Genomic DNA, 71,523 nt, shown 5'->3' on the forward strand with positions numbered 1-71,523 from the left:
AATGAAAGAGAAAGAGAGAGAGAAAGAATGAAAGAGAGAGAATGAAAGAGAGAGAAAAGAGAGAGAGAAAGAATGAAAGAGAGAAAAAAGAGAGAAAGAATGAGAGAGAGAATGAGAGAGAAAGAATGAAAAAGAGAAAGAGAGAGAGAAAGAGAAAGAGAGAGAGAAAGAATGAAAGAGAGAGAATGAAAGAGAGAGAAAAGAGAGAGAGAAAGAATGAAAGAGAGAAAAAAGAGAGAAAGAATGAGAGAGAGAATGAAAGAGAGAAAGAATGAAAAAGAGAAAGAGAGAGAGAAAGAGAAAGAGAGAGAAAGAATGAAAGAGAGAGAGAGAGAATGAAAGTGTGTGTGTGTGTGTGTGTGTGTGTGTGTGTGTGTGTGTTAGACTTGTAGTGTGACTCCAGAGTGAAATGTCCCATGGAAACCAATGGAGAAGACATCTTCTCCCAACCTTCTCCCTCCCATATGATTCAGCTTGCTCTTGGCCAAATGTCCGGGGCAGTGGTGAAATGCTATTGGTTCGCACCGGTTTGGGCGAACCAATAGTAAAAAAAATGCTACTGGTTCGGACGAAGCGGTATTTCCGACAATCAGCTGTGCCGAGCAATTTATAATTACTAATGGGAAACCCTGCTTTCTAGAGAAGCACAGCTGATCGTGCAAAACAGCTGATTCCCCCCCCCTTGCTGCTCTACTTACCTTCCCAAGCCTCCTTTTGGCCCATACTGCGCATGCACATGTGCAGTATGCATATGGCGCACCACTGCACATGCATGCACACAGCATGTGCTTGGCGGGCAGCGCGCATGCGTGGGCAGCAACCCAGTGGCAAAGCAGTTCAGATTTCACCACTGGTCCAGGGTCAAGGTATGAACTGGTGACATTAAGACATGTGTGGACCTAGGACCGTTTGAGAGACAAGTGAGCATGGGGTGGAGACATCAGTAACCAAATGTAGCTTCCAGATATTTGGTTGAGTTGTCAAACAGAAGAGAAGATTTGTAGCTCAGGGTTGAACTGTAGGGACCTTGGTGCTCTCTGAGCTTGGTGGTTTCTTGCAGATGTCGCATTACCCAACTAGGTAACATCATCAGAGCTAGGTTGATTTACTGAGTTGATTAGCAATTCGCATGGGGAAGGGGAGATCTGGTGGAAATTATTTTCCCCACCCTTTTCTCTATTTAAAAGATATGAACAGCCTCTCAAGTTAGGAGGTAAACCTGGGTGACTAATTCTTTCTGTGTGCGTGTGTGTGTGTGTGTGTGTGTGTGTGTGTGTGTGTGTGTAAACTGAGTAGGGGGTGTTGTGTGTGTGAATTCAAAGAGGGCCTCTCTCCTCCAGGACAGCCTCTCCCTCCCTCCTCCAATCACACTTTCTCTACGGTGCTCCTGCTAGCCAGATGCCGAGTGCAGGGATCGATCGATCACCCATCGATCCAGCAGACCAATCCATCACGTGGATTTTCTTTCCAAAATATTTAATTAAATGCTGTAGCAAATGACGCCTCAATTTATGAGGCTCTTACTAAGCTGAACTTGGTACCTTTCCTAAGCATGTGGAGAAGGAGAGGGGGCTGGCTGGGATTATAGTCAGGAAGAACCTTATTTTTCTGAAAGGAGGGAGGGGTGGAGGGAGGGAGGGAGGGAGGGAGGAAGAGCTTGATAGCAAGGGAGGAAGGAAGGAAGGAAGGAAGGGAGGGAGGGAGGGAGGGAGGAAGGAAGGAAGGAAGGAAGGAAGGAAGGAAGGAAGGAAGGAAGGAAGGAAGGGCTTGATAGCAAGTGAGGGAGGGAGGGAGGGAAGGAGAAAGGAAGGGAGGAAGGAAGGCCTTGATAGTGAGTGAGCGAGGGAGGGAGGGAGAAAGAAATGAAGGGAGGGAGGGAGGAAGGGCTTGATAGCAAGCGAGGGAGGGAGGGAGGGAGACAGGAAGGGAGAGAGGGAGGAAGGAAGGCCTTGATAGTGAGTGAGTGAGCGAGGGAGGGAGGGAAGGAAGGAGAGAGGGAGGGAGGGTGGAACAAAGGAAGGAAGAGCTTTATAGGGAGGGAGGGAGGGAAGGAGAGAGGGAGGGAGGGAGGAACAAAGGAAGGAAGAGCTTTATAGGGAGGGAGGGAAGGAAGGAGAGAGGGAGGGAGGGTGGAACAAAGGAAGGAAGAGCTTTATAGGGAGGGAGGGAAGGAAGGAGAGAGGGAGGGAGGGTGGAACAAAGGAAGGAAGAGCTTTATAGGGAGGGAAGGAAGGAAGGAGAGAGGGAGGGAGGGTGGAACAAAGGAAGGAAGAGCTTTATAGGGAGGGAGGGAAGGAAGGAGAAAGGGAGGGAGGGTGGAACAAAGGAAGGAAGAGCTTTATAGGGAGGGAGGGAGGGAAGGAGAGAGGGAGGGAGGGAGGAACAAAGGAAGGAAGAGCTTTATAGGGAGGGAGGGAGGAAAGAGGGAAGAAAGGAAGGAAGGACTTGATAGCAAGGGAAGGAGGGAGGGAGGGAGGGAGGGAGGGAGGGAGGGAGGAAGGAAGGAAGGAAGGAAGGAAGGAAGGAAGGAAGGAAGGAAGGAAGGAAGGAAGGAAGGAAGGAAGGAAGGAAGGAAGGAAAACCTTGATAGGGAAGGAGGAGGGAGGGAGGAAGACATTGACACCCTAGTGGTCTGAGGAACTTCCAAAGCTTTCTACGGTGCGAAAACCCCTCTATAAGCACGAACAAGTCAATCCTAGAAATGCCGGCAGAAATAAAATCGCGAGCCAGTCTCCCGATCCGCCCGACAGAATCCAGCCTCCGCAGCCCTTCTCTTGGAGGACAACCATCCCTTCCCTTGGCCAACCGGGAAGGCTCATCGGACGGGGCTCCCCTTCCCCTGGCTCTCCCCAGGCCCCCCGTCTGAGAAGCGGCGCAATAAATCCGCGCTGGTCTGGCCGCCTTGCGCTCCCGGCTGGCCCCGCGCATCAGCCGAGGGAAGGATCGATGGCTGGGAACGATCGCGTTTGACCTGCTTAAGAAAACAGGCATAATTGGTACCAGCCCTCCTTCCCCGGCCCCGCTGGCCTCGCGCCTGTTTGCAGATCTTAGTTGAATGGCAAAAATAAACAGGCTTTCCAAGGGAATCAAGCGTGCCTGGCACTCGCGCACGGAGGGAGGGAGGGAGGGAGAGCGCGCGCGGCCGCCAGATCGGGGGTCTTTGGGGCGGGAGGGGGTGGGGGGTGGGGGGGTGGAAAGCGCCTTCCCACCTGGCCAGATTTCCCTGCCTCCCTCCCTGGGCGAGGGAGGGAAAAAGGGGAGGGGGCGCAGCAGGAAAGGCAAGCGCCTCTCGCCAGGAGGACCCTGGCATGAAGTTAGCCAGCCAATCAATACGAGCCTGGGAAGAAGTGAATCTGGGGGTGGTGGGGAGGGGTTGGTTCTGGGAGAGGGTCTTAAGGAAGTCGAGTTCAAGAGTTAGGGGCTCAGAACAAGGAAGGCCTGGGTCAGGAGAAAAGCTGGAAGCCCATAAAGACATCTGGTTGAACTGGGAGGGAGGGATGCATGGATGCATGGGTGGATGGATGGATGGATGGATGCATACATGCATGCATGCATGCATGAATAGATGCATAGATGGATGCATGAATAGATCCATGGATGGATAGATGGATGGATGGATGGATGGATGGATGGATGGATGGATGGATGGATGGATGAATGAATAGATGCATAGATGGATGCATGAATAGATCCATGGATGGATAGGTGGATGCATGGATGGATGCATGGATGGATGGATGCATGAATCTATGCATGGATGCATAGATAGATGGATGCATGAATGCATGCATGCATGAATGCATGGGTGGATGGGTGGATGGATGTATGGATGCATGAATGAATAGATGCATGGATGGATAGGTGGATGCATGGATGGATGCATGGATGGATGGATGCATGAATGCATGGATGCATGGATGCATGAATGAATAGATGCATAGATGGATATATGAATAGATCCATGGATGGATAGGAAGGAAGGAAGGAAGGAAGGAAGGAAGGAAGGAAGGAAGGAAGGAAGGAAGGCAGTCTTGCCCACAGGGACAAAAGAAATAATCACAGATTTAGTGCCAGGAAAAGAAAAGAAAAACCTCTCTGGTTTTCCATCAGACATTTTTTCTGTAGGCCACTGAGCTTTGCCGTTCCTTAAGATATAGGTTCCTTTCTTAGTCGGTCATGGTACATGCAAACAAAATTATGATTATTTTCCTGCTGTCTGTTTGTGGAGAGAAAACGAGGAAGATCAGTTCATTGACTGACAAAAACACAAGTCTGTCTAAAGCCCAGAACCCTTTCCCTTCCCTTCCCTTCCCTTCCCTTCCCCATCTTCATTTTGCCCTAACGAGGTTTTTGCACTTGGTAAATCACTTGTCTCTCCAGCAGCCTAGTTATTCTCTCTGGCGGGAGATGCAGTTTTCTATTGGAAATCAATGTGGATCACACTTCCTGTAATGATGGTGATCCTGTAAAAATTAGCCCAGGAGAAAATAGCAGAGAAAAGAGAGGTAAAAATCATCATCAGAAGTTATCTTTCTTAGATTCTGCCCTGCCTTGAAAATTCATTTGCTGCTCAGCGTTTCAGAATCATTGCCCTGCACACAGAATGCAAAAAAACAAAAAACAAACAGATTTTAAACAGACTCAGAAAATTCCTCCCCTGCAAGCAATAACAACAAAATAACCTTTCAAGCTATTTAAAAAGACGCATCCATTCATGATTGAGAAATACCTCTGCTTTTTTTTTTCATGTCTAGGTCTCAGGAGGTAAATATCTGGAAAACAAAGAAAGAGCTAACATTCAGCAAATTAGAAAAGTCCAAAACTGAAGTTCTATCACCAAAAAAATCTCCTGCTGAAAGGTCTTCAAGACGTTGAGTGAAAATCTCAATAAGTTCTCATACACCACCATGAAAGGTAGATGGCGTCTATCTTGAATACTAGATCTTCCCGTGTTCTACCAAATCCAGTATTCTGTATCATGATGGAACCAACCACATTCATCATGGAACATCTCAACTTGGACAAGAAGCGTTCGTCCTTTTCTACTCTTACTTCCCAGTAGAAAGGGGTGATCCCTTCCTGTCCAAGTTGAGATGTTTCATGATGGATGTGGTTGGTCCCATTATGACACAGAATGCTGGTGTTTAACATATGAAGCCTGTGAGAGCTACCAAGACAACTAGCCATTGTTTGACCCAACCTTTATGAATAGGTCTAGTCCCTTTTTAAAACTACCTGAACTATTGACCAGTCGTGAACTATTCAACCAGTGGTGAAATCCAATTTTTTTTTACTACCGGTTCTGTCGGTGTGGCTTGGTGGGCGTGCTGTGGCTTGGTGGGCGTGGCAGGGGAAGGATACTGCAAAATCCCCATTCCCTCCCCACTCTGGGCCAGCCAGAGGTGGTATTTGCCAGTTCTCTGGACTACTCAAAATTTCTGCTATTGCTTCTCCAGAACCTGTTAGAACAGTATTTCTCAACCTTGGAAGCTTGAAGATGGGTGAACTTCAACTCCCAGAATCCCCCAGCCAGCGCTGCTGGCTGGGGGATTCTGGGAGTTGAAGTCCACCCATCTTCAAGCTACCAAGATTGAGAAACATTGTGTTAGAACCTGCTGGATTTCACCCCTGGATGGTACCATACATCCAGCCTCTCACACCCTAGATAGAACAACCCTCAATGCTTTGAAGTAATTTTGTGCAATCTCAACAAGCATCCGAGCCCTCCTCCCGCCTTCCCCCACCTCCCCACATACACACACACACTGCTCCAAGCTCATTCCCCCCACCCCAGCGCTTGACAACAGATGCGAGCTCTAATGCAAATATTGCCATTTCCCTACTGAATTAACTTTGTCACTTAGCCCAGAAGCTGGCTGCGTTAAGCTAGCTTGCATTTTAATTTGGCCCTGAAGTTACTTATTTCATTATTGATCAAACATAATGCTGAATCAATGATCATCTTGTTACCTGGGCCATTTCCATGTAATACAGTGATATCACTGCCCGGAGTTACTCATTCCCATCCCAAAGTCACTTTACCATAAAATCAATGCTTGTTTGTTACTGATATAAGGGGCAGCATCTAATACAAACTCAGCGCTTATAAGTGGGAGGTATCTGGCTATGCTTTCTCCTAATGCTTTCTCAATTTCATTGAGGGCCACATCAGGGTTGTGTTTGACCTCAGGGGGCTGGGGCGGGTATGGGCAGGGTGGGCATGGCCAGCTCGATGTCGGGGGCGCATATGGTGGTCCGAGCACTCTGCCAGTGAAAATGGGCTCCCGAGCTCCATTTTCGGTTGCCACGGCCTCCTGCAACCCTCCGCCTGTGGAGCTCGGGAGGGCCCTCCATGCATCCATCCATCCATGAAGCTCAGACCACTGCTTGGAGAAGATAGGACTTGTTTGTCCTCCTTTTGGGCATTGACTTAGGATACGCTAATGGTTGGCTGGGGAATTCTAAGAGCTGAAGTCCACACGTCTTAAAGTGGCCACGTTTGGAGACCTCCACTCTAAAGAGTGCCATGGATCCCTGAAGATACCACCAAACTCAAAGCAAGACATACCATGTTTCCCTGAAAATAAGACTCTGTCTAATATATATTTTTTTGCCACCAAAAAAGGTACCAGGTCTTATTTTCAGGGGAGGATGTCATCCACTGACTCACCTCACTTGCGTGCATCGCCCCCAGCCTCCTTTTCGCTGTCCGAGGATTTTAGGAACTTCTTCTGCAGCCGGCAAGGCTTTCCTGAAGGTCTCTGCCTTGCCAGCTGCAGAAGAAATGGACTGTCAAGGCAGGTGGTTGGGGGGTGAGGCCTGGCTGCAACTGTCCAAAGGTAAGTAGTAGGGCAGCTCCACCACCACCCCATCCCCACCCTATCTTAATTTTTACCCATGCACCCTGAAGTGGGCGGGGTCTTAATTAGGGCTTATTTGGTGGGTTATAACGGCTGCAGAACTAAAAGACTTGGTTCACTCCATGGGAAGATGTTGTATAAGGCGTCATTCATGCTAAAGGTTACCCAACGAAGTATGAACTGACATGGTGATCATTTTTATATCTCATCTTTCCTATGGTGATAATTTTTGTATATCTCGTTTTTCCTACGTGTTTCACTTTTCTTCTTTATACTGTAACTGCTATTCTAATAGCAAATCCTTCAAAAAAAGTTATTGCATGACATTCTTGATTAAATGATCTTTCCATTGATATATAATTTTATGCTACTACTCCCCAAAAAAGTGGTGTCATTAGCTAGTGTTAGAAAATACACTTTTCCCAAAAGGTTTCCACAATTTTGGCCACTACTATAACTTAGCCACTGCAGCAGCTGCCTTAACAAATGTGGCGAGAAAAGTCATAAAATGGGGCCAAACTCACTTAACCAAGGAGCTCACTCTACCACAGAAATGCGGGGCTCAGTTGTGGCCATAGGTCCAGGACGATCTGGGCTTCCATTTGGTTGACAACTAATTCTTCCCAGCTTGGATCTTCAGAGCGGGTTCTGTGTACAACAGTGCTTCGGCCATCCCTTCCCTGGATGTTAATTTATTGAAGTTGGCTGCCCTTTGCCAGTTCCTGAGTTAAGCAATCCAGTTAATTGCTGTTCTGCAGCCATTGTTACAATGCAATGGGCCCAAGCCTCTTGTCCCTTCCAAGGCTCCTGATCTTGAGGCTGGAAAAATCAGTTCACCTTTGAGAAGAATCTCCTCCCAGAGTCCCAACCCTTGAGAAGAATCCCCTCCCAGAGTCCCAACCCTTGCCCTCTGCTCCCCAGAACCAGAAGTTCCATTTACATGAATGCATTGACACGTCTCTGCAATATTTGGCTAAAATGGGCATTGAAAAGCTTGGAGAAGGGGAACGGGCCTTCCACCCTCTCCCACAGCACCATGTTCAGCTTAGAACAAGCCCCAGAGTTCATTGGGGACACCCAAGGGTAAATACCAACGTAGGGAGTCATGGAGAGGAAGACACAAAGGGAATAATCGGATTTAGAAGACCTCATAAAAGCCAAGGATCCTTGTTCAGCCAAGATCAACAAGCTAATATTGACAAAGAAACAGCAGAGAGATGCCTGTTTGGTTGGTCGGTCTCATGCGTGCAGGCATACCCACCAATCTTCTTTGTCAACACTTTCTTGATTTGGTTTTCTCTGCGGGGGGATTGAGTGAATTAAGTGCCCCGGTCTGTGGATTGACAACTGGCTAGCTGTGTTTGTGTAACGTCAGCGCAGTTAAAATAATGGAAGTCCAGAGGGCATCGCTGTGGCACAACAGGATGCAAATAAGTAGCTCACAACATAGGCATTAGAACTGGCAGATCTACCACTGTGGTCTCTACTGGGCAACCGTGGAAGCAGCTTAGAAGATGCATTCACCCCACACGGTTAACTTGGTTAGTTGTAACAGTGGGCAGATGGCTGAGCACACAGGATGCCATTTGGTTGATGATTCCATTTCAGGGCCCAGTTAAGCTCGCTGTATAAATGCAGTCAAAAATGATCCAGCGAAACCAGATCCTGGGACCAGATCCTACCGGAGAATTGGTCACATGAACCTCGGCTCAAGTGAGTTAGGTCTTGAATGGAAGAACTGGCTTTGTGGGAAGTCCATGATGGGTTGAGGCCATCATGGATGGAGACTCAGTGCTCTGAAGCTCTCCTGGCATTGATGGCAACCACCAATACGTGGAATTTAAAGCTGCTTCTTCCCATAACAGAAGCAGCCCAACCACCAGCCAAGAATTTGAGCTTGTCGATCGAAAGGTCGGCAGTTCAGCGGTTTGAATCCCTAGTGCCGCGTAATGGGGTGAGTTCCCGTTACTTGTCCCACCTTCTGCCAACCTAGCAGTTCAAAAGCACATTAAAAAAAATGCAAGTGGAAAAATAGGGACCACCTTTGGTGGGAAGGTAACAGTGTTCCGTGCACCTTTGGCATTGAGTCATGCTGGCCACATGACCACGGAGACGTCTTCGGACAGCGCTGGCTCTTCGGCTTTGAAATGGAGATGAGCACTGCCCCCTAGAGTCGGGAATGACTAGCACATATGTGCCAGGGGAATCTTTACCTTGTCCTTTATTGGCTGGGGTTAGTCCTACCAGGAAATGAGTCAGGAAGGAGCCAGCCCTAGTCTTTTCTTAATGCTACTTCCCTTCCCAAGGTTTAAGGAATGTTTCGGTCCACTTTGGTTATATTACAGTGTCTGAATATTTGCATCAAATGTTTGCATCTCCCTGTCTCTCTGCAAAGTTGCACCGCATGGTAGATAAAACTGTTTCTTTGGCTGAACAAATATAATTTAGGCATCCCCGTTATATGGTTAGGTTTTATTAACTGGGTTTAATGCGCAGGGTTAATCATCCATTGTGTTTGGAGCAGGGCTGGGTTCTACTTACCTTTACTACTGGTTTGCAATGGGGCCGCGCGCAAGCGCAGAAGCATTTTGGTGACGTTGGGGTCGGTGGGCGGAGCCTCCCGCCGGTTTTACTACCGGTTCTAAAGAACCAGTGCGAACCGAGGGCAACCCACCACTGGTTTGGAGTATAATCAGTGTATGGCCAGTGTCAGAGCAACATCTGGGGGAAATGATCCATCAATGGATCTTCTGTAACATCACTAAGGCTGCCAGATGTGAGATGCAAAATCCAAGCAACCAGCAGATGTCAGACTGAGACAACTATATCCCCTTGCTGCCCTCTAGTGTTATTTGGGGTTGTTGCAGTTCACTTCGGGCGGTGCTAATCTTCTTCCTTCTTCTGCCATGTCCGTCATCGGATGTTGGCGATCATGTTGACGATCCTATTTTGATCAACAGCCGCACGAAAAAGGCCTGCTGAGTTTTGTCCAAACCGGTCCCTTAGATTTTGAAGCCACGATCTTCTTCTTCTTCTGCCTGGACCTCATTTGCCTTCAATCTTTCCCTGGAGGATTAAGTGAAGGATGCCGTATTTTTCCAGTGTCCTAATCACTACTGTTAATTGTATGGTGGGGTTATGGTGGTCTCAGGTGGCTGCAAGGTGGCTCCACCTGATTACCTGTGGCTTTATTTGTATGGGTCTATTCCGGTTCTCTCAGCACCGGAAATGTGAGCGTGCACCATCTCCACATGCACAAAAGAGGGCCTGGTGGCTCAGCAGACTGATAGCATTGTGATTAACACCAGCTGTCTGCAATTACTGTAAGTTCGAATCTCACCAGGCTCAAGGTTGACTCAGCCTTCCATCCTTTCTAAGGTAGGTAAATTGAGGACCCAGTTTGTGGGGGCAATAAGCTGACTTTGTATAAAATATACAAAAGTATCAAGCTTAACTCATTGTAAGCCACCCTGAGTCTCCGGAGAAGGGCAGCATATAAATCAAATTAAAAAAAAAACATGCATGCATGCGGCATCACAAAACATGGCAATTTGCTTGTGCACACCGTCCACACATGCGTGCAATGTCAAAAACACAGTGATATAGGATGGGATTGCGACTGGGCAGGTGGACGTACCCATCTGCAGGTCACCACTACCAGTTTGCCCAAACCGGCTGAATACTACTTCTGGGTCAGGGGTGAAATCCAGCAGGTTCTGACAGGTTCTGGAGAACCGGTAGTGGAAATTTTGAGCAGTTCAGAGAACCGGCAAATACCACCTCTGGCTGGCCCCAGAGTGGGGAGGGAATGGGGATTTTCCAGTATCCTTCCCCTGGAGTGGGGAGGGAATGGGGATTTTGCAGTATCCTTCTCCTGGAGTGGGGAGGGAATGGGGATTGTGCAGTATCCTTCCCCTGGAGTGGGGAGGGAATGGGGATTGTGCAGTATCCTTCCCCTGGAGTGGGGAGGGAATGGGGATTTTCCAGTATCCTTCCCCTGGAGTGGGGAGGGAATGGGGATTGTGCAGTATCCTTCCCCTGGAGTGGGGAGGGAATGGGGATTTTCCAGTATCCTTCCCCTGGAGTGGGGAGGGAATGGGGATTTTGCAGTATCCTTCTCCTGGAGTGGGGAGGGAATGGGGATTTTGCAGTATCCTTCCCCTGCCACGCCCACCAAGCCACACCCACAGAACCGGTAGTAAAAAAAATTGGATTTCACCACTGCCCTGGGTCTATTCCTCTCCCTCTCTTGAGGTTGCCACCAGCTATGAGAATGGATGCTCCAGAAGATAAATTACATCAGGGTCCTTATTTTTTTGTTCTTCTTCCTTGCAACCTGTCTTTCCCTAAGCAAGTATGTTCCTCTGTGTATGTATTTGTGTATGTGGGTGGTTTTCTTAAATGGCTTAGAAAGCACTTAAGGCCTTAATGGCTTGCCTTGGCCAGCATTCTCCAATTAACTAATATCACTTTGATCCTATTAACGTGGAGGCTTTTGTAACCTTCATTTCCACTCTCCACCTCCAGAAGATAATCCTTTGCTGGTATCATTCACAAGCGTGGGGGAAATCTGGCTTCCCTCGGCCACAATCTGTCTTCCGTTACAAGCAAGTCCTTAAGCAGAACATCTGTGTGATCAGTGTCCTGGTATCTGTTCTACAAGCAGCACTCCGGCCTGGAAGAAATGATCAAGGGGAGGGTGTTTTGGGGGCATGCACCGAGTGCCTTTTTTCATGACCCAAACTTTTCGGATTCCTGCAATTACAGTTTAGGAGGTAATAGTAGCCTTTGAAATAGAAGCATCAGTTTAGCTCCCGTTTGTTGTTTGCTGGTTGAAGAGAGAGAGAGAGAGAGAGAGAGAGGAAAAGAGAAAGAGAGAGAGAGAGAGAGAGAATGAGAGAAAAAGAAAGAGGAAAAGAGAGATAAAAGAAAGAAAGAGAAAGAGAAAGAAAGAAAAAAGAGGAAAAGAGACACAAATAAAGAGAGAGAGAGAAAGAGAGAGAGAGAAAGAAAGAGGAAAAAAGAGAGAGAGAGAGAGGAGAGAAAGAAGGGATAATAAATCAAACTTTCCTCTTACCTTGGCTTGAGTTTGAATTAAAAAAATAATAATGGTGATACGAGGAGACCGAAAAAAAATATTCCTTTTCTCTGCTTCCCAAAGAATAATTTAAGTGGTGCCCTCACTGATTCTGCAGTGGCTGATGGGAGTTGTAATCCAGTTTCATTGGACTACAACTCCCATCACCCTCTGAAGCACCAATGAGGATTCTTCTTAAATTGTTCTTCAAACCCAGAATCTTGCAGGAATTGAGATCCTTCAGAGGTCACAGCCCACAATTCCCAGTAAACCTACCAGTGGGGCTAATAGGGAGGATGGTGGGGGTTGCATCCTGTTCCAGACCCCTTCCATTTTCCCCCTCTCCCCACCTGGGGGAGAAAAAAACCTGTGACCTCCTGACAAGCCAAATCTCGGAAAGATCCCAAATGGCCCGAAGGTGAGCATTACATCAAACCTGCCCCTCTCTATATTGTGTGTGTGTTGTATTTGAGAGAGAAGAGAGAGAGGAGAGAGAGAGGAGAGAGGGGGGGCAGGCAGGCAGGCAGATAAAAGAGAGATAGATGATAGGTGATGGACGGATGGATGGATGGATGGGTGGGTGGGTGGGTGGGTAGGTAGGTAGATAGATAGATAGATAGATAGATAGATAGATAGATAGATAGATAGATATTGTATTATATATACAATATCTATCCCAATCTTATACATTGTATTTATATTGTGCATTTTTGTGTATGCACTGTCCATCCACCCCAGTTCAATGGATGTGTCTATGCACAAAAAGAGAGAAAATTGCAAAAAAAGAGAGAGAGAGAGAGAAAATTGCCTCTGTTGCTTCCCCTTTGCAAATCGTTGTGGTTCCTATAGAATTCAGGAGCCCAATTCAATCATCTTATTGATTAGCTGAGAATTTTTGGTCACTGGAAGAGGGAAAACATAACTGTCAAAGTTGGGGCAGAGAATTGGGGCTGGCCAAGTGTGGGGAGCAGCCTGAGCCCAGCTTCACGCAGAGAGAGGAGGCTTTGGAGAGGAGCCCTAATACGATTAGAGAGGTTTCTCCCCAATTTCCTCCTATTGATTCCGAGAATTTTAATTCCAGTTCTTGCTGCTGCTTAAAAAAAAAAAAAACGCACCAGAACCATAATCCGTATTTATTACAAGATGAGAGGGCTTTATGAGAGAGAGCGATCAAGGTCGATTTCTCGACCGCTTTAAGCTGACATGAATTTAATATTTTTTTTAAAACAAATCAAGTTATAAAATAAAAGGCAGACAAGAATGAGGAGACGGTGCATTGTAGGCAGGGGGGATTAAAGGTTAGTGTGGAAGGAAAGGAAAGGAAAGGAAAGGAAAGGAAAGGAAAGGAAAGGAAAGGAAAGGAAAGGAAAGGAAAGGAAAGGAAAGGAAAAGAAAAGAAAAGAAAAGAAAAGGAGGGAGGGAGGGAGGGAGGGAAGAAAGAAAGAAAGAAAGAAAGAAAGAAAGAAAGAAAGAAAGAAAGAAAGAGAAAGAAAGAAAGAAAGAAAGAGAAAGAAAGAAAGAAAGAAAGAAAGAAAGAAAGAAAGAAAGAATAAGGGAGGGAAGGAAGGAAGGAAAGGAAGGAAGGAAGAAGGGAAGGAGGGAAGAAAGAAAGAAAGAATGAAAGAAAGAAAAAATGAACAAGGGAGGGAAGGAAAGAAGAAAGGAAAGAAGGAAGGAAGGAAAGAAGGAAGGAAGGGGAGGGTGGGAGGGGAGGAAGGGGGGAAGGAAGGGAGGAGGGAAGGAAAAGGAGGGAGGGAGGGAAGGAAGGAGTTTGGGAGGGAGGAAATGAGGAAGGAAGGAAGGAAGAAAGAAAGAAAGAAAGAAAGAAAGAAAGAAAGAAAGAAAGAAAGAAAGAAAAGAAAAGAAAAGAAAAGAAAAGAAAAGAAAAGAAAAGAAAAGAAAAGAAAAGATGAGGAATTATATGTCGGGGCAATTCATCCGATTCCCTGGAATATAAAGTCCCCGAATTTAGCTAAGAAAAGACACAGACAGACAGAGACCGAGAGATGCGTCTCGCGTGCACCCGCGTGGGCGTCGATCCCCCTGTCTCCCCTGCCTGCGTGAAACGCCCGCGAAGGCAGCTAAACCTCCTGACCTATATTTTAGGTGGTTGTAATTATATTCTAGCCGAAATAGAAAAGCCGTCTTGTCTGTGGGCGCCGGTGAATATTCAAGAGGCTGGCTTCTTTTTCCTAAAAAAAAAAACCCCAAACAAACACGCAGTTCCACGAGAAGGCAAGGAATCTCGAGGGACGCCACTTTCCGAGGGGAAGAGAAAAGAACCACGGGGCAATTTATGGAGATTTTCTCCAAGTTTCGGCGTTGACTCTATCTACACTCAGGCGCTTAAAAGCCGATTTCCTAGATTCCGGTAAATGGGACTCTAAAGCCCCCCCTGAACACGCGTGGGACTTGATTCGGAGTGAATCCCTTCGCGTGAAATAGGCCCGTTTGCAAGGGATCTGAGATTCTTCGCCTCCCCCTCGAAGTGTGCCCTTCTGGCGAGAAATGGTTCCATTTTTCAGGCTGGTCCTTCTGAAGTCCCAGCAGGGGCTCTGGTGGCATCTTTGACCCCTGGAGGAAGAGGGAAAAAACAGTTTATAAATATCCTAATTAGAGACAACAGTCCCAAGTCCCAACAGTTTTAAGAAGTCGGGACAGGCCGAGAACCATTCTGCGCGCGTGGATGTGGCCGTCCCACCGTTTCTTTTCCGTAGGAGGTGTTAGTCAGGGACCCACTGAGCTTTTCTGATGTCTCTCTCTCTCTCTTTCTTTTTTCCCCCTTTAATTAATTTGTGGACTTTTCTCACCTTTGAGGTTAAAAATGTGGCATATTACGTGTCTTGGAAACTCCGTTAAATAGGGGGAACGCTGATTTTCGCTTTTTTTTCTTTCTTTCTTTCTTTCTTTCTTTCTTTCTTTCTTTCTTTCTTTCTCTCTCTCTCTCTTTCTATGTCTCTCTGTGTGTTTCCTTCCTTCCTTCCTCTTTCTTTCTCTCTCTCTCTCTCTGTGTTTTCTTTCTTTCTTCTTTCTCTTTCTATCTTTCTTTTTCTCTCTGTCTTTTTCTCTGTCTCTCTGTGTGTTTCCTTCCTTCCTTCCTCTTTCTTTCTCTCTCTCTCTGTGTTTTCTTTCTTTCTTCTTTCTCTTTCTATCTTTCTTTTTCTCTGTGTCTTTTTCTCTGTCTCTCTGTGTGTTTCCTTCCTTCCTTCCTCTTTCTTCCTCTCTCTCTCTCTCTGTGTGTGTGTGTGTGTGTGTGTTTTCTTTCTTTCTTCTTTCTCTTTCTATCTTTCTTTTTCTCTGTCTTTTTCTCTGTCTCTCTGTGTGTTTCCTTCCTTCCTTCCTTCCTTCCTTCCTTCCTTCCTTTCTCTCTCTTTTTCTCTCTGTGTGTTCTTTCTTTCTTTCTTTCTTTCTTTCTTTCTTTCTTTCTTTCTTTCTCTCTCTCTCTCTCTCTCTCTTGGTTTTTCATTATTTATCGTATGGTATCAGGTCGTTAGAAAAACGACCCCCACCTTTGGTACACAAGGGACACAAGTCACTTGTGGGGCGGGCGTGGAAGACAGAGGAGTGGAGAGGCGATCAGAATCGCAGGAGAGTTACTAACATTTTGCTGGGATTGCTAAATCAGGAGGAGGAGGCGTGGGAGAGAAACGTCAATGAATTAATTAGATATTTATTACAAGCAAACAAAACAAAACAAATTGCCCGGGTTTACTTTAGTGATAAATCATCCTCCTCAATTCCCCCCTCCCCCCTCCTACACGTTCTCTTCCCCCGTTCAGAAGGAGTTCGATTCCCAGTAAGGGGCTAATATTATTAATGTTAATATTATTAGTAGAATAATAATCATAACATTAATAATAGGAGCGTAACATTGTTATTATTTTAAGCTCCGATTTCGGGGCAGGGCTGAAGCTTTGCAAACCACCGCCGACCCGATTGGCGAGGCTGGAAGCCGATTTTGAAAAGCACTCAAATAAAAGGCGGCGACGTCATGAAAGGAAAGGCGGCGGCGGGGGGGGGGAGGGAAGAGTCAGCGAGCCCCAACGAGTAAACCGAGCCAGCCAGCCAGCCAGCCGGCCTGAAAAGAAAGAGGCGGGGCCTAAGGGGCCGCGACTCCAGCTTGTCAATCAAAGGCGGGGAGTTCCACGAAAGTCCCCAGCAATCCTGCGCGGACCTGACCCGCAGTCCATCCCAGATCAATAGGAAAAGTGAAGGCGGATAGAGGGAGCTTTGCGCGGCGGGCGCCGGTGGAAAAGCGAGAGAAGGAGAAAGAAAGAAAGAAAGAAAGAAGAAGAGGAGGAGGAGGAAGAAGAAGAAAAAGAGGAGGAAGAAAAAGAGGAGAAGACAGCAGCAGGAGCAGCAGTCTCACCCCCCTCCCACCCCCGGCCTTGCTGGTCTCTACACCCCCCCCCCACCCTCTCCCCTTCCCACCCCCTTCACCCACCCCTTCCCTCCCACCCACCCCCCGACCTCGCCAATGCGGGGCAGACTTTCCGCGCGGCGCCGGTAAAAGTGCGCAGAGCGAGCCCCGGGCCCGAGAGCCGAAGCTGTCCGGCCGCAACTTTCTCGCCTCTCTCGCGCTTCTCCTCGGCGCCTCCTTTCCTCCCCCCCCTCCCTTCTCTCCTTCCCCCCTTCCTCCCCCCTTCCTCCCCACCCGCCCCCCCCCTCAAACCCCCCACCCCTCCCCGCCATGGCATTTTCCCAGTTGGGCTACCAGTACATCCGCCCGCTCTACCCGACGGACCGCCAAGGGAACAACGGCGGCGGCGGCGGCGGCGGTTCCCGCAACGGGGCCGACCTCAGCCCGGCCGGTTCGCTCTGCGGCGTTTTATCTTCCATGTACGGCGCGCCTTACGCGGCAGCCGCGGCTGCTCAGGGCTACGGGGCCTTCCTGCCTTACGCGGCCGAGCTTCCCATCTTCCCGCAGCTGGTAAGGAAAAGAACGCGCCTCCCTTCCTCTCCCGGACCCCCCAAAACCCCGGCTTTCTCCCCCACTGCCCCCCCACCCCGTTCCCTTCCTTGCAACTTGCAAAAGCGGGAGCGGATTTGAAGGCGGAAAGCTTTGCGCGGGGACCCGATCCCGCTCGGCTTCCCCGCCAGAAGAGCCAGCCTGCAAAGCTTCAGTTTCCTTTCTTTTTTTCTTTTCTCCTCTCCTTCTTTTTTTTTTAGTGCAAAAAAAAAGAAAGAAAGAAAGAAAAAAGAAAGAAAAACTCTCCCGGTTTTTCAGAGGAGCGATTTCGCTTATTTTTTTCCCCGCTTTCCCTCTTTTTCGGCTTTTTTTTTAAAAAAAAACACTAGCAACCGGATCCTCGAGCCAATAGTTGATGGGCCTTTTTTTAAAGATCTTCCTTCCCGGGCTGGGAATCTTTCTGCGCTTCTTCGACTTTTCTGGGCCGGCGGTGGGGGGAAAGGGAGGTTAAGGGAGGGGTTCGGAGGCCGTCGGAAGAGGGGGAAAGACCCACTTTCGGGCGCTCACCGGAGAAGTTGGGCTGCTTTCCTGCTCATCAACCGGCAGGGAAAGGCTCCCGAAGGGTTGGGATTCCGGGTTTGAAAAATAGGGCAAAGGCTTCGTTTTCTTTAATAGTTTGGACAAACTTTTAAAACATCCCGGATTTTATTAGCTTCGTATATCGATGAATAAATGGCATATGTATAAAAAGTAATAGGAAGAGTCCTTTTAGGAACGCGAGAAAAATAATATGAAAGAGGAATGTTCGGGCGGATTTGATTCCCCGAATAGACGGTCGGGAAGAAAAAAAAGTTGGAGAGTGGCTGTTTGATTTGTTTGAAAATGCTTTTAAAAGGGAAGGAAGGAAGGAAGGAAGGAAGGAAGGAAGGAAGGAAGGAAGGAAGGAAAAAGAGAGAGAGAGAGAGAGAGAGAGAGAGAAAGAAAGAAAGAAAGAAAGAAAGAAAGAAAGAAAGAAAGAAAGAAAGAAAGATAGATTTAGAGGCCTAAAACAGCTTTGCTGTATGAAAATCAGAACACCTATACTATTCGCCCTTAGTCACCCATATACAGGAAGCAGACAGAAAAGCAGATCTGGAGGGTTTTGATTGACAGCTCCCCACATTGTTGGGCAGCTTTAATAGAATTTATCCCCTCCAATATGCAAAAGAGTCACAAGAAAGCCCCCTACCCAGACTTCTGCCAGATTCAGACGGTGTGTGATCCCCCTTTTATTCCTTCAGAAATGGAAAGCAGCCTTAAAAGAAAAGAAAAAATATTCTAACGTTCCCAGGGCTGCCTTCTCCTTTTTAAATTCATATCCCGATGCGCGGGAGGGTTTTCACCCTCATTTTTCCAGCTCAGAAACCAACTTAAAACTTTTTTTTCTGCAGGAGGGGAGGAAAGCAAGCCTATTTTTTTAGAAAATGGTTTGTTCCCCCTCAGGAGGAGAATGTCGAATGAGAAAAGGGCCTGTGAGGAGTTTCAGGAAAACCTTTTGAAAGATCTGAAGGGGTTTAAAACGGGGAGACTTCGGTTGAAATTCCCTTTTCCAGATTCCAGCCAAACCTTACCCGGAGACCCAAAAGGTGCTTCCCCCCCCCCCCAAGACTTTCTGATTTTTCTTTGAAGACGTTTCGCTTCTCATCCAAAGAAGCTTCTTCCGCTCTTCCCCGGAGACCCCTAGTTAAGGAGAAAATCTCTTTTTAATCCCTTGTGGATTCCCCGGTTAAAAAGCTCTCTTCACACACAACCCCATCAGTTATCGGATCCTGCTTGGCTTCTCTGTGGAGCCCCTTTGCTAAAAGTTGTTGGCCATCGTTTTTTAGGCTTCGTTTTTTCCCCCCCTTTTGCAGGGAGGGGAATCCAGCAACCTTCCCCCCCCCTGCTTCGTTTACTGCCGGACGCGTTAAAACAAACCTGGGGGGGGGGGAAGAGAAAATGGGTGAATCCCAAGAAGGGGGACAAAGAGGTTGTGTGAAGGCAGCCCCAGATTTCCCAGCGGTTACTTTTGGATAAAACGGGGGTCCCTGGAGAGTTTGTTGGACTCCACCGACCAATGTTTGGGGAGGGTGTATTTTTTGCAACAATCTCTCTCTCTCTCTCTCTCTCTCTCTCTCTCTCTCTCTCTCTCTCTCTCTCTCTCTCTCTCTCTCTCTCTCTCTCTCTCTCTCTCTCTCTCTCTCTTTCTCTCTGTGTGTGTGTGTGTGTGTGTGTGTGTATGTCCATTCCTCCTTCTAACCTGCTTTCTCTCTCCTTCCCTTCCATCGCTCAGGGCGCCCAGTATGAGCTGAAGGACAGTCCCGGCGTCCAAGCCGCGGCCTTCCCGGCCCCTCACCCCGCTTTCTACCCTTACGGCCAGTATCAGTTCGGCGACCCCTCCAGGCCCAAGAACGCCACCCGCGAGAGCACCAGCACGCTGAAGGCCTGGCTGAACGAGCACCGCAAGAACCCCTACCCGACCAAGGGCGAGAAGATCATGCTGGCCATCATCACCAAGATGACCCTCACTCAGGTCTCCACCTGGTTCGCCAACGCCCGGCGACGCCTCAAGAAGGAGAACAAGATGACCTGGGCTCCCCGCAGCCGCAGCGAGGACGAGGAAGGCACGACCTACGGCAGCGAGGACGGCGAGGGGGAGAAGCGAGACCCCGACGACGAGGAGATAGACTTGGAGAACAGCGACACCGAACCCTCGGAGACCAGTGGAGCAGCGGCGGGAGCCGGGGCCCAAGCCGGGCAGCTGCTCCTGCACGTCGGGGAGGAAGAGGAAGAGGGCCGGGAGGTGAGCGCGGAGCAGGAGGGCGCGCAACCGACGGCGCTGCGCCTGCCTTCCCCGCGGGAGCCCCGCACGGGCAGCAGCGACACGTCGGAAGAGGAGGAGGAAGAGGAGGAGGAGGAAGACGAAGAGGAGAGTTCCGACGGCTTCGAGGAGCTGGCCGGCGCTCAGGAACGCTTCCTGAAGGCGGTGGAAGCGCGGCGGCGCGCCTCGACGGGACCCCCGCCTCTCCGCAGCCCCAGCCCGCTTCCCCAGCCCGTCCAGCCGCCCAAACCCAAGATCTGGTCTTTGGCAGAGACGGCTACCAGCCCGGATAACCCCTCGCGGAAATCGCCCCCTGGCGGTGGAGGAGGAGGAGGAGGAGGGGGGTCCCCCCCGAACGCCCCCCAATGCCTTCCCCAATCCGCCCCGGGCGCCGCGCACAGACTGGTCTCCGCCTGCCCGCTGGGCAAATTCGCCGGCTGGTCGGGCCGACCCTTCTCGGCCGCCCCCCAGCACGCCTCCCACCCGCTAACTTTGCTGAACACTCCCCATCTCTTGGGACTGGCGGGGGGCAACTCCAGCACGGCGCCCGCGGCGGCGGCGGCGGCGGCGGCAGCAGCGGCGGCGGCGGCTCTGGCGGCTTTTTCCAGACCGGCGGACCAGGCGCCGAGCGCGGAAGCCTGCGGAACAGGTAACCACTGGACGAGAGGGGTGAGGGGGAGAGAGAGAGAGAGGAAGCTAAACCAGCCGCCGTGTGGGAGGATTGGGCAAGCTGGAAAGATGCTTTTTTGGGGGGGGTAGGGGCCGTGGAGGCCCCCTTGGATCTCTGCGGGCAAGTCAACCGTTCATCCTTTCCCTCTCAATCGGATTGAAATAGATTTGGGGTCAGAGGGGGGCTGGAAGATGGGACGTTGGATTTTATACCCGGTTTGGCCCACGGAAGGTGGTGTTTTTTTTTTTTTTTTTTTTTTGAGTGGACAAGCGCGTTGAACGCGGAATCCTCGGTGGCTGCGTTCCCACGACCTGCTAACCCCCCAAACTGTCATTCCTCCCTTGGTTTAGCTTGATGTACTGAACCAGCTCTGGGCTGGGTGGGAGAGTGGGGGTCCTGTCGGTCGGGCAAGACTGGAGAATTTGCGAGGAAGATCCGAGGGATCTCGGTTCGGGTCAGGGCGCGGGCAAGTAGGTCGTGCGAACCCAGACAAGCCAGGAATACGATCCCCAGCTTAGAAGCCGAGGACCTGGAGGTTATGAAGAGCACACACAAAAAAAGAGATATCCCAAATAAATATGCCAATAGGTTTTTTTAAAAAAAAAGAAACAAGGGAGTGGGAAAATGGCAGAAGAAGGTTTGAAGAAGTAGGGAAGAAAGTCCTCGGGAATTTGAAACCCCTACACATACACATATACACATAATATATACATATATTAATGAAGTTATTTCTGATTTTTTTTAATCTGATTTTATCGGTGTGGGGAGCGCCGAGAAGTATTTTTTGCGGGTGGAAAAAAAAAAAAAAACTTCCCTTAAAACCAGATTAAGCCATTCGCCTAAAAGTGTCCGGAAAAGGGGAAGCTTTCCTGGGGTTATCCAAGCCAAGCTTCTGCTTTGTTTCAGGAGTTTTCTTCGTTTGTTGTTTGCATCAGCAATGAAATCGAACCGGGGGAGACGAAAACCGGATTGAAAAAAAGCCCCCCCCCGCAGTCACTTTTCAAACAGGGGTGGGTGGGAAGCAGAAGCGGGGTTCTGTAGTCCAAAGCTTATTTTCCTTGCTGCTGACGGTGTGTATTGTTTGTTGTTGTTTTTTTGCGGATTGGGCAAAATTCTCGTGGCTGCCTTCTCTGATTCTGCACCTGAAGGTGTTTGTATTTGCTTTTCATCCAAGCCACGCGGTGGTTTGGAGGTCTGGGGGCTCTTAGAAGTATTTCACCCCCCTTGTTCATGCGAGCCTATCCCCTTCTTCGGAAGTAAGGCTCGGCAATGGAGTTGGGCCTTGAATAGTAAGAAAGGAGAAGAGGGAATCAAAGAAGGAAGAAAGTGGAATTAAAGAACAGGATGGGCTGAGGACTTGGGAACTGTGGACCAGATGTTATATTGTTGGGGTGAATGAAGTTCTTAAAAAGAAGGAGATGAATTCAGGGATGGATAGAAGAAAGGGGGGGGAATCCAAGGTGTTTTGCAAACACAACAATCACACACGCACACATACAAAAAGGATTTCTCTCTCTCTCTCTCTCTCTCTCTCTCTCTCTCTTTTTTTTTTTTGTTTGCTTTCGTCTGTTTTAGATCGATCTAGTGCCTTGGATGTAGAGAAAAAGTTAATAAAGACAGCTTTCCAGCCAGTTCAGAGGCGGTAAGAGTTTATCTATTCCTAGATGAGCAGATATATGAAAAGGGAAAGTTAATAGGGTGGGGGCGGGGTGGGGGAAAGTGGAGCGGGAGCATTGGCTTAGAAATTCGGTTTCACTTGGAATTGAATTAGTCGGATTGCCCCTCAGCTCCCTAATTTCCCCAAAAGTAAAAAAAAAAATGTCAAGGAAGTGGTTGCAATTTTACTTGCAAGCACACAATCAAGATCTTATGAGGGATTCTTAGGAAATGATTGAAAAGGGGCGCTTTGCCCCCTCACCCTAAATTTTGTACTTTAATCTGCGTTTAGTGATTTTAAGTCTAATTACTCTCAACTAATGTTGATGTCTCGAAATATTTAAAAAAAAATCTTTCTGCTCTGGAGACATAGAGGTGTTTTTCAGACAAAGCTGTTGTCTCTCTGTATGAATATGTGTGTAAGTAAATCAAACGAGGGTTTGATTTTTGTTGTTGTTAGAATAAATGGCCTCCAGTTCATAATGCAGTTCAAAATGGACTATATTTTAAAAAGTGGTTTAATAGATAAAAGATTCGACACTGATTAGAAAATGTGTCTGTAGAGAAAGAAGCTGTTAGGTTAGTTTATAATTAACCACTTAAACCATTCAATATAAACGAGCAGGAATAAGCAAACCAAAATCTGAGTCTAAAAATAAAACGTCTTGGCTCCGGCCCTTTTTCAAAGCTTTAAAATATATGTTAATTTTTTTTCAAAAAAATTAACTTCTATGGGTATGTATATACAATATAGGCATAATACAAGAGAATGAAGCATGTTTTAGCCCACTGACATCAGAAAAAGTGAGTTGGGAGGGATTTTTATGAATCCCTTGAAAACAGAAAGGAGAAATGCAAGTACACACAGAGGAGAATAATAATAATAATAATAATAATAATAATAATAATAATAATAATAATAATAATAATAATAATAATAATAATAATAATAATAAAAAGTGGGAAGCTAACAAGCAGCTGCAAATTGTGTGGCGGTCTGCTTTTTCGTAATTAAAATCATATTAAATGAAGGGTTTGGTCCAGAATCCATTGGTGCCCCTGTAAAAGTGAAGAAGTCCTATTAATCTGGTACTGCCGAATTAATTAAAAGCATTCCAACGCCTTCAAGACTGGCCCATGGTTTTATTTTATGGCTGAGGGGCCAAGGGAGATGTCATTCTCCCCCTTCAAATGCTAATTCCACAATAAATTTAAATTAAGAAAGAAAACTCTGCCAGTATCCCAGGAAACCCTGATTAGCATTTTGCTAATATTAGCTCAAACTTAAAGGAGGGGATCTATTGGCATTTCATCTACACGTACCCAAATCTGTATTTTCTATATCTTTTTTTTTTTTCCTTGTAGGCCTCAGAACCAACTTGATGCAGCTATGGTTCTATCAGCGTTGTCATCATCCTAGTTATTTATTTTTTATTTTTAATTATTGTTCTAATGGTTGTAAAATAAAATTATCTGTATAGTTACAGCTCGTACGCATGTCTGTGTATTAAATGGAACAAACAAGCGTGCGTGTGTGTGTGTGTGTGTGTGTGAGGGGCAGAACTCCATTTCGGTTAACTCATCTGGGTTAGCTGAATTCGTGAAGTATTTTTTGGGTGAAGTCTGGGGTGAGAAATCAGGCGTTCCTTTCCTTTTTTTGTATATAGAGCAAAACGCGCAAGAGAGAGAGAGCGCGCGCACGCACACACACGCGCCCCCAAAATGTACATAACTGTGTGAACCAAACTGTACAAGAAAGTATATATATATATATATATTTTTTGGCTAATAAACTGTTGCCACTTTGACTACCCTTTTTCTGAGACCAGCTGGAACTGGATTTGCATTTATTTTGAGGGGGGAGAAACGTCCTTTGACACTTGCAGCCCTGCTTTTCTAAGGAAAATATATGTGTATATATCCATCACGGCTTTGTGGACAAGAAAGAAGCGCGGAGAGAGAGAGGAGAGGAGAGGAGAGGAGAGAGACAGACAGACAGATGGAGAGAGAGAGAGAGACAGAGAAGGAGGGAGAGAGAGAGAGACCCTCTGCGGAAAGGGGGGGATGCTTTCTATTGATTTGGGGCAGGCGATTCAGAATAGGCTTTTTAAACGCCCCATCGCTTTAAGGATCGCTAGAGCCTTGCGGCTGATCAGAACTGAACTTTCTTTGAAAACGTGGGGACGGGTGCCATTAAAGTTTCCCGCCTGGGCAAACGTGCAACTCGGTTCTAGCAAAAGCCAAGTAATTGTGAGGAGGGGGGGAGGGCGGTTTGTGCAGGCCAGGCGCTAGGTCCCCCCCCTGGTTTGTTTTGTTTTGCTTTGTTTTGTTTTGTTTCGGGGGTACGGAGAATCAGTGAGTTGATGCGAAGTCGGAGGGGAGGGTGGGACGGATTGTTGGGTCGGGAGTCCCAAACCCGGCTGGCGGTCTCTAAGGCGAAGGAGACGCAAGGTTTGGCGAGGGGGAGGGGATTGGGGGGGTCGGAGCGGGAAGAAGAAAGGGAGAAAGGGAGAGAGAGAGAGGAGAAAGAGAGGAGAGAGAGGAGGCGATAGAATGAGAGAGGAGAAAGAAAGAGAGAGAGAGGAAAGAGAGAGGAGAGAGACAGAGAGAAACAGAGAGAGAGAGGAGAGAGAGAGGAGAAAGAGAGAGAAACAGAGAGAGAGGAGAGAGGAGGAGAGAGAATGAGAGAGGAGAAAGAAAGAGAGAGAGGAGAGAGAGGAGAAAGACAGAGAAACAGAGAGAGAGAGAGAGAGGAGAGCGAGAGGAGGGGAGAGAATGAGAGAGGGGGAGAGAGGGGGGACTCTTCATTTCTAGGTTCCCCCCTCTCCCCTCCTCCACGCCTACTCCTCGAAAGAGGTCTGCGCGAAGAGGAGCAGGGGTCTGGCGGGCTGCGCAGGGACCTCTCTCTCTCTCTCTCTCTCTCTCTCCTGTGGTTCTTTTACGCCCATTAGCCAACCGGTTTTTCTTTCTTTATTTACTTATTGAAAGGGGGGGGGAATGGGCGAGGGGCGGGCGGGCGGGTGGGAGAGGAAGGGAAAAGAAATCTCAGAAAGTGAAAGTCGAATTGGAATCCACTACATCTTATACAACCTAATGGACTTCTGGCTTTGGAGACAAACCTGGATCGGGAGCGCCCTCTGCAGGCGGAAAGCGGCACGTCCTCCTTGGCCGCGGGGTGGGAGTGGGGGGGAGACACACGCAGCTCCTCCGCCTCGCAGCCGGCCGCGTTTACTCGGAAGTAAAGTCTCACCCACTCCAGACGCGGGGGAGGAAAAAAAAAAAAGGATTCCCAGGTAAGTTTGCCCGGCCGCGCTGCTGTTCCTAAGAACAGTTAGTTTCCTTTGCATCCCCCTCCCCTAATTGCATAGGGGCGCCCCTTGGTGAAGGCTGGGAGGTGGGAAGTACTTTTTATCGGGGGGGGGGTGCGGTGCCAAGAAAGTGAGTTTGGACCCACCGGCCCGACTGCATTTTCTGCCAGCGGGAGGGAAGCGTGGAAAAAGCTGCAGGGAGGGGGAAACACCGGGTGGGGAGGGGGGGGGTTGGAAAAAAAACGAAAGTCGCTCCGATCTGAGCTCCGACACCCCAAGGACCCTATTATTCGGTGTTTGTTGGCGATCGATTTTCTTCCCCCTTTCCCACCCACCACCCCCTTCCCCCGCGGGACAGCTAGCTTGAGAAGGACCTTAGGAGAGGGATGGGGGGAAAATACCCCACGCGTTTTAATTTCTCTGGCGGGTCGATGATTTAAAGAGGGGTAGTCATCTGTCCTTGCAAAAGCTAGAGTGGGGAAGGGGGGTCTTTCTTTCCCCCACCCACCCAAGAAAGTTTGGCTGCTGACTTTCCTTAAGTCTCTAGCAGAAGGGATTCTGCAATAGTTGGGAATTGAACCATGGGGGTCCTTGGTGCTCTTTGAGCTTGGAGGTTTGTTTGCAGACATCTCACCACCCAATTAGGAAACCTCACCTGTGCCAGCGGGTGTAGGGTTTGCTCCCTGTCTGAAAACAGTAGCTTGCCTTACCAATGTTGGCAGAAGTGTAATTTTCTCTCCGGTAGCTGTTTTTTTTAAAATTATTATTATTATTATTATTATTAAGATATTGTTTTCTGTTTGTTTGTCTGGTGTTCATCCCTGCTTATCTGGGAGTTGGCGTTTGGAGAGGAGGTGCTTTGGTCATTCGGTCAAGGGACTACCAAGGAGGAGAAAACTTCTTCCCTTATTAACACTGGCAAGACAAGCTACTGTATAGATCAGGGATCAGCAACCTGCAGCTCTGGAGCCACATGTGGCTCTTTCACCCCACTGCTGTGGCTCCCTGTCACTCAAAATATGCGTCACAACCGCCAATGTGCGACACCCGCTGGCATGCAATTTATTGAGCTTTTCAACCCCCAGTAGGCCAACCATGGATAAATCCAAGAAAAGAAAAGCTTCAGAAGAAAACAGAACGTTTAATTCAACTACATAGGCTAGTTTTGTGGCCGCTCAAGAAATAGTCAAGCACGGGAAAGGTTTTGTGGCTCCCGGTGTTTTCTTTTCTGTGGGAAACGGGTCCAAATGGCTCTTTGAGTGTTTAAGGTGGCAGACCCCTGGTATAGATGTAGTCCTTGATTTATGACCACAGTGGAGTCCAGCATTTCTGTGAGACAGTTGTTCAGTGAATTTTGCTTCCTTTTACGACCTCTCTTGCCAAAAGTGTTAAATGAAGCGCTGCAATTGTTCAGTTAGTAACATGGTTGTTGAGTGAATCTGGCTTCCCCGTTGACTTTGCTTGACAGAAGGTTGAAAAATATCATATAAATCTGATAATAAATAAATAAATAAATAAATAAAAGTTGATCACATGACCCCAGGACATTGCAACCATCATAAATATGAGTCAGTTGCCTAGTGTCTAAATTTTGTTCATAGGCAATGGTTGTAAGTGTGAAAAACGGTCATAAGTCGCTTTTTTCAGGGCCGTTGCAACTTTGAATTGTCGCTAAATGAACTGTTGTATGTTGAGGACTACCTGTATACAGGAAGCACTCACTGCCACTGAGGATGTTACTAGTGGAATTCTGGGAGTTGAAGTCCGCACATCTTAAAATTGCCAAGCTTGAGAAAGTCTGTTTTGGAAACATGACATTTACTCCTCAGATGGAGAGAATAGGCATCGTTTGAAGGTGTCTTCACTGCTTGTGAAGATCCTACTTGGTCTGAGTTCTGAAGCATCATGAAAAGTTGAAGTGATCTTCTTTATCAACCACATTTGCTTATAAAGGAGACAAGTTCGCTTGAAGGATCTTTCTCACCCAGAATTCTTCCAGAAGATCTGGGCGTCTGGATTCCCAGAATTTCCAAGGCAAATCCCGTTTTGTTGAATTCCTGGTTTCTCTGAGCTTGACTCTTTTCCTGGAGATGTTTCATTTCCAGGCTAGGTGGTGTTATCAGTGTGAAGGGAAGCGGGGTTTTCTAGATGTTTAGACACACCAGAATTGATGGGGAAGAGTCTGGCTTGATTGTTTATGTTACTAAGGAATTCCGATCGTTGCATTTCCTTACGTTAATGAGGAATTCTGGTAGAATTGCATTTTTGGTGAGCATCCAGTTGGAAAAGGCTGGTTTAAAATATTACCAGCACCCCAAGTCTGAAAACGTCTCCCCCCCTTTTTTTTCCCCCTCCCTTGGAAAAGCAAAAATCAATATTTTGTTTTAGGTGCGTTTTTTTCACCTCTCAATTTCGTAGCGCTAGTTGCCCAAACTTAATATTTGCTCCTGGCAATGTTCTGAATGGTTTTTTATGGTGGTTGCCCATCGCTTTGGTCCTACGTTTGGTTTGGTGTTCGGTTTCAAGTTTCATGAAGTATCCCTGATCATCCCTGGTAGTTGGCAAGGCAGTAAAATGAATTAATGAAAAGAAACCCTCCATGCATGCTTTATTCAAGGATGACAAAGAAGCAAGTGCAATTTCCTTGAATGGCGCCCATGTGTTAGCTGACTTCTGAATGGGATCATTCCAAAGGAAGAAATGAGTGGATTTTGCAAAGCCCACGTGGACTTTACCCTGAAGGGCCTATTGATAATATAGATTCGGTTCATGAATTATGATGGACATCAAAAGGTCAGGGAATGGAATAAGCTGGCCTCAACTGTCATGCTGAAACCATGCATTTATCACCCAGAGCAGTGTCTCTCAACCTTGGCAACTTTACGATGCATGGACTTCAACTCCCAGAATTCCCCAGCCAGCATCAATCTTGGCAGGTTTAAAATGGGGAGGGGTGGGAGAGACTTCAACTCCGGAAATCCACTTCCCATGTTGGTTGGGGAATTCTGGGACCTGAAGTCCACGCATCTTAAAAGTGGCCAAGGGTGCTTTAATCTGGCAGAAATGGTACAACCGGTTAGATAAAAAGAACACAAAATAAGGGAATACCACCCAATGATTCAAAAATAAGGAAATAAAATGAAATATCGTTGTATAAACATTGATACATGATGAAAGATAAATATACATAGATATATAGATATATATATACCGAAGTAGCTCTATTTTTAAAGTTCAAGCTATAAGACTTGACTTCTCTGTATAGTTAGTTTATGTATAGTTTGTTTTAATGTCTGCGTCTGTATATGTATGTTTGTTTATATATATATATATAAAAAAAAGTGGCCAAGGGTGAGGAACACTGTTCTAGTGATAACTAGAAATTGAAGATGGGCAAGAGGAGAGGAGGGGAGAAGAGAGAAGGACAAGAGAAGGAGAAGGAGAGGAAAGGAAAGGAGAAAGAGGGGAAGGAGAAGGAAGAGAAGGAGAAAGAGGAGGAGAGGAGGGGAGGGGAGGGGAGGAGAGGAGAGAAGGGGAACGAGAAGGAGAGGAAAGGAGGAAGAGGAGGAGGAGGAGGAAAAGGAGGAGAGGGGAGGAGAGAAGGAGAAAGAGAAGGAGGAGAGGAAAGGAGAAGGAGGAGAAGGAAGAAAAGAGGGGAGAGGAGGAGAGGAGAGAAGGGGAAGGAGAAGGAGAAGGAGAAGAAGGAGAGGAAAGGAGAAAGAGAAGAAGGAGAAGAAGGAGAGGATGCAGGAGAGGAGAAAAAAATATTTTTAAAAGACAGGAAGATATTTCTTTGAGTTTGAGGGCTTCTGCAGTCCAACCCCGTAGAAAGTGGGCACATGGGAAAGGCTGCTTATTTGGAGGATGAGGGGGAACATTTCAGCAGATTTCTCTCCCTTACACTCCAAATGCGCACACGGTTGCACAGAAGCTCCGCCGAGCCTTTTATGAAAGCGAAATGGCTGCTAGATGCTACGAGATAAGGCCCAGAGACCGGAGCTCCTAGGCTGCTGACACGCTTCAAGTTTAGACACTGCAAGCTATGCAAATGCGATGGGGTGGCAGTATTGACATTTTGAGGTCAGGGTGATAGGAATGTATTATTTATAGGCCTGGTTGCAAGAGGCAGATAAACCACCTCTGAAATCCTCAAGTTTTGTAAAACTAGATGAATTATTCTCTTGTTGTTTTTTCTTCCCCCTCTTAAAGGTTTACTATAGGGGTATATAGCTTAACGTACCTGAAATTTCTGAATTTCTGCAAGGTCTTTCTGGTTTTGTATGCAGGGAGACGGAAATTGGAGGGTGGTTTGCTCGTTTTCGAAGATAAAATGCTTAATTCGTCTTCTCTGCCATTTCAGGACTTCTCTGGCCTTCTCCTGAACTTAACGTTACAAAAGAATCTGCCCCGAGTTGTGGGGCAGGATGGTTGACCTTTGGTGCGTTGCTTACCATATTGACGATGATATAACTGGCAAATGGTTTTCTTGGCTTTTCATTCATTCCCGTTTTTCTTTCAATCTCAGTTTAGTTGATCGTCAAGATTTGATCACAAGGTAGCCATTGGAAGTGTTCTGAATTAGGAACTAGTTAGCACAGGGCAAGGTTTATGATTGACTGGTGCAGAAAGCATTCCATCGTTCTATCATCAGACCCATCCATATATTTTTTTGTTTTTGCATTTCTATTATTCCTAAGAGATTTCAATCTAATATAATTCCTCTATCATCATCATCTTCTTCTTCTTCTTCTTCTTCTTCTTCTTCTTCTTCTTCTTCTTCTTCTTCTTCTTCTTCTTCTTCTTCTTCTTCTTCTTCTTCTTCCTCTTCTTCTCCTCCTCCTCCTCCTCCTTCTTCTTCTCCTTCTCCTTCTTCTTTTTCTCCTCCTCCTCCTCCTTCTCCTCCTCCTCCTCCTCCTCCTCCTCCTCCTCCTCCTCCTCCTCCTTCTTCTCCTTCTCCTTCTCCTTCTCCTCTTCCTCCTCCTCCCTTCTCTTTTCTTGATTTTCTATTTTTCTCCTTTGCTGAGTTTCTCTTAGGTTTGCTAGATTACATCTCCTGGTATCCTTCCTCATGGATCTAGCCCAGGAGACTGAGTCCAACAGCATTCTACAGGATCACAACATTCCACCCTTCCCTTAAGGGGACTGACTGGAGACAAATGGGTGATCCCTCAATATCTTGCTAGTGTAGGTTGAAAAATTGCTGTCGGCATGAGAGATAAATGTTCTCCAATGACCATGGATAACAGTGCTTTAGTTGTGATGATGTGTACATAATTCTTCACTTGAGAAAGGGAGAAAGAAAAAGAGAGAGGGGGAAAGGAAGGAAGGAAGGAAGGAAGGAAGGAGAAGAAGGGAGGGAGGGAGGGAGAAAGGAGAGGAGGAAAGGAAAGAAGGAAGGAAGGAGAGGAGGGAAGGAAGAGAGGGAGGGAGGGAGAGAAGGAAAGGGAAGAAGGGAGGCAGGAAGGAGAGGAGGGAAGGGAGGGAGGGAGGGAGGGAGGGAAGGAAGGAAGGAAGGAAGAAAGAAAGAAAGAAAGAAAGAAAGAAAGAAAGAAAGAAAGAAAGAAAGAAAACAAACAACTGGTTGTACTGATACAAAGCAATACCAGAATTGCAATTGTGATTTTAAGCCCCAGAATCTAGACCTCATTTAGGGCTAAATGTTTTGGCCCACATCAGAGGCGCTATGTGGACACCAGACGATCATGAAATAAAGTGGTTGAAACCACCTAAGAAGGCCCACAATGAAATGGCTTAGATGCAGTTGTGGCCGTGCTAAAGGCAACAAGGTATTATGCTGTTGTCGCTTGGATCCTCTCTACAAATCGCAAGTCATCCTGCAATGCCTCCCCCTGACCAGCTGGCCCTTAGGACTGCCCAAGAGTGGGGTATGAGTGGACCATGTTGCCACGGCTCCATCTTCTGGTGGCTCAGATCCTGGAGTCTAGGCTGCCAATGTTCTCCCGGTTGGACGTTCCACCACGCTTTCAAAGGGCAGCTGTGAATATTATCCCTTGGGATTGATGCATCTGCTTTCAGTGTGAGAATTTGGAATTCTCTCCTTCAGAAGACAAGCCAGGTTGATGGTTAGCCCTAGCTAACTAGGAAAAAAAAAAAGCTTTAGCCTCACCTGCCTCCCTTACCTTGTTTTCTTGGCTGCTCTTTCCCTGTCCAATCAATTATTTTCCTAGCTGGTCCTTTTGAAAGGTGAGAGCTCATTATGCATATTCATAAATCACAGAAGCTGGACTTGACACTGATTGATGTAATCATCTCCCTGCCTATATGAAGCTCTTGGAGGGAAAGAGGAAGAACGGGGATGAGGGCAGGAGAGGACTAGCCAGGGATTGAGACCTTCAGATTGACAAGCCCGGAGCTTCTCCAGCTTGGTCAAAATAGAGGTCCACAGCTAGGATCAAGAAGCTATAAATGACAAGGTTCACAGCTCATTGTCACCCCTTTCTTTTCTCTCATTTATTTGGCGACCTAGGGGTTCCATTTGGGATATCAACGAGTCTTCATCGGTGCTCTCGGAGAACATTTATTTTAAAAATGCAATAAAACCGAGAAGGTGGGGGGGGGAACCCCTAAAAACATAGTAAAGCAAGATGTGTTGAAGGAATATGGAATGAAATCGAGAGACAAAGTCACCTTTCTGGATGGGAAGATCCCAAGCAGGGTTCAAACCCATCCACCTTCACTTCTTAGAGCAGGAGTCTCCAACCTTGGCAACTGTAAGCCTGGTGGATTTCAACTCCCAGAATTCCCTAGCCAGGTAGCTGGGGAACTCTGGGAGTTGAAGTCCTCTAGGCTTAAAGTTGCCAAGGTTGGAGACCCCCGTCTTAGAGGACACTCAATCTTCCAAACTCTTTTTCTTCAGGTACATCAGAACACAATTCTCCTCACCCCAACTAGGATAGTGATTGGATATGGGGTTGATGGGAACTAGAGATTGACATACTGTATCTACTGGTCCTCAATTCAGAACCTTTCTTTTCATCTCTTCCTCCAACTGTATGCTTTGCAAAAAGTATTTATTTATCTTCCCATACCTATCATTTTGTGGCCAATGGAGCCTGCTCAGTCTTCTTTGGCTGTGTTCTTATAATATGCCATCTTAGGGTAACAAAGGGCTGGGTTAGAATAACAGGATGACACCGTTGGAAGGGACCTTGGAGGTCATCTAGTCCAAACACATGCTCAAGAAGGAGACACTAACCCATTATGGACAAATGGTTGTCCAATCTCTTCTTGAAAGCCTCCAGTGATGGAGCACTCACAACTTCTGGATGGAAGCTGTTCCACTGATGAATAGAATGGAATGGAATGGAATGGAATGGAATAGAATAACAGATTTGGAAGGGACCTTGGAGGTCTTCTAGTCCAACCCCCTGCTCAGGCAGGAAACCCTACACCACTTCAGACAAATGGTTGTCCAATCTCTTCTTAAAAACTTCCAGTGTTGGAGCATTTACAACTTCTGGAGGCAAGTACTTTGCATAATGTACAGTTTTAGCACATTATGCGGAACCAAACCTTCCCATGATAATTTATTTGGGCATTTGAGAAACGGCTGTCTTCACATTGCTGGGGCAAAATTCACTTAACCACTGTCTCGCTTAGCAACACAAAATTTGGGCTCCCTTGTGGTCGTAACTACCTGTATCCTCTTAATTCTGAGCACCTTGTTATTTATTCAAGGGGAAAAAGGAAAGTGCCCAACAGAAGACAAGAAAGCGAATTCACTTGCTGCTATTATTGTGATAAGCTGGAATTTATTGTGCTCTGTTTGGGAATATTTCTGGTCTATGAGTTTGCCTGGGAGCAAAAGCCAGCTTTCTGTGGCCATTCATTGGTGGGTAGAAACATGTAATCTCCCCAGATGTTTCTTCATAAACGACAGGGTGTCACTGTTGTGACTGTGTTGTGTGACTCACACATGCCAGAACTGTGTCGTATTGAGTGAAGCAATTGCTTCTGGTTATTTATGCAGCAAAATGGATTGGGTTGTCCTTGGCCAACTTGAGTGATTTACAGGATAATAGGGAAAGACCGAGAAGTGAGTGTGGAGCCTTGAGAAGAAGAGAAAGAGGAGGAGAGAAGGTGGACAACAGCCTCTTCGACCACCCAAACAGATGTCACCCAGAAGAAAGTCAACACCCCAGTTTTCGTTCCGGAATGCAAGACATGGAAGCATGGATTATTGGAAAGAGACTGGAATCCAGATTCTGTCTGAACACGGAAGAAAATCTCCTTAAATTAAGAGCAACTCAAAAAGTGGTGCCACTTAATCCAGCAGTTGATGGGTTCTCCTTCATTAAATGCCTTCAAGTGAAGACCAGGTCAGAATGCTTTAATTTACCTTCCCGGGGTTGGTCTGGATGGACTCAAGTGGCCCCACATAATTCTCTCTTTCTGCCATTCGAGTATTTTTTTTTTTTTGATTAGCCCTTGAATTAATGGTATATCTGAACATGACTACGAGCCTCGATTTGTGTTTCCAAAACATATTTTATGTATGTCTCCAAAAGGAAAAAAAAAAAGCATAGCCAAGGGTGACCCCATGGAAAATACCCTTTAAATAATGTACATTTTTTTGTGTGCCAAACTGCTTTCAGTCTAGTTTTGGGGCTTGAAAATCACAAAATAAGAGTGTGATTTCAATCAGGAACAATAATAGATGTTACAAATGAACAGTGATAAATCTAATAATGAAATGCAGGCACCTCAAACCATACCCAAGATATTACAAAGGCAGCCCCTGTTAATCAAGTGATTTGCAATGCCTTATCTCCCCCTGTTAACAAACAGCTATAAGAAAATTAAGGCTTATAGTCTGATTGCTTTTTAATCTAAGGGAAACCAATCAAGATATCAAGGATTCTTTTTCACTGAATGCTTTGAATGCCAAGTGGGGGAAAAAAAAGAGGCACAGGCAGTCCTCGACGTACGACCACAACCGAGCCCCAAAAATTATGTTGCTAAGCGAAACGTCGGTTAAGTGAGATTTGCCCCGTTTTTGCGACTTTTCTTGCCGTTGTCATTAAGTGAATTACTGCAGTTGTTCAGTGAGCAACCCGGTTGTTAAGTGAATCTGGATTTTGCTCATCCAAAGGTCGCAAAAGGGAATCATATAACTCTGGGGCACTACAGCTGTCATAAATATGAACCCGTTGCCGAACGTCCACATTTTGATCATGGGAGCCTGGGGATGTGGCAACGGCCGTAAGTGTGAAAAACGGTCGTACGTCATCTTTTTTCAGACTGCCGTTGTAACTTTGAATGGTCACTAAATGAACTGCTGTAAGTCGAGGATTCCCTGTCCTTGCGTGTTTAAACTGAGACTTCCATCTAGCTGCTCTTAAATTGCAAAGATGTTAACCTTTCTCTTTAAAATAATAAAAATAAATTAAAAAATAAAAAATAAAATAAAATATCAAATCAAATCAAAATAAAAGTCACCTTCCATAGCGCAGTGTTAGCAAAATATTTAATTTTTAGGGAAGCGGGTGTTTGGAGAACGCAGCCCGACAGAGACTGGCTTCTATTAACATCTACCCACGAAAGTCCAAGACCCTCTGTAGCTATTCAATAAATGAGGAATATTAAGCCACATTTCCCTCTCTCTCTCCCCGCTTTAAGGTGCACGGAGGCCATTCCCATTAGGATAGTCTGCCATTTATTTATTCACATGTTAAGTGAATGTCCTTGTGGTTAATGGCGAATAATCAGCCTCCCTCTTTCACTTCCTCTCTTCGCTCCCAGCCATGTTAAATGCTCTGCGTCAGCCTCTCTCTGCACACAGGAGAATAGGGTTGCAAAGGGCTAAAGGAGAGGCTTAGCTTAGCGGTACAAAAGAAGGCAGCAGTGTGGTTGTGCATGCCAGAGTTGTGGCTTGCCCCTTCCCCCTATATATATATAAATATATAAAAAATCTTGGTTTATGTAGGAAGAATCTGGCTAAAGAGAAATACACATAAAGGCTTATGAAAAGAAAAGAAAACAAATACTGTACCTTTACAGGGAGGATACATGGAATGAGGATGTGGCTAACTGATGAAGACTATTAAGTCCGAAATAGATCTATCTTAGTCTCCTTGGTCTCCCAATGGGCAGCAGGGTGCTTGCTGGCTGCCTGAAAAAAAGCCTAGAAACTAGTGGATTGTGATTTCACTGAACTAGGGCTGCATAAAAATCTTGGTTTACGTAGGAAGAACCTGGCTAAAGAGAATCCGGAGTTGATCGATCCAAGGTAACGAAGATCTAACTCAGCAGGATTTCCTAAGCACAGAGAAATTCCCAAACCGGAATCCTGCAGGGGTTCCGTTTTGGTGTAATGGTTAAGGTGCTGGTATAAAAACCAGGAGATGTGAGTTCTAGCCCCTCCTTTGGCATGAAGGATGGCTGGGTGACTTTGGCCTAATCACTAGGGGACTGTGAGTTCTAGTCCCACTTTAGCCATGAAAGTTGGCTGGGTGACTTTGGGCCAATCACTAGGAGACCATGAATTCTAGTTCTTCCTTAGGCAGGAATGCTGGCTGGGTGATTTTGGGTCAATCACCAGGAGCTGGGAGTTCTAGTCTCACCTTGGCCATGAAAGATGGCTGGATGACTTTGGGCCAATCACTAGGAGATGGTGAGTTCTAGTTCCTCCTTAGGCATGCATGCCGGCTGGGTGTCTTTGAGCCAATCACCAGGAGCTGTGAGTTCTAGTTCCTTCTTGGGCATGAAAGACAGCCGGGTGACTTTGGGCCAGTCATTCTCTCTCAGCCCAACCCACCTCACAGAGTCGTTATTGTGGGGAAAATAAGTGAAGGAAGGTGTATTAGATATGCCTGTCACCTTCAGTTACTTATAAAACAATGAAGGCAGGATAAAATTCTAATAAATAGATATTTTTTTAAAAAAAAAAATTGCTACAGCTGATTGGATACCGAAGATCAGCACATCTGCAGAGCAAGTCAACTCTAGAAAGACATATTTTAGGGCCATTCACCAATGTTTACATCATATCAGTCTGTGGTGCCAAAAATCAGAAGTTTTAGTCACTTTTCCCAACCAACAAATTTTATTTTAAAAAACCTTATTGTTTTAAAGTTTTAGAAACCTATCAGAAACCAGTCTACTCCGTACACACTCTATGTTTTTTCTTCTTCTTCATTTCATCCATTTTAGGGATGAACAGAACAGAATAACCGAGTTGGAAGGGACCTTGGAGGTCTTCTAGTCCAACCCCCTGCTTAGGCAGGAAACCCTACACCACTTCAGACAAATGGTTATCTAACTTCTTCTTAAAAACTTCCAGCGTTGGAGCATTCGTAACTTCTGGAGGCAAGTAGTTCCACTGATTAATTGTTCTAACTGTCAGGAAAATTTTCCTTAGTTCTAGGTTGCTTCTCTCCTTGATTAGTTTCCACCCATTGCTTCTTGTCCTGCCTTCAGGTGCTTTGGAGAATAGCTTGACTCCCTCTTCTTTGGGGCAGCCCCTCAAATACTGGAACACTGCTCTCATGGACCCCTAGTCCTTCTTTTCATTAAACTAGACATACCCAGTTCCTGCAACCGTTCTTTATATGTTTTAGCCTCCAGTTCCCTAATCATCTTTGTTGAATAGCAGTGAGGAGGAACAGGAGATATATTTGATGCAATAAAAATGCATGTAATGTTTGCTCAGATGAGGTTCTGGAAGTTTAATGTTGCTACGTTGTAGAGAAACCTGGTGGATCTCTTGGTCTCTTATCATGGGAAGAGATTTTGGCTGCTCCTTAATGAATCTCTTTTCGTTCACCCTCCCCCAACAGCTGCGATAAGTCCAATAAACTCAATTTAACATTGCGTATAATATCTATAATATTTGCAGCTTTGCACCAAAGGAACCTTGTCTTGTTCGGCGAAAGGCGCACACAAGACCAGTTGCTATTGTGTCAAGTTCCAAAAATCTGTAAGGTGTAAATGAATCATTTCTTCCCCCCCGTGATTAAGCTTAAAGTTAGAAATAAGATATGTCAATCAATCAGGCTGGAATTGTTCCCGCTGTCTCAGTTATGGTTATGCAAAGCACTCCAGGGGTGTAGAGCTCCGATCAATTAGGTCAAGGAAAGGGATGGGACTCCGAGCCACCCAGAGAGCCATTTGAATTCCTCATTATTTTTTAGAAGCGGTGGAAATGCGTGTCAGTAGGGCAGCATGCAAAAAATGGGTTTACAATTACCAGATGTTCCACGCCAGCTTGCTGCCACCTTTTCACGTCTCAAAATTAAATTCTATTTTTAAGCAAAATGGCTCAGGTGATTTCTTCACTCCAAAAAAGAACTGAAGAAGGGAGAGAGAGAAAAGGCAAAGGATGAAGTTCTCTTCCATCTGGATGACCTGTTAGTCAATAAGAGGAATGATTTGATGATGAAACTAATCAAAGAGAGAAGCAACCTGGAATTAAGGAGAAACTTCCTAACAGTGAAGACAATTAACCAGTGAAACAGCTTTGCCTCCAGAAATCATGGGCAGTCCATCACTGGAAGTTTTTAAGAAGAGTCTAGACAGCCACTTATCTGAAATGGTATAGGTTCTCCTGCTTGAAATGGTACCGGTTCTCCTGCCTGAGCAGAGGGCTGGACTAGAAGACCTCCAAGATCCCTTCCAACTATTCTGTTCTGTTCTGTTCTATTCTATCATCTCTGAAGAATCCAATGATTGCCACATTTGGTCTATGACGGCTTCAAGGAGCAATCCAAGCAAGGGCAAAACCAATCAGAATCAATCAGAATCTAGTTGGAAGGGACCTTGGAGGTCTTCTAGTCCAGCCCCCTGCTCAAGCAGGACACCCTATACCCGTGATGGTGAACCTATGGCACACGTGCCAGAGGTGGCACACAGAGCCCTCTCTGTGGGCACGCGCACTGTCGCCAGCTCATCTTCTGATTTCCGGCACGCATATGCACGCCAGGCAGCTGGTCTTCACGGGTGTCGAAGCACCAGAAAATGGCCTGAAAATGGCCCCAAAAAAGGCGAAACAACATGCCTTTTCGGGCAGTTTTCCAGGCCATTTTTTGGGCTGTTTTCAGGCTGTTTTTGGCCCAAAAATGGACAAAAAAAGTCTCGAAAAACGACCAGAAAAACAGCCGGAAAATGGCCTGAAAACAGCCTGTTTTTAATCCTGTTTACAGTGCCTGTAAACACCAGCTGGCCAGCACACATGCGCGTGCCGGAAATCCGAAGTCCAGCTGGCCGGAGTGCGCATGCATGCATGTTCCATTTTGGGCACTTGGTGCCATAAAGGTTCACCATCACTGCCCTATACCATTTCAGAAAAATGGCTGTCCAATCTCTACTGAAAAGCCTCCATAGCTCTAAGTTGAGAATTACCTGTATTTCCATCCATGCTGGCCCATGATAGTTTGCTTCCTGATATTTTAATGATGGACCTGTGTGACGAATTCTGGGGAAAAAACAAAGCGGCATTTTTAAAACATAGTTTTGCCTGAAAGAAAAGCTAATGATTTATGCATGAGCCAATGGAATTGACTGATTGAGGTTTCCTTCAGATAAACACTTGGCTATTTTTTTCTCTTTGCAGCCCAGGTAAAACCAAGTAAACAGAATGATTTTTCCACACCTTCCTCTATTATTTAGCGCAGCCATTCAGAATCTCGGAGCAGCCTGTGAAAAAAACAACACTCAGCCGTCCTGGAAAATAGCAGAAGTAGTCAAATTCTTCTAAAAAAATCTCTAGAGAAGGCCACAGACCCCCCCCAAACAAACAGCTAGAAATTACCAAAGTTTTGGTAATTAGCCAAAAGCTAGGATGAAGGGACGCGGTGACTCAGTGGCTAAGACGCTGAGCTTGTCGATCGAAAGGTCGGCAGTTCAGCGGTTCGAATCCCTAGTGCTGCGTAACGGGGTGAGCTCCCGTGACTTGTCCCAGCTTCTGCCAACCTAGCAGTTCAAAAGCAGGTAAAAAATGCAAGTGGAAAAATAGGGACCACCTTTGGTGGGAAGGTAACAGCGTTCCATGCGCCTTTGGCGTTTAGTCATGCCGGCCAAATGACCACGGAGACGTCTTTGGACAGCGCTGGCTCTTCGGCTTTGAAACGGACATGAGCACCGCCCCCTAGAGTTGGGAACGACTAGCTCATATGTGCGAGGGGAACCTTTACTATTTAGGATGGGGGAGGTGGGGAAAGAATCTATATTACAACTTTGAAAAAATAAGGGATTTTTTTTGAAATTTCCCAAATCAATTTTTTCCCCAAGCATTTCAAAGGAGGGGAAAAAGGAGAGGGGGAAAAAAAAATCATATTTAACTTATTTCAAGTATTTGTCATATACCCATCGTGTTATGGTGACATATGCATATATAGTATATGTTGCATATGTATATTTAATATAAAGCAATCATCCGTTTAATATATATTAAAATCCACCAGACAGGGATTTGAACCGTTGAACAGTTGGGGCCCTTGCATTGTGAGATATCCAATGGCGGAGAGAATGAAAAGGGAGGTAGTCCTGGACTTACAATGGGTTTGTTTAGTGACCGTTCAAAGTTACAACGGCACTGAAAAAAGTGACTTATGGCTATTTTCACACTTACGACTGTTGCAGCTTTCCCGTGGTCCCATGATCAAAATTCAGAGACGCTTGGCAACTAACTCGTATTTATGACGGTGGCAGTGTCCTGTGATCCCCTTTTTGTGACCTTCTGACAAGCAACGTCAATGGGGAAGCCAGATTGACTTCGCAACCGTGTTACTAACTTAATGGCTGTGGAGGTTCATTAACAACGGTGGCAAGGAAGGTCGTAAAATGGAGCATAATGTCAGGGTTCCAAATAACACCCCCAATGAAAGAAAACTTCGAGGCTTGAGTTTCCTCAAAGTTCCATTTTATTAGAGATGTCATATTGGCACGCCAGGGAAAACCCGAGTCTGAAATCTTCCAGGTTTTCCCCACCCAAAGAAAAGTTCAAGTCCCTTCCCCCTGCACCCACATGTCCATCACGTGGTCCAATCCAAGCACCGTCCCAACTGGAGATGCCTCCCAGTTCCATCCCTCCAGGTGCAGGGCAAGATGTCCTTGACTCTCTGAGAAAGGCATGTTATTTTGACTATATATCTCCCATACTCCATATAATCCCCCCTCCCAGTTTCCCACAGTAGTAAATGTGGCAGGCCTGAAGGCCCAACGAAAAAGATGGCTTCCCGGCCTGCTCACTTAACAACAGAAATTTTGGACTTCATCGTGGTCGAGGAGTACCTGTCCTTTCAGCATCTCCCTGGATTACTGTAGGAATTGGCACAGGTTTCATTTCTAGGAGAGGACATCAAGGAAGGGACACCAGGACAGAACGAATCGGTGCATTTGAGCTTTTAAGATGGCGGACGGGAACAAGGAGCAGATCTTCAGAGCCTACGAGCCAGGATGAAGTCTACGTGCTTTCTCTAGGGATGTTGAAATCCACCCCAGAGCTTCGATTTGGGCTTGTTTGTGTCGTTCATGGGAAGGAAGGGCCCTCCTTTGCCAACTTCCACAGGTGAAGGCCCCAGAGCGGTTCTGTGCACCAGCTCCCGTTGCAGGTGGGGTCTCCAACAACAGCTTGATGCAATAAGTCAACCCTTCGGGCCAGGAAGGCTGAGATCCTTCTTGATAAGGTCTGTGCCCCGAAGTGAAAGGTCTCACGTTCGGAATTCTTTGCAGACAGTTTCGAGGAGGAAGAGGGAGGGCTGGGAAGAAACAATCCGGCTTTTGATGGAGCCAAGCGTGAATTGCCAAGAGGGAAGAGCTTTCAAGTTTGGCTTTCCTCCTGCAGCTGACCTCATCGCTAGGTGTTGCTTTCCAAAGGCAGAAGAAGGATGCCTTTGACGGGCTGCCATCTCAGCTGCTCGGTGGGATGGATCTGAACAAAAATGGGGGAGATTTGTCCCAGAAGGAGTTTTTGTTTTGCTTTGTTTCGTTTGTCTCTACTTGATCCTAGCCATACCAAGATTCTTGCAACTGATCCATTTGGTTTTTTTAAAAAAATATTTTTATGATATGGTTTTCTTCATTTTACATCATAGTTACAAACTTTGCAGCAGTGATATACCGATATACATCCACATTTTTTTTCCTTTTTCACTAAGGTAAAGGTAAAGGTTCCCCTCGCACAGAGGTGCTAGTCGTTCCCGACTCTAGGGGGCGGTGCTCATCTCCGTTTCAAAGCCGAAGAGCCAGCGCTGTCCGAAGACGTCTCTGTGGTCATGTGGCCGGCATGACTAAATGCCAAAGGCACACGGAACGCTGTTACCTTCCCACCAAAGGTGGTCCCTATTTTTTCTACTTGCATTTTTTACCTGCTTTCAAACTGCTAGGTTGGCAGAAGCTGGGACAAGGAACGGGAGCTCACCCCATTACGTGGTATTAGGGATTCGAACCGCTGAACTGCTGACCTTTCTGATCGACAAGCTCAGTGTTTTAGCCACTGAGCCATTGCATCCCTAGCTCTTTTACATTATATATTCTATTATGTCTCCTTTTGGAGACATATTATGTTGCCTTTTGGAAAAACACCTTTGGGTCTCTTGTTCATGGGGCAGCCATGGGAAAATTGTGATCATCTTCTGAAGCGATGGTGAGGACCCATTGTGCAGCTTCTGTGCAAGAGTTCTTCTTAGGCAGAGAAAAGAGCAGTGTGAGATATAACTGAGGCTGACTGTTTGGAGTTATGGAGCAGGGAGCTAGGATGACTTCAGCCAAGGACCATTAGCTAATGCATTTATTGTAGAATTTCTTGAATGCAGAGAAGTTGAAGGAGTCAGTCTGCCAAATTGCCACAAGGCTGTATCTTTACTAACAAAACACAACGGAACAAGTCTTTGCAGCTCTTTTTCCTGGAGCAACTCCGAGCGGATTCGTGTGGCCTCTAAGATTCTGGGAAGTGTTAAAACTTACATGCATACATAAACGTTATTCACCAGTTAAATAAAAATCTAATTATGCTATAAAGACATTTTCAGTCTAATGAGACAGGCTTTTAGGGAGAGAGAGAGAGAAAAGTAGCTTGTGTATGCAGGCATTTCGGGATAATTAACTTAAACCAGCCCTCAACATGCATCTGATGAATGATTCCATGATTTATATCTTTATGAATGTTCAACCTCCTTGCCAAGAGACGGGCCTGCTCTTTCGCCTTCAATCATGGTCCCACTTTGGAGAAGTATGAAGATTATATGAAGATTGTATATTTGTGGAGTGGGAGAGTGGACAGATAGCCATTGAATCAGTGAATTCTCTAACTGGTCCTGGAATAGAACTGGAATAGAATTCTAGAATTCTAGAATCCTAGATTCAATCATAGAATCAATCATGGAATCCTAGAATCATGGAATCCTAGATTCAGATAGAGTCAAGAATCAATCATAGAATCCTAGATTCAATCATAGAATCATGGAATCCTAGATTCAGATAGAGTCAATCATTGAATCAATCATAGAATCCTAGATTCAATCATAGAATCATGGAATCCTAGATTCAGATAGAGTCAATCATAGAATCAATCATGGAATCCTAGATTCAATCCTAGAATCAGTCATGGAATCCTAGAATCCTGGAATCATAGATTCAATCATAGAATCAATTATAGAATCATAGAATCCTAGGGCTGGAAGAGTCTTGGAGGTCTTCAGATCCAACCCACTGCCCATAATAGGAATCCTTATTCCATCCTAGATAAATGATTGGCCAATCTTTTCTTAAAAACCTCCAGCGATGGAGCACCCACAACTTCCGCGAGCCTATCAGGGCACAGATTTGGGAGCTTCCAATGCCACACAAACAGACTTGGGAGACAACACACATCCCACAGGCCAAAATCACTCTGTGCAAGAACGATGAATTTCACAATCCAGAACTCTCTGGAACTTCCATACTCTTGTAATTTATGTTCTTCTGATGCCAGGCCTTAAGAATCATTATTTTTTGGGAAGGAAAATGACGTCAATTAGAAACACCTTTTTTTAAAAAAAAAAGTTTTGCGTCAGCAAACAACACAGGAGCCCAGAAAGGGCCCTTCAGGGCATTTTTTTTTCTTAATTTACTTTTCGTCTGTCAAGAAATGTTGTAGAGTAACCTTCTCATTAGCCAGTTATGTTTGCAATATTAGCTACATATGATGGCAATTAGAGGCAGAACCTCTAAAAGTCTTTCTTGAATGTTAAAGCCTAGCCATGATTATTTTTCAGGAGGTTTTAAGTTTGTTTTTGTTTTTTTTAACAATAAAGGGCTGTCATGGAAAGGAGTAGAGAGATGAAAATATGGTAACTGTTGCTTTAAATTACAGCTATACTAACTTCAAAGGATATTCAATCAGAACCCTTGGCAGATCTAGACAACTAAGCTTTTCTTACCCTAAGAAACAGCTTGACAGTTCCACCCTCTCATCTTTCTTTCTTTCTTTCTTTCTTTCTTTCTTTCTTTCTTTCTTTCTTTCTTTCTTTTTCTTTCTTTCTTTCTTTCTTTCTTTCTTTCTTTCTTTTTCTTTCTTCCTTCCTTCCTTCCTTCCCCTATCTCTCTTTCTCTCTCTCCCTCTTTCTTTCTTTCTTTCTTTTCTTTCTTTCTTTCTTTCTTTCTTTCTTTCATTCTTTCTTTCTTTCTTGTTACTTGGTCTCAAAAAGAAAAGAGGAAACATTTATAAAATGTTAGCCACTCTTCCAACAGAAAGCCTAGAGTATGTCCTGCATGTTGAGAATATATTGTATATTGTCTTTCATTTGTTCTCTGTTTCCTATTGTTTTGTTTCACCGTGGGTCTCCACAGGAATGGATCAATCAGGAAGAAGAACGGACTTGGGGGGGAAAAATGTACTCTTAAAATAAAATCTACAGCATAAGGCTCTTTTCAGAGACTTTACTCCCAGCATCTCTTCCACCCAATCCAAAGCCACCATTCCAAAAAAATAAAATAAAAATGTTTTGTGCGTCAAGAATGCACTTTGGAGTATTTTCCATGCTGGAATTTGGAATATTTGAATATCTGCTAGGCTTTTTCCATTAATATTTAGCACATCCATATAAAAACATACTCTTGGACCATGGCCTATATCTCGAATCAGTGGTGTCCACTTTAAATTTCAATGAAGCCAACATACCTACTCTCAGCCACTTCTGCCCTAATCACCTCTTGAGTGGACTACTGTATAAGGCGCACTACATGGGGCTGCCCTAGGAGACTACCTGGAAACTGTGTGAAATATGGCAGTGCAGACAGCTAAATGTGCCCCAAGAATGGTACATATTATATCTTTCCACTGCAAGCTACATTGGTTATCAGTTTGCTTCTGAGTCCAATTTAGAGCCCTTTATGGCATGGGGCCAACTTATTTGAAGTACTTCTTCTCCATGGTTACATCTACCCATCCCACCATGTCCAGCAGGAGAGACATGTGATGGATCCCACCTGCTAAGAAGCTCCATCTGACAGGACCCAGGAGATGAGCCTTTTCTCCCCGTGGCCCCTGCCCTATGGAACATCATTTCTCCCAGGTGAGTTGGTCCCAACTTCTGTTAGCTTTCTGAAAGACCCTCAAAATTTGGTTTGGTCATCAGGCCTGAGGATCCCATGGAAAGGTGTATCCTATTCAATAGTATTACCTTGGTGGCGCAGTGGTTAGAGTGTAGTACTGCAGGCTACTTCTGCTGCCTGCCGGCTGACTGCAATTTGGCAGTTCAAATCTCACCAAGCTCAAGGTTGACTCAGCGTTCCGTCCTTCCGTGGTCAATAAAATGAGGACCCAGATTGTTGGGGGCAAGAGGCTGACTCTGTAAACCGCTTAGAGAGGGCTGTAAAGCACTGTGAAGCGGTATATACAGTAAGTCTAAGTGCTATTGCTATTACTTGGTTGCCCTCTTCTCTGTCTTTCGGTTATTATAGTTTAATTGTTTTTCAACCTCTTAAGGGATAAATTATATTGATCGCTTTGCTTTGCTTTAATTGTGTCATCCCCCCCCCAATGAGATAGGTGGTTCTATAACTTTAATAAGTAAATAAAAGGCACCCAATCATGTCATCCCTTCTCTCTCTGCATCCCATAGTTCAGCCATGAATCCATAAGGAATCTTATTTGTGTGCTTGGTCCCATCCTGAATGGGCAGCATGGTGGCTCAGTGGTTAAGATACTGAGCTTGTCAGCTGGAAAGCTGATAGCCCAGGTTTGACACCCGAGCACTCCGTCATGGGTGAGCTCCCGTTCTTACTTCAGCTCCTGTCAACCTAGCAGTTTGAAAGCATGCAAATATGAGTAGATAAATAGGTGCCACTTCGGTGGGAAGGTAACAGAGTTCTGTGATGTCAACGCTGGCCACATGACCTCAGAAAAATCTTCGGATAGGCTTGAAACAGAGATGAACACTGCCCCCTAGAGTCAGCAACAACTAGCGGAGTAAAATACACAGGGATTCCTTTATTCTCGCTTCTTGAATATTTGAAAATTCTTACCTGCAGGGAAGCCCATGTCTGCGATCAGTCAACTGGATTCCTGGCAGTTCGGAAGAATGTAGGAGTCCAGCAGCAGAAACACCTCCATATTTGAGCTTTGGATAACTTCAGCCAAGATCTTCTGAAGTATCTCCCTGGAAAACCTCATGGGACTAAGATGTACTAAGTTTGAAATTCTTTCCCACTCCTGCATATTGTAGCGCCCGGCGTCATGACACAACCTGTTCTAGCAGATCTGGAACCACCAGCCAAAACAATAGGTGGGAAGATGACATGTACAGAAGTGATTGTACCCTTCCCTCCATCGGGTGACTCATCTGGTTGCATCCTCTGCCAAGCGTTGCTTCCGTTATTTTCCAAGGGAAAAGCAGCTTGGTTCACTTCGGCTGCCAAACTTATAAACAAGAGACAGGGATTTTTAATAAATCACTATTGCAGTTATAAACATATTCCTGTTTCGGTGAATAAGAATTTGGCTTTATCATCCAGGAGTTCCAAACTGATTTGAGGTATGCATCAAATTATGATAAATTTGGAGGGGGAGGGGATTTCTTGGCTAAAGCTGAATAGGACTATTGAACGTTCTTTTGGTGATGGGTTTATTAGATTTAGAAGGCTATCAAAGGACTTCATACCAACTGCAACATACGTGGGAGATTAAAAGCTAAAATGAGGTAACCAATCGATAAACCTCTCAATTCCTCTTGAAGGAAGGAAGGAAGGAGGGAAGGAAGGAAGGAAGGAAGGAAGGAAGGAAGGAAGGAGGGAAGGAAGGGGAAGGGAAGGGAAGGAGGGAGGGATGGAGGGAGGAAGGAAGGAAGGAAAAGGGAGGGGGGAAGGAAGGAAAGGAAAGGAAGGAAAGGAGGAAGGAGGAAAAGGAAAAGAGGGAGGGAGGGAAGGAAGAAAAAGAGGGAGGGAGTGGGGAGGGAGGGAATGAAGGAAGGAAGGAAAAGAGAGGGAAGGAGGAAGAAAGAAAGGAGGGAAGGAAGGAAGGAAGGAAAAGAGGGAGGGAGGGAAGGAAGAGAGGAAGGAAAAGAGGGTGAAGGAGTGAGGAAGGAAGGAAGGAAGGACATGAAATTTTAATGGAAGGAAAGCAAAGAGACTGTGTATGACTAAAAGGAAATTCCTTTCAAATGCATTGAAGGGAATGTCAAAATTAAAGTGAAAGAAAAAATACTAATGGGAGTACTTAAATAGGGCACGACGAAAGAAACAGTTACATCTGGAAAATGGATCTGCTGTCCAGAGTCACTTCTCAGGGAGACAGGCGACCTATAAGCTTAACACAATAAAATAAACATTGTGCATTTTAGACCCTCACAAACCATTTTGTCCTTTTTTTGACGGGAAGATCCGTCCCATTTGGATGCAACAATGTGGCTACAGTTTACGGGGACACAAGAGATTCCTTCTAATCAGTCATGACGAATTGAAAAAGTTGCTGACATTTTCGGTTGTGTGCCTTTTCATTAAAGGTAACTACTACTTTGAGCAAATTGTTTCAGAGACAGGAATGCAGCAATGGCTGATCTAATTAGTGCAGGCTGTAATTTAGAAGGGTTCGTTATGGCACAGACATTATGACTCCTAGGTATTACTAAAGAACGTATTTGTACTACTTGAAATGAATTTCTCATGGACGCATAGAATGTTATCTGGAAACCTAGTATGCTTTTTTTTAAAAAAAAGGTGGCTTGATCTGGTTCTTCCCTCCTGTTTAAAAAATAAAATAGAGACAGTCAGAAACAAATCTTCAAATGACAGAGATTCATGTCTTCTAAAATGTGCATTTAAAAAGGTCCACCCAGGATTAGATTCTGGCTTGATGCACATTAAAATAGAGTTTGTGCTTAAGGTTCAGGACTTCCCCCCCAAAAAATATGTTAAAAAAACCTGTTGTAACTACCTCCAGCTACCTCATAGTTGTAGTAATTGCTGTTGTTGTTGGGAATGGCCATTATTAGATTAGATTAACAGAGTTAGAAGGGACCTTGTAGGTCATCTAGTCCAACCCCCCGCCCAAGCAGGAGACCCTACATCATTTCCGACAGATGGCAGTCCAGCCTCTTCTTGAAAGCTTCCAGTGATGAAGCTCCCACAACTTCTGAAGGCAACTTCTGTTCCATTGGTTGATTGTTCTCACTGTCAGAAAATTCCTCCTTATTTCTAGGTTGAATCTCTCCTTCTTCAGTTTCCATCCATTATTCCTTGTCTGGCCTTCAGGTGCTTTGGAGAATAGCTTGACCCCCTCCTCTCTCCTAGATCAGGGGTCCCCAACCTTAGCAATTTTAAGACTTGTGGACTTCAGCTCCCAGAATTCCTCAACTGGCTGAGGAATTCCGGGAGTTGACATCCACAAGTCTTAAAGTTGCCAAGGTTGGAGACTTCTGACTTAGATGACCATTTGCAGACCGAAACCACAAGCCTAACCTGAAATCCCTTGAATCTTGACAGCACCCAACTCCTTGGTGATATATTGCTATGGTCATCTTGGGTTATCTTTTTTTTCCAATTCTCATTTGTATTTAGGATCCCACAGCATGTAAAAACCTTACTCAGTATGCATTAGACGTAAATTAAATCAATTGTCCACAGGATGGGGAGGATGAGAGAAAGCCCATTAAACTGATTAATAATTGGTTGGCTGACAAGTTAAGTGTCTCGTTGCCATTAAAACTAAGTATATTTTTAACACATCGGATTTCTTTCTATTATCTGTCACCTCCTCTGGAAAGATGGTCAAGTTAAAAAGGCCGATAATTGGAACCATGTCAGAGCTTCTGTATCATTAAGATACTCGAGTTATTACATTAAGCTTGGTCTCTTTCACTTAGAGTAATTTCACTTAGTCCGAATCAGTTCTGACCTGTTGGCGCCTACATCAAAACGTTATTTTCTTCCTTCTGGGCTACGGTATTCCCATGAGATTCTCTCTCTCTAAAAGTCAAGGAGGTAGGTAAAGGTAAAGGTTCCCCTTGCACATATGTGCTAGTCGTTCCCGACTCTAGGGAGCGGTGCTCATCTCCGTTTCAAAGCCGAAGAGCCAGCACTGTCCGAAGACATCTCTGTGGTCATGTGGCCGGCATGACTCAATGCCAAAGACACACAGAACGCTGTTACCTTCCCACCAAAGGTGGTCTCTATTTTTTCTACTTGCATTTTTTACCTGCTTTTGAACTGCTAGGTTGGCAGAAGCTGGGACAAGTCACGGGAGCTCACCCCATTAGATGGCACTAGGGATTCGAACCGCTGAACTGCCGACCTTTCGATCAACAAGCTCAGCGTCTTAGCCACCGCGTCCCTCAAAGTCAAGTTAAATTCAAAAGACAAAGAATAGAATAGAATAGAATAGAATAGAATAGAATAGAATAGAATAGAATAGAATAGAATAGAATAGAATAGAATAGAATAGAATAACAGAGTTGGAAGGGACCTTGGAGGTCTTCTAGTCCAACCCCCTGCTTAGGCAGGAAACCCTACACCACTTCAGACAAAAGGTTAGCCAACATCTTCTTAAAAACTTCCAGTGTTGGAGCATTCACAACTTCTGGAGGCAAGTTGTTCCACTGATTAATTGTTCTCACTGTCAGGAAATTTCTCCTTAGTTCTAAGTTGCTTCTCTCCTTGATTAGTTTCCACCCAACACAACACAAAGAGTTCTCTTTAAATCGCTTTGTCTTTGTTGAATTGATTTTTTTTTTGTTTTCTTTCTTAACTTGTTAAATTCAATTTAACAAATTGAATTAGAAAACACCTTTCGGGCTTGCCCAGATAATGTACCACTGGCATCTAAAGTTGGTTTCTGAATGCTTTGCTATAGAGTAATACAAATCTATTCTTCATTGCTTCTGCAAAAATCCAACACAGATGTAAAAGGGATTAAGCTGGGAAACAGGAAGGGAAGGCAAAGAAACACTTAGAATTTTTCCAAATTCCTCTATAATAAAATGCAGAAAAAGGGATAAAACTACTGGAGGAATAACTTCGTAAGCATGGGTTTAGTGTTATTCCCACATTTATACCAGAGGTGGGTTTCAGCAAGTTCTGACCAGTTCTGGAGAACCGGTAGCGGAAATTTTGAGTAGTTTGGAGAACCGGTAGTAAAAATTCTGACTGGCCCAGCCCCCATCTATTCTCTGCTTCCCAAGTCTCAGCTGATTGGGAGGAAATGGGGATTTTGCAGTAACCTTCCCCTGGATTGGGGAGGGAATGGAGATTTTGCAGTATCCTTCCCCTGCCACGGCCACAAAGCCACGGCCACAAAGCCATGCCACGGCCACAAAGCCACGCCCACAGAACCGGTAGTAAAAAAATTTGAAACCCACCACTGATTTATACTCTACTATATCCAAATCTTGCTGGAGAATTCCAACTAGGAAATTTCTTTGCAAAAATCACCACTTCAAGAGGGAGAAGATCTAAACTCTTTGGTGGTCCCTGAGCTTGGTGGTTTTCTTGCAGATGTTTCCTTACCCAACTAGGTAGTTGGGTCATGAAATGTCTGCAAGAAAACCACCAAGCTCAGAGAGCACCTAGGACCCTACTGTTTAACCCTAAACTACAAATATTCTCTTCTCTTGGAACTACCGTGCTAGATGCATTCACACAACAACAACAACAACAACATTATTATTATTATTATTATTATTATTATTATTATTATTATTATTATTTCATTCATTCACACTTAATATGTGAGTGCAGCAAAATCATGCAAACTGATTACAAAGCTAGACATGATCGAGTTGCTAAATTAATCCATTGGTCATTATGTAAAAAATACGACATACCTGTATCCGAAAAGTCATGGGAGCACAAAGTGGAAAAAGTTATTGAAAATGAGACAGTGAAGATCTTGGACTTTCGAATACAGACGGATCATCATTTGGAACACAACACGCCAGGTATCATGGTTGTTGAGGGCTGAAGTGTACAGTTTATTGACATCGCTGTACCAGGAGACGCCAGAGTCGAAGAAAAAGAACTTGAAAAGATCACGAAATATCGCGACCTGGCCATTGAAACTACATGGCTATGGATGAAACATGTGACAGGGATACCCATTGACATCGGGGCACTTGGTACCATGTCCAAGAATTTTACAAAGCACATCAAGAAATTGCAGCTTCCTGCAATAACACTAGCGGAACTGCAAAAAACTGCGCTACTCGGAACATATTTGAAGAAGATACTTGATTGATACCTAGGACGCTGGCAGCAACCCGTATCAACCATTAGCAGCAGTCAATCGTATTTGTGACACATTTTTAAATGTTCAGTTGACTGAGTTTCATGTTTAATGAATAAAAGAGATCATCATCATCATCATCATCATCATCATCATCATCATCATCATCCTTTAGGTGACTCGTTTAGTTAATTTATGATTCAAGGTATTTTGCAAGAGTTAAATGTCATTACATGAATGCAGGAAGAATAAAAAAACTCTAACTCATTCCTTCAAGAAGTGACAGGTTAGCAAATTTATCATGTTTGTGTTTTATTTTTTTTTAAAAAAAAAACCTAGCCATGACACGCAATGTTCTAATTCATCCTAATTCAAAACATATGTGAAGTCAGGGAAAGCTGCTAGCTTATTTGTTAAAACATGGTTTTCAGGTGTCATCCCTACTAGATAGACCAGATCAGAAAAACTCCCTAGGAAGGCTAACGTGACTTTGATTGAGATTGGGTACAAGGATGAAATGTTTTTGTTTTTTTTTTTAATTTGATTTATATGCCGCCCTTCTCCGGAGACTCAGGGCGGCTTACAATGCGTTAAGCAATAGCCTTCATCCTTTTGTATATTTATACAAAGTCAGCTTATTGCCCCCACAAACTGGGTCCTCATTTAACCTACCTTAGAAAGGATGGAAGGCTGAGTCAACCTTGAGCCTGGTGAGATTTGAACTTGCAGTAATTGCAGACAGCTGGTGTTAATCACAATACTTTTAGTCTGCTGAGCCACCAGGCTCCCCATTTTTAACTCTCAAATAAACAGCACCCATCCCTAGACGGTTTGTTCCTTTTTGTTGTTGTTGTAAAGTTTTTTTTTATTTTTAAACATACATCAATATCATTGTATGGACAGTGTGGCGTTTTAGTGTCATTCATTTTGGTACAAAACCAATATTAATACAAATAAAAGTTACTATATTAATCAAACTTACATGGTCTACTTTTATTATACATATTGATATCAGCACCTATTCTTTCATTTTTCAATTATTCAATATTTACTGCAGCCTTCTAATAGTCATAACATTATTCTTGGCCATATCTAATATCATCCTTTTTCAAAATCTAATCTTAATCTCTAACGTTTAATGTATTATGTGAAAATATGCATAACAATTTCCCCCCTATTTCTAATTTCTTAATCTATTCTAATTCTCTGTACAGCCAATCTTATTTTTTTTAAAAAAAGATCCTTTTTTTTTTTTTTTTGGTAAGGCTGTTCCTGTTCCCAGATTCAGAACAAAGCTGAATTAGAACCAAAACATTTGAAAAATATTTAAGGGAGTCATTCCAATTTGATCATTCCACGTCTTCTGTTTGACCTAAGGTTATATCGTCAGCTGCTTTTTTGATAATGTCTATTTCCAGTCTCATAGGCTGCTATAAAAATGCCATCTGTGTGGTGGACACAGAGCCCAGAAGCTCCAAAAATGATATGTGGTCACCGCAGTGACCTCAAAATACATCTTTGAATAACCACCTCACTTCTATGGCATGTTTTACATGCCCACATCAAAGGAAGAAACAATCCAGAGTCTTACCACTGGCTACAGACAGAGTTTTGGAAAGGGAGGGGAGAAAAAGAAAGAGAAAAAGAAAGGAAGCCCACAAGACTGGGCTATAGACAATTTCACAATCTGTTTGTAATAGAAGTGGCATAGTTTTGAGCAGGGAAAAAAAAAAGAATTAATGCATTGATGGGTTGACAAGATCGGTACCTTAGTTTTGGGTGATACACTTTTGAAAAGAAGCTACTTCATTTGAATTACAGTAGTGGCCAACATTATGGAAATCTTTTGGGAAAAGTGTATTTTTGAGGTTTGATAGCCAATAAAAGAATGAATCGATTGACAGAACAAACAGTTTCAGACAATAACTTCTCATTGTTATGTATTTTTTTTGTTTGTTTCTTTTTTTCCGCTGTTTGGCTGATCTTCCATTTATCATTTTATTGGAACTGATCGTATGTGTTTTGAACACTGAATTGAATCCGGCTCTGTTTACACAGCTTGTTTAAATGGGTCACGAAGTGGGTGAGAATGCCACGCAAACGCAAATAAATTCCATTTGTTTGCAGTTAAGCTGACTTCTTCCTGAGTCAAAAAAATAAATAAATCCCAAATTGTTGGAGGATTAACTGTCCCTTCCAATATCCATGATTAAGACAATGTCCTAGATACAGGTCTCCAAAACAGGGCTATTCTAAGCACTCCATCTTTGTATAAAATTGTAGTTTTTACCCCTTTTCAACAGCCCACCAAGTTCTGAAGAATTAAACCGCCCATGGATTTGTGAGTCTGACAAGATCGAGACAACTCCTTGGGAAATGAGGTCGCTTGGCTTCCTGTTTCAACAGGACAACGATGTGGTTTGAGCTTCGGCATGGAACTGATGCAGAATGAAAAACCATCCATGGATCCAGATGATTGCAGATTCCAGATTTCACTAGAAACTGGGTGTTAAGGTTATTGTTGTTGTGTTACCAACCAGCAGAGTAGATTGCACAGTGAAACGTTGCTGAGAGCAATGAATAAGAGATATGCAAACTGGTTTATCAAAAGCTTACTTTATAGTAGAAAAACAGTTTCATAGTCTTTAAACAAATTCCAAGTCTTTGCCAGTAAATCAGTCCAGTAGTTACAGAATCTTCTTACTCAACAAACAGTAGTTGGTTAGAATAACAAACTCACTCTGGTTCACAAACCACGATGGTTGCAGATCCATCCAATGATAATTACAGATAACAACTCCTCTCAATGATATCTTATCATCACAGCTTCATACACAATGGCAACCTCTCAACAGCATATCATAGCAGCAACTGAACACGTTGCAGTACCTTGCTTAAATATTCTTACAACCAGTAATTATGTGATTACAGCATGACTCAGCATTACATATACATATACAGATAAAGTAACAGTACACTTATATTGCCTGGACAACGTAGTTAGGCTCAAACCATATCCTAACACTGGGGCATCAGATGGGTGTTCCACCAAACACTGAGACAGCAACCTCTTCCCATGTTCAATGTAGCCACTTCCAAGGTTTTCCCAGGTCATCTCTGCAGGAACATGCTTGCAGTGCCGTTTCATTTCACTAAAAGTCCCAACAGAAATGTGTCTGGACAAGCATACACGGTAAAAAACTGTGGGACTCCCTTAAAAGGAGCCTTGCAGAAGATGTACTGCCTCAATGCTTGAGGAGCATCCCAACTCAATTGGCAGGAACCGCCGAAAAGGTTCTCCTTGTTTTTTTTTAGAGATGGAAGAGTGTTGATGACTTGCTTCCATGAGCTTGGTTGCTTGCTCTTGAACTTGAGAGTGGGATGTGGCAGCTTCTACTTGGGATCAGAGTTGTGAGGAATGGGAACAGGAGGGCTGCATGGCAAATGCAACAGGAGAGACTAGAATGTAGAGCTGAGGTGGCGCAGTGGTTAGAGTGCAGTACTGCAGGCTACTTCAGCTGACTGCTAGCTGCAGTTCAGCAGTTCAGATCTCACCAGGCTCAAGGTTGACTCAGCCTTCCATTCTTCCAAGGTGGGTAAAATGAGGACCCAGATTGTTGGGGGCAAGAGGCTGACTCTATAAACCGCTTAGAGAGGGCTGAAAAGCACTGTGAAGTGGTATATAAGTCTAAGTGCTATTGCTATTGCTATGAGCGATTAACTCAACAACAACCTCTGAGCAAAGGCAGAGATACTCCATGTAAGGGATTCTCTTGAATCTTCAAATTCAAATTCAAATATTTATTGTCAGTGCACAACATATGTGCACTGAGATTGGTGGAGCTCCCTCAGTACACACCCCCCCCAACACAATACAACTCACAGAAAATCCCTAATTCAATAAATCATATTAACAAAACATCAATTCCTATTGCACCTGTGTGAACGTGTTACACATTGCGCCGGCCCTGCAGTCCATCATACTACATAGTTATTTCTCATTCAGGAGTCTGTCGGCCCACGGATAAAAACTGTTCTTCAGCCTGTTTGTACGGCTGGCTATACTTCTATATCTCCTTCCCGATGGTAGGAGGGTAAAGAAGCGATGACCAAGGTGAGAGTTTTCCTCACTCTTCTAAGGCAGCGAGCCCTAGCGATCTCGCCTAGTGGTATCAGGGGACAGCCCACAATATTTTGTGCCGTGCTCACCACCCTCTGTAATGTTTTTCTATCCGCGGCTGTCAAACCGGCATGCCATACCATGATGTAATAAGTGAGAACACTTTCTATTGTGGACCGGTAAAAGGAGGTGAATCTTTCCATCATCATCAGCAAGAATAAAGTGGTCAACTCCGGTCTCATGCGTGTTCTTCTTTGTGTGACCGAAGCAATGCTGTGGAGGTCTTGGTGGATCTCAAAAGGTCTACAACAAAGATCCCCAAGGCATTTCAGAAGCATTGTACTTCCCTCCCAGAGATAATAGATTGAGTTGAAGCTCCGATACTCTTCTGTCTGCAAAATTATCTCAACTTAACTGCTAGCCTCAAGCAATTGTTAGAGAGCAACATTTCATGCTCTTTACTTCTCAGGAGTTTGCAGACAGCTATCAGGATTCAGTGTAATCGAAATGGCAAGGAGTCCTCGGGGGAGAAAAAAACATTTCTCCTGTAATATCCATTGTCACTGAAGAACCAATAGCGCCAGGTAAGAGAGCCCTTATCCGGACCTCCCCACATAATTCCTTTGACTCAGCCTAAGTCCAACCCATGGTCTGTAAAGCTCTTCTTTTATATCATAACTCATCAGAAGATCTGCACCTTAAAGATGTCGAAAGTACCCATCGGGAAGAATGGACTCAAAAGAAAATGCTTGCTCACCAGACTCAGCACAAGAGAAAGATAGAGTTGATGAGCTACTAGAATACTACAATGTCCTACCTGTCAATGACTACTTCAGCTTCAACCACAACAATACATGAGCACACAATAGATACAAACTCAAGGTAAACCACTCCAAACTCGATTGCAGAAAATATGACTTCAGCAACAGAGTGGTCAATGCCTGGAATGCACTACCTGGCTCTATGGTTTCTTCCCCAAACCCCCAAAACTTTAACCTTAGACTGTCCACCGTGGACCTCACCTCATTCCTAAGAGGAGCAGAAGAGCACATGTGCATGCGGATGCAATGCGAACCGGTAGTAAAGGTAAGTAGAACCCACTCCTGGTCTGTAAGGGGCGTGCATAAGTGCACCAGCGTGGCTTCCGTCCCTGTCCTAATATTCCTTTCTACTCTTACTCTTTTCATGTATTCAAAGTATGTTTATACTTTTACCTGTTATCTTATCTATGCTTAACAAACAAACAAACAAACAAACAAACAAATAGGAGAAGGAACTGGACACGTACAATTCCTGGACCTTGTTTCAGTTTTTATCCCAGTAGGAATTATCGACAAGACAACATGGTTCATGATAGCAATAGCACTTAGACTTATATACCACATTACAATGCTTAATTATAACGTGGTATACAGAGTCAGCCTTTTGCCCCCAACCATCTGGGTCCTCTTTTTACCAACCTCAGAAGGATAGAAGGTTGAATCAACCTTGAGCCGGTCAGGATTGAACTCCTGGCAGTGAGCAGAATTAGCCTGCAATACTGCGTTCTAACCACTGCACCACCACAGCTCACCATCAGAAAGATCAAATATGATCTCTTTGGTGATCATCCCCAAGAGATACACCTCATGATTAGAGTGAGGAATAGTCGCCATTTGGGCTGTTGCCTTGACAGACATCTTGAGTGGCCAGTTCCTGTGGGCTCAATGCACCCCATTCATTTTAATTCAGAGGCACAAGTGAAGGTGACAATCCACATCCCTTTGGATCGGGACATCCTATTGAAGCAAAATGAGAAAAGGAAAAGAGTTGTGCTAGAGCAGTGTTTCTGACCTAGGCTTTCTTAGAAAGTATACTGCAAAATCTCCATTCCCACACCACTCCAGGGGAGGGATACTGCAAAATCTCTAATCCCACCCCGCTCCAGGGGAAGGATACTGCAAAAGACCCATTTCCTCCCGATCAGCTGGGTCTTGGGAGGCAGAGAATAGATGGGAGTGAGGCCAGTCAGAATTTTTACTACCGGTTCTCCGAACTACTCAAAATTTCCGCTACCGGTTCTCCAGAGCTGATCAGAACCTGGTGGATTTCACCCCTGATATGATAGAATAGAGAACTACAAAAGCAAAATATGATACAGAAAGCTGTAAAAAGACCCTAGAGAGTATGTACTGTTTGTAATGTTTAGTATTGTTTTTAGGTATCTGTGGTTGTTTTTTATGTTTTTTTTAAGAGACAAAACTGTTTAATAAAAATTATTTAAAAAACAAACAAACAAACAAACTCCAGTTAGTGATTTATGGGAAAAGGCAAACGTGGTGTTGCTTCCAAATGCCAGCCTTGCTAACTAACTCTAAAAATTGGGTTTCTTACCCAAGACTCTTTCCTTCTTCTCCTTCCAACCTTTCTGTTTTGTTTTGGGTGAGCCATTTCAAGCGCCTTTAAGCCAAGTTCTTCCCCAATTAGATGCTGCTTCTGGCACAGCTGATATATTAAGTACATTATGTTCTTTCTTGATATAGGAGTTGCATTGGGGCAGAGCTGACATTCAATGCTGGCATTCTGGTCATCAGTTGTATGATTTATGATCTCAAGTCAATAAAAACAAAACTGCAGATGGATATCTTTCACCGGGTTTAATGTCAGCGTGAAACTTGGGACCTGGTTGCTCTTTTCTCTTTCTCAGCTTTTCAATTTCACATGTTGTTTCAATAAGTTTGCTTGTGCAGATACCAGCTACTCTGAAGGCAACACCCAACAGTTACCAAGTTGGGTTGAAGAATGAGTTGTTAGCCTCAAACACTCCGCAGGTCAGTCACAAGCCTATTTAAATGGCCAGTTCAAGCAATTAATTTGAATTGTTTTAAATTTGGGACAAAGTTATGTAATTCTTTTAATTCTTTTAATATTTTGTATTGATATGTGTTTTAGTTCTGGCTGTGCACCGCCCTGAGTCCACTAGGAGAAGGGCGGTATACAAATTGAATGAAATAAATAAATAAATAAATAAATTTTAAGCTCTCAGATCTAAATTCATGCCTCTTTATTTTCTAGTGCTCAAAAATAGAGGTGCTAGATTACATACCATGTTTTTCCGAAAATAAGATCCTGTCTTATATTTTTTTGAACCCCGAAATAAGCGCTTGGCCTTATTTTCGAGGAGGTCTTATTATTTTGAGGCGCATAGAGCAAGACGGGGCTCCTCTTGCCATCTTACCTGATTTCCAGCTCTGTCTCCCTAACCCTAAACAGAGGAAATGGCAGGGACCAGCTGCACATACGTTTAAATATGTTCGGGGAGGGCTTATTTTCAGGGAGGGCTTATTTTAGCGCATGCACTCAAAAGCCCGATTGGGCTTATTATCAGGGGATGTCTTATTTTCGGGGAAACACGGTACAAAGTTTCATATTCTGAGATACACACACACACACACACACACACACACACACACACACACACATATATATATATATATATATATATATATATATATATATATAGCTTCTTTTGTGAAACTATTTTTAATTGTTTGTCTCAGGGATTACCTAACAAATTTGAAATACAGCTAGTCCTTGACTTACAACAGTTCATTTAGTGATGGACTGGTGATCATTTTTCACACTTACGACTGTTGCTGGCTCCCTGTGGTCATGGTGCTTGGCAATTGATTCCTAGTTATGACAGTTGCAGTGTCCCAGGATCCTGTGGTCACCTTTTGCGACCTTCTGACAAGCAAAGACAATGGCGAAGTCAGATTCACTTAACAACGGTGTTGCTAAGTACTGTGATTCTCTTAACAACGGTGTCAAGAAAGGTCGTAAAATGGGGCAAAATTCACTTAACAATTGTTTCACTTAGCAACAGAAATGTTGGCCTTAATTATGGTCGTAAGTCGAGAACCACCTATATAGTATAACCCACCACCCTTAGAAACACCTAAGATCTTGCCTATGTTAAACTATATTGGTTTCAAACTACTTTATCTTACATCCTTGTCTCTTAAAGCATCTTGAAAACTGAGATTTATTTTAAAAAAATCCCAGAATTTTTCATCTTAATTTTTGCTTTCTAAAAACAGAAGGAAAGTCTGTTTTCAGTCCCTGCTGAAAATTTGGGAACTCTTAAGGATGCAGTTGCTCAGTGGCTAAGACCCTGAGCTTGTCGATCGAAAGGTCGGCACTTCAGTGGTTCGAATCCCTAGTGCTGCGTAACGGGGTGAGCTCCCATTACTTGTCACAGCTTCTGCCAACCTAGCAGTTCAAAAGCACGTTAAAAAAAATGCAAGTAGAAAAATAGGGACCACCTTTGGTGGGAAGGTAACAGCGTTCCATGTGCCTTTGGCGTTGAGTCATGCCGGCCACATGACCACCGAGATGTCTTTGGACAGTGCTGGCTCTTCAGCTTTGAAACGGAAATGAGCACCGCCCCCTAGAGTCGGGAACGACTAGCACATATGTGCGAGGGGGACTTTTACCTTTGCCTTTTAAGGATAGCATAATGGATAAGAACCATTCACCACTGTGAGGTTCTTAAGAGCTTCCAGAGCACATAAAAAGTTACCGAACGACGACTGTTCAACATTCATGGAATTTTACCCTGACAATATCTTCTTTCATTGGCAGCTCTTGAGTTTTGTAATCCTTTCTTCTCTCTTTGTCTCTTACTACAATAGATCTTTTAAGAGCTGAGGAGGCCTACATTGTTCAGTGTTGTTTTTTTTCCCCCTCTCTCTACTTGGACTAGGAACAGAGAAGGCAGAGGGCTAGAGAAGAGAATGAACAGGTTCCATCTCTTCATGAAAGTTTTCCCCCAGGGCAGCTAAGGCAGTTCCTGTCCTAAAGTCAGGAGGAAAATCAGATAAGAAGGGTTCAAACAATGAGATCTAATGAACAGTTTACGACCCAAGAGGAATCCACCTTCCGCAGAGGTTAAGAACTTCTTGGTAATACTAGCTGTCACATAAATATTGTCTAACAACTTGGGAAGAATAGAACTTACATTGTTAACAAAGGCAGAAATATTAAAGAATGCTAAATGCCCATCCCAGCCCTGCTTAGAAGCTTTGCTTCTTGTTGTTTAATAATCATGCCAGAAACAGGTAATTTATCAACTCAGAAAGCAACTTCCCGCTCAGCAACAAAATCTTGCTGTCTTTTATTTGTAACACACCAGTCCTATAAACCTCATGTCAAAATGGATTTTATGTTGAAGAAAATATCTCTCTGTATTGTACACCATGTTTCAGACATGAGGAAATGTCTTTATACGTATGATTTATCAACTCCTGGAAAATTACAGGGTTATTATAACAGCAACCAGAAGGCTGGGCCAGGGTTTAGATCCTTATACATCATATTTATTAAGTAGCTACCGCATCTTCTCTGGATCCAAAAACTCTTCAAATTTCAACGTTAGTTATGGGAGGGAAGCCAAAGAGAAGTGAGAGTGTTTCACTACGGGATTAACTTTTAGAACCTGAGTATTTAAGGAGCAGTGGTTTCCCCTTTCAAAATCCCAGAGACCACAACGATATCAATGGCCAAGTCTTTCAGACCAAAGCTCTCAAACCTTCCTTACACTAAAGTAGAAACACAGCAGTCTTCATATCATGTAAGAGCCGAGGTGGCGCAGTGGTTAGAGTGCAGTACTGCAGCTACTTCAGCTGACTGCTAGTTCAGCAGATCAGCGGATCAAATCTGAGTCAACTGGCTCAAGGTTGACTCAGCCTTCCATCTTTCCGAGGTGGGTAAAATGAGGACCCAGATTGTTGGAGGCAATATGTCACCATCATTGTGTCCCATTGTGACAAATAATAACTCGCAGAAGCATCAGCAAACCAGGAGAGAAACTAATCTTGAAGCATTATAAGAGAGGCCGATTTGCAGAAGAAACGGCACCAGTGGCCTCCACGTTGTTGGGATAGGCTTATTCCCATCATTGGCTACCTGGTTTTTATTCTTTTTTTAATTTGAAGAATTTGGGGATTACACTTTACCTCTGTCCTCATGAGATGCCCCTGAACGATCAGCTCCACTGACATTAATTTGGAGGTGGTAAAAAAAAATTGAATTCCACCACTGATGCTTAGCCTACATTAGGTTAACTAACCATACTCTGGAAATTCCTTGCAACCACTTCTAGTCCTGTTCAGTAGATTCATTTAGTGTCCCACTCATGAAGGACCCCCCCCAAGGTATGTCTACTGCCTCTTGAAGGACCAGTGGTTTTTCCCCCTGTCTCTATTTGAGGACAGAACGCTGATGGATGATAATATCCAGGGCCACGGAGATGAATTGAGCTGTCAGGGATATAGCAACCCTTATCCAGAAAAATAGTAGAGGCATTAATACGTAGAAAATTCCTTAAATGTGTTGCATTCCTCTTTTGGGGAACTCAGAGCAATTTTGATCAGAGATATGAATGCCTGTTTGTAACCAGTGGCAGTTTTCATGACATAGCTAACCCTCAAAATGTGGACGATTTAGTCTCTATGATTTATCAAGATGCGATGCGTAGGCTGAGAGTTATAGAGAGAGAATAGAATAGAATAGAATAGAATAGAATAGAATAGAATAGAATAGAATAGAATAGAATAGAATAGAATAGAATAGAATAGAATTTAAATGGGATGGGATGGGATGGGATGGGATGGGATGGGATGGGATGGGATAGGGTAGGCTAGGCTAGGCTAGGGTAGGATAGGATAGGATAGGATAGGATAGGATAGGATAGGATAGGATAGGATAGGATAGGATAGGATAGGACAGGACAGGACAGGACAGGACAGGACAGGACAGGACAGAGCAGAGCAGAGCAGAGGCGTGACTTGGTGGGCGTGGCAGAGTTTGATGGGCATGGTAGGGGAAGGATACTGTAAAATCCCCATTCCCTCCCCACTCCAGGGGAAGGTTACTGCAAAATCCCCATTTCCTCCCAATCAGCTGGGACTCGGGAGGCAGAGAATAGATGGGGGCAGGGCCAGTCAGAATTTTTACTACCGGTTCTCCGAACTACTCAAAATTTCCACTACTGGTTCTCCAGAACTGGTCGGAACCTGCTGAAACCCACCTCTGGGCTATACCACTGAGTTTAATGGAGCTTTTCCAGTAACGTAGTTAGAAATAAAGTCTACAAATCATAGCTATGCTTTAGGAGGGTCCCGTTGATTTTCAAATTGTAGGCATTGGGTCAACCTGAGTGTGAAAACGGACTATAAATGCAGTTATCTCCTTAGATGCATGCAGAGACATGTGCACAGAGTCTCTCTCTCTCTCTCTCTCTCTCTTATTTCAGTGCGACAGGATAACCGTCTCTCTATACGCATTGCTCTGCAAAAATGCTGCTTTACTTGGTGTCTGTAATACAGGTAGTCCTCGAATTACAACAGTTCATTTAGTGACCATTTGATGTTACAACAGCACTGGGGAAGAAAGCGACTTACAACCAACCCTTGAGTCACTAGGAGCTTTTTCCTTATTATTCTATTTAAATATATAACAAGGGCTCTTTGCAATCGTCTCTGGGTGTTGGGCCTTTACGTGGGATCTCTTTTCCAAAAGTCTGCGGTGGTTTGATGAAAACACCTATAGAGATAGATTCCTTACTGCATAAATCATGCCTATACATAACCAGCAGTCTATTCCCACAGGGGAAATACGATGGAAGGAGAGATAGTGCAGGTGTGTTGGCTGCTAGCGAAGTAGAAATATAACTCTAGAGATGCATATTAATTTTTTTAATGGCTCTGATTCTAGAAAAGAGGTTTTTTCAACTACCAGATTAGTGGCTACCCATTGCAAAAAAAAAATCAATAATAATTAATATAGCCACAAACCAGTGGTGAAATCCAAATTTTCTTACTACCGGTTCTGTGGGTGTGGCTTGGTGGGTGTGGCTTGGTGGGCGTGGCATGGGAAGGATACTGCAAAATCTCCATTCCCACCCCACTCCAGGGGAAGGATACTGCAAAATCCTTATTCCCTCCCCACTCCTGGGGTTAGCCAGAGGTGGTATTTGCCGGTTCTCTGAACTACTCAAAATTTCCGCTACCGGTTTTCCAAACTGCTCAAAATTTCCGCTACCAGTTCTCCAGAACCCGTCAGAACCTGCTGGATTTCATCCCTGCCGCAAATGTTTTATTAAAGTAGCATTTCTTAGCCTTTTTTTTTTTTTAATCTCAGAAAGCTTTCCCATTCCAAAAAAACTATAGAGGACTCCCAAAACAGCTTTTGTTTATATGCGTGTTTGTTTGTCTGGCTTATATTTACCGATATGTGGTTGTTAGTAGGGATTATATTTACCGATATTTACCATATTAAAAAAAATTGACACATTCAATAGGCTGCTACTGCCACTCCTGCTTTTTGTGATTGTTTGATGGGATTTTAATATTGTAGTTATATTTCATACCAGAGGCTGGCAAATAATTCTGATTTTGAAGAAGCCTGAAAGCTGTGAGCCACTGTTTTGAGTGCTGTTATGACTTGGAGCAGTCACTAAAAGGATGATGGTAAATGGAGAATTACCTGTATGATAGGCTCAAATCAAAAGAAAGGTTTTGAAAACAATATCGTCTTTTATCTAGTCTTAAGACTAGATTGGAGAAAAGACAAAGCAGAGAAGCAGGCTATTCTTATGGTTTGATAAACCTCTCCTCCTTTTTCTGCATTTCTTTGAACAGCTTAAATGTGTTCCTGCCTGCGGTATGTACAGAAATACACATAATGGGGATAGAAGTGCATGCATATGTGTGCCTCTCTATCCGGGTACACAATACACACTCATGGCTGCACACTACCTGAATTTTACAGGCAACCAACCATTTCCTATGGGGATAAAGTGCTAAACAACCATCATTACCCCCCGTGGAAGCATAAATTCAGCATTAACACAATTTGAAAGAGGAGCTGAAGTGAATTTTAATAGGAGTCCCTTGTGTCTTTATTGCTGAGTAACCAGACAGAATAACAAATGAACAAACCTTTCTCGAAAATTAATCTATACAGATGATGTTTGCTTAAGGTGATGAAATCTCTCTCTCTCTCTCTCTCTCTCTCTCTCTCTCTCTCTCTCTCTCTCTCTCTCTCTCTCTCTCTCTCTCTCTCTCTCTCTTTAGTGAGAGTATTTGAAAACAAAGCAGAGAAGATGGGTGTTGCTTGGTTCATCCTTTACTTCTTCTTTTTTTTCAAAAGGGGGAAGGACGGAGCTTTGAATGTAAATTTTTATTTATTGAATTTCTACAGCCACTCATCTCAACAAGGGAGCCTGGGTAGCATTTCATAAGATATTCCTTACGTAGATCCTTTTCTCTCAGTGAATGTAGATCTTCTATGCATGGAGAAGATAAATCCAGCTAATTTTTTTTGGGGGGAACCCCCCCACCCCCAAATAGGCAAATATTATTAGCTCTGCGTTGAACTTTCTCTTCTACCCCTGCACAGACTCAACAATAAATCCTTACGCAATAAATTCTTGGAAAGAAACTGCATGGCATGGAATGCTTGTGATTTGCTCATCTGGAGATTTTTCATGGTGTAGACTTGCCCGATCAGATCAGAATCTGCTAATGGTGGATTAAGACTTTCCGTAGGAGAAAATTCCACCGAGTGACTTTGATTATTGTCAGATTTTTAGCCCTCAAGGACGAAACAGATTCTTGGGTTCATTACAACAAAATAAATAAGCAAATAAATTTTTAAAAAACGATTGTATCTTCCATTAGGGTTGTAGTTTGTGTGCCCGTTTACATAACTGGGTATCCACAAATGGAAGACCAGAAATAGTACTTTCAGAATACAAAATGAAAGCGGCCAACAGTCGTAAATACGATGGGCTGAGAAGGTTCTTCTGCATAAGATAGAGTACCTACTATTTCTAGGCAGGGTTGCAAAAAGGTCGTGCTTGAAATTGGTACCAGCTTTCTTGTATATTTAATTACCTTGTCTTGTACATACTACGGCAAATTTGCTACTATAGCAAGAGGCTGAGATTTATAGAATCCACTTCAGCATGCGAAGAAAGGAAGGAAGGAATGGCTGAAGCCAGCTGGAGAACATCTCAAGAAGGTTCCAAGCAGCGGTTTTTGATAACAAAACCAATCTACGGAGAATGCAAAGAATAATGTCAAGTTTGAACAAGCAATGTCCATATTGAGAGGAATGGAGGCGACTGGAAAGATAATAACCAGACGTTGTCCCAGACTATTGTGAGGAGACAGTGCCTGTGGTGTCTGCAGCCAACTGTGATCGTGCCAAAATGACAACATGTACACAGGGATACAAAGCTGCCAATGTGTTTGCATGAGAACATCTGTTGCAAGAGGGTAACTCATATCATTTGTGTGATTGCGCCATTTTGTAATTTGTCCCATCGTTCCCCCAGAATCATCTGGGAAGGGCAAGGGGGATATGTGATATGCATCATGATGTCACCATCCAAACGATACAAAATAAATAACATGTCAGCTGTTGTGATGCACATGGCATCCTTGTGGCTTGTGTCTGATGACTATGGCACTTTCTTCTATCCGCCACTGTTGAAATCTATATGCCGCTCAACTGAGTTGATTGTCCTCATCTTTAAGGCAAAATACACAACATAATTCCCCAATAGCAAGAGGGAGGAGATCATAACTGTTCCAGACTGATGAAAAAAAGCCCAGGTTTGATGGACCTCTGAAAACCTAGGACTGAGAGAGACACTCAAATATCCCAAGTGATATTTGTCTACCTCACCAACTTTAAGATGTTTGGACTTCAACTCCCAGTATTCCCCAGCCAGCATGAAGTCCAAACACCTTAAAGTTGGTCAGTTGGAGAGCATTGGTCCAGAGCAGGGGTCAGCAACCTGCGGCTCTGGAGCCTCATCCAGCTCTTTGGGCCCTCTGTTGTGGCTCCCTGTCAGATGATCCCACCACTGGCTGGCCCCACCCTTCGCCCTCCCCTCCCAGTCACTCCTCGCCTGGCCTGAGAAGGTAAGGGTGATGGCGGGGGATGGAGAAGTGGCCAGGGCAGAGACAGAGAGATACAGAGAGGCAGGGGGAGAGAGGAAGGGAGGGCAGAGAGGGATATGTCAAAAGGATTTTGTGGTTCCCGGTGTTTTTCAACAACTGATTTTCTGCCCTAATGACTGGCTGGGTAGGCATGGCTGGGGGGGGGGTCATGTGATTGGTGGAAGTGAGTGACATCGAGTTGGCCACGCCCATCCAGGTTTTGTGGCTCCCAGTGTTTTCTTTTCTGTGGGAAATGGGTCCAAATGGCTCTTTGAGTATTTAAGGTTGCAGACTCCAGGTCCAGAGGAACAATGTCCCATAGAAGAACAGTGATTGAGAAGGTCCATCTCAGTGAACTCTGAGAAGATGGCCCTCTTTCCTAGCTTCTGTTCCATCCTTACCCCACCTAGGCACCAATGCTGGAGATTAAACAGGAGAACTTCTGCATGAAGCTATCGACTTACCACTGAGCTATGGATGGCTGTGCAGGCAAATGTTTTTGTTACAAGGATCCACAGAAGCAAGGAGAAATGAGCTACTCTTCTCCGACACCTTTTTCATGAGAAATGGGACTGTTAAATGACTTGAAGGCCTGCGGAGCGAACGCTGACTCCTTGCCATGTGCCATACAGACATTTCCCTTTGAAATTAATATAGGCGAGCTTGGAAGGTACCATATCATTAAGAAGGGATTACATTGCTCTCAGACAGCATAATGTAACTGCCTGAGCTCCGCATTGTTAAGCTAATTGGACCGCCAGGTTTCTGATAACCGGCAGCGGCCATAAATAAACAAAGAGGACAGCTTTGAGAAGCATGACTACAGAGTTAGCCCCTCAGGGAAGTCATTAAAAGGGCCGTTGTCACCTCCCACCTCCAAAACAAACAAACAAAATCGACTGGACATCTGCGGAGACATCTAAGGCAGCTCAGGCCAAATTTTCCCCCAAATTTTGCACCAACTGCTCGATGGGAGCATGACAAAAAATATGGGAGGTTTTTGACTAACAGCTTGAATTCAAGCAGCCAAGGTGGACCTTCTGTTCCATCCTTGACAAGGTCAGGAGATCAATCAGAAGAGAGCTGGAAGGAACTTTGGAGGTCTTCTAGTCCAACCCTCTGTTCAAGCAGGAGATACTATACCATTTCAGACACGTGGCTGTCCAGTCTTTTCTTTAAAACCTCCAGTGATGAAGCACCCACAACTTCTGAAGGCAAGCTGTTCCACCGGTTAATTGTCCTCACTGTTGGGAAGTGTCTCCTTAATTCCAGGTTGCTTCTCTCCTTGATTAGTTTCCATCCATTATTTCTTGTCTTGCTTTCTGGTACATTGGAAAATAAATTGACCCCCTCTTCTTTGTGGCATCCCCTTAGATACTGGAATACTGCTATCATGTCACCCCTAGTCCTTCTTTTCTCTAGACTAGACATACCCTATTCCGGCAACCGTTCTTCCTATGTTTTAGCCTCCAGCGCCCTAATCATCTTTGTTGCTGAGTGATTACTAAGTTGTTTTGTTTGGACAACAATAATACACCGATAGCATTTATTGATCTTTGTCTGTTGGTTGATGAACAGCATTGATGACTCGTGAATCAATCAGATCGAAAACACTTCATTTGCTATCTTTTACATTGCCAATTGTTCATTGACTTTGCTTTAGAACACAGACGGAGCTTTCAATTGCTTATTTATTTTATTTATTTTATTTATTTTAATTTTTAGGACTGTTCTCCAACATTTGCTCTGCCCCAAGTTCAGGACATGTTGTCCAAAGTGAACACTTGAACACGAAGCTGCCCAGATAAAATCAAGAGTGCCAGCAATCTAATCCAGACTGGAGAAGTTTGAGGAAACCAGAGTCACATCTTGCTTAAATGAGCCTGTAGTTATTTGTGAGATGAAAAGAAGAAAGGATGCAGAACGTAGCTGAAGGCATACTTTCAAAGTGATCACCAAAGTTTTAACAGTCAGAACTATTAAAAGTCAGAAGTATTAAAAGAAAGAGGCCAGAATGGACAAAGAAGCAATTGAATTTAGGGACAATTAAAATTAAAAAGAAAAAAACCTACACTGTAAAATATTCATATTTTGATACAGAGCGGGGTGGGTTTAATGAATGTGTTTTTGAGTGTCTTCTTTCCCCCTAATTTTTCTAAGAGAAAGGTTTTTGAATGGCATCAAATGCCTTCACTCTTCTCTCTCTTCAGAACCTTGTGACAGACCCCAGTTTAAGTTGAGCTGAAAATTCAAGATACAATTAGTCTATACTAGTGCTACTCAAACTTGAAAATGTTGGACTTCAGCACCTCTTTCCTCCTGTTCCTTAAGGTTGCTTATAGCATATTACACTTGTTACAAGAGGAGGTGTGGTAACTCAGTGGTTAAGATGCTGGGCTTGTCAGTTGGAAAGCCAGCAGTCCAGGTTCGAGACCTGAGTACCACCAATGGGGTGAGCTCTCATCTTTGGCTCAGCTCTTACCAATCTAGCAGTTCGCAAGCATGCAAATGCGAGTAGATAAATAGGTACCACTTTGGTGGGAAGGTGATGAGCACAGCTCCCTACAGTCAGCAACAACTAGCAGAGTACAATCTGCAGGGACTCCTTTCCCTTTTTTTACTTATTATAAGATGCAAACACTCTTAAAAATCTAGAAAAGGGATCTACAAACCCTGGCACTATTCTTTGGTTTCTTCCAAACAGGTAAAACCCAGAGATTCACGTTTCAAATCATGATACATTTTGCTTGACTCAGCCGTGAACGTCACCTCTACATTTGAGCAGAACAAGATCTATGAGATGATGTTTGAGACCAAGCCTTCCATATGTCTTGAAATGAAACACCGATGCTGATCAGAAGCATCTGGAAGGAGAAGGGGAAGATTCAAGATGGCGGCTGAGAAGCATATAAATGACAGGATGGAGTTTCAGTTGACTAATTGGGATCACAGTTTTGAATCTCTGATACCCTCTCCTGATGTCCACGAGGACAATAATGTCATCACTTACAGAGAGGCTGGGTTGTCTATCCCTCCACCATGAATATGGAGTCTTTAACTGATTGTGGAAACCAACCATTTTTTAAAAATTAAATATCTACTTCACGCTCGTTTAAAAATAATGTTGGCACACCTTCCTTTCTCTCTAACGTTCCCCAACAATATTTATATTATAAGAAGCTTTTGAAATCATGAAAGACTTCGTAACTAGCTTCCTCCTTTTGAAATGAGGTTTTCAGAAGTGATGTTTGTGGCATAAAATTATTTATTGAAAGACAGAATAGTTTTGGAACAGAGGCAAATCTCTCCCGAACACAAGGACTTTAGGCTGTTGAAAATTTCGCAGGCCTAGGATTCTCATTAAAAGCGATTCTGACACCTTCCCCCGCCCATCTTATTAAAATTCCATATAGTGAGGTTTATAATTTTATTTTTGCGCTCTTTATTCCCCGTGTGATGAAAGGCAACAAGAGAAAGAGGGAATGAGATGCTTAAAAATGGCTCACGTGTATTACTCTCATTCGTCGTGTGTCAGGAACTTAGAATGCAGCAAACCACATGCTTCACGAATATTTCAAGTACACATAATGAGTCCTGGAAGGACTTTGAAAATATCAGATTAGGACGTGTCAGGTAGGTTTTCTTAAATAATGCAGATCAGTAATGCAGATCATCTTTGTGGCAATCAGATGTCTTTTTAAAATAGTCGGTAGGAAACCTTGCCTGGAATGTCTCATCTGTTAGGCATCGCTGGGCTGAAATAAAACTTTAAGTACCTGCAGATAATAGCCAGTAAATTAGTTCATTGAATATTTTCAACCGACAGTCTTCCACATTCCCACCAAATACAAACTGGATTTATTAAGCTACCCATCAAAGGAGGTTTTGAACCTTCAAATTATTCTTCAGTTCAGATTAAAGATTGAAATGGGGGGGGCTCTATTTTTTTCCGCTGCGCAACCCCCTCTGATAATAGCCCTCGGGAAAATATACATTTTTCAGTTTTATTTTTCAAAGCTCTCTTTTTTTTCCCCCTGGAGCTCTCAAAAAGGTGGTGGATAAAGAGATGCCTTTCATTCCTTCCTACCATGTACAACTCATGAAACATGATGCTGTATTCGAAAGAGGTCTAGAGGTAGGCAGAGCTGGAGATGAACATTGGGCAAGGATGAACTTGCTCAATGATGATCCGATTCTTGTTTTTGTCTCCCTGCTGAACTTGTTACCGCTTTACAAGTTCTCTCTCACACACACTCATCTTGATTTAGCAGATTCCTTTCTACGCCTATTCATTCTGCTGAGGTTGTAGACCACCTCAAAACCAAGAGAAAGTAGGAGGGGATTTAGCTTGGTAGCAATCCATCTGTTAGACCTCAAGGCAATGTCTCTTGGTCTAATTTCAAGAACTACTTGTAGATGACCATTTCTGAATTCTGATCTCCTCCCTCTTAGTGGCCTACTACAGTAGAGTTGGGAAGGGAGGGAGGGAGGGAGGGAGGGAGGGAGGGAGGGAGGGAGGAAGGAAGGAAGGAAGGAAGGAAGGAAGGAAGGAAGGAAGGAAGGAAGGAAGGAAGGAAGGAAGGAAGGACATAGGGAAAAAGGTGGAAAGAGGATTCAAGAAGGTGACACATCAAGAAGTGGACAAAGGAACTGTCCTGTTCACTTGAATTTACTCCCCATCTATGGCCACCACGCAATTTTCCTACAGATGGATTTATTTATTGAGACAATTCATTTTGGGTTTTTTTTAGTTTTTAAGTACCTGACAATAAAGCGTGGTTCAAAAACCTCGCCAAACTGTAACTCTTTATTGTCTTAAAACACGCCTTCATTAAATTACAATTCTGTGCTTTCCTAGCAAATCCAACTGGGTTTGCTTTGCTTTCAGTTCAGTTGAATTCACAGCAGGGAAGGTTTACCAAGTGCTCCTTTTCTCCCTCCCCCAGCCGCAAAAAGCCCTGTTTCTTTAGTATTAAAGCGATTCCCTTGATGCAGGCTCCTGTCACAGATCTTAACTCCAAATCATTTATTTAACATCTGCTCGGCAATCATTTCTTCAAGATTTACTTCCTTGAAAACACAACTGGGACACTTGATCCTGTCTTGTTTTCATTCGGCGATGGCCTTTTTTTAAAAGAGAGAGAGAGAGAGAGAAAAACACTAAAAGACATTATAAGCAGAGAAGGAAGGAGAAAGAAAAGTCAAGATGACACCAATAAATTGTAATGACTCATTTCTTCTTTTGCATTATTGCTGCTTGGGTAATTTTCGAGGAGACGGTGAACTGCAGAGACGCTTAGAGGCAGCCTAGCAAAATTACAGAAAAATCCATTTGATGTACATCCTCAAAAGAACCTCGTCTACCAGTCTTGGCAGGTGGGATTGCAAGCATCCCAATGAATGTCAGCTTGTTAATGCCGACACGTCACAAGAGTGCCAAAA

The 71,523-nt window shown here is 44.3% G+C and overlaps 1 protein-coding gene and 1 long non-coding RNA gene across 2 annotated transcripts; both read left to right on the forward strand.

Moving 5' to 3' along the window:
• Window positions 1-16,036: 16,036 nt before the first annotated feature.
• On the forward strand, window positions 16,037-23,839 carry IRX3 (iroquois homeobox 3). Its single transcript, XM_060682490.2, has 4 exons — window positions 16,037-16,867; window positions 19,158-20,334; window positions 21,931-21,997; window positions 23,377-23,839. Exons 1-4 carry the CDS (start codon window positions 16,628-16,630, stop codon window positions 23,429-23,431), a joined length of 1,539 nt encoding a protein of 512 aa, XP_060538473.2. The 5' UTR covers window positions 16,037-16,627; the 3' UTR covers window positions 23,432-23,839.
• Window positions 23,840-32,114: 8,275 nt separating this feature from the next.
• Window positions 32,115-51,947, forward strand: LOC117670954 (uncharacterized). The gene is made up of 3 exons (XR_015729606.1): window positions 32,115-33,658; window positions 36,492-44,830; window positions 45,789-51,947. It is a non-coding gene; the product is annotated as an uncharacterized LOC117670954 (long non-coding RNA).
• Window positions 51,948-71,523: the final 19,576 nt, after the last annotated feature.

This window comes from Pantherophis guttatus, chromosome 11, assembly GCF_059756535.1.
Source record: "Pantherophis guttatus breed Tessera chromosome 11, ASM5975653v1, whole genome shotgun sequence".
Taxonomy (NCBI): domain Eukaryota; kingdom Metazoa; phylum Chordata; class Lepidosauria; order Squamata; family Colubridae; genus Pantherophis; species Pantherophis guttatus.

Bases quoted from the DNA above. Each gene is read 5' to 3' on its own strand.
- IRX3 (XM_060682490.2), top strand. From the start codon at position 16,628: ATGGCATTTTCCCAGTTGGGCTACCAGTACATCCGCCCGCTCTACCCG. The intron at 16,868-19,157 runs GTAAGGAAAAGA...TCCATCGCTCAG, and splicing joins TTCCCATCTTCCCGCAGCTG to GGCGCCCAGTATGAGCTGAA. The intron at 21,998-23,376 runs GTAAGAGTTTAT...TTTTCCTTGTAG, and splicing joins TTCCAGCCAGTTCAGAGGCG to GCCTCAGAACCAACTTGATG.